A 72,089-nucleotide genomic window follows, 5' to 3' on the forward strand; every position below is an offset into this window, starting at 1 on the left:
CCATTATCTTGTTTCTTTTGCTTCCGCATATGGATCGGGTCAATCTTTGGTTCATTACAGGACACTAGGTTGAAAAATCCAGGGTCACGACAGTGACAGCCTTCTCTTTCCTCTAACAGCTGTTGAAAAGATTACTGAACTCCTGTCTTTATTCACAGCAAGCCCAGAGATAACATGAAACCTTTTCAACACCTCATCAATGTGCTTTGCAGTGAAAATATCAGCCTTCATAATAATAAATAAGTTATCAGCATAGAAAGCATGAGAGACCAACATATCAGTTTTCTGAACCACATTACATAACTTAATCTGGCCTCCCAAAATTTTTCCATGCATAAGAGTGGAAAAGTGATCAGTGATTAGAGTAAACAGAAGAGGAGAAAGCGGGCAGCCTTGTTAAATCCCTCTCCCAGCTGTGAAATAACCAGTGGGAACACCATTACAAAGGACAAAAAACTTAGAAGAAATAACACACTTCATAATCCATTGAATCCATTTTGCATTAAAACCATATAACTGAAGAATTTTATGAATGAAATCCCAACTAACAGAATCATACGCTTTCCTGAGATCAACCTTTAAAGATATTATCATGGATTCTCCTTCCCTTGATAAAGGCAGATTACTCCAGCCCAATAATATTACGAAGGACAGCACTTAATCTATTTTCCAAAATTTTGGAAATAATTTTGTAATTGAGATTGCATAATGCAATAGGTCTGTAATTCTTTAATTTATCACCATGATTTAGCTTTGGAATCAAGGCAAGAAAGGTAGAGTTAATCCCCCTAAGCATTACCACAACATTGAAATAGAATATAATAGCATTGATCACATCTGTACCTACAATATACCAATATTTTTTAAAGAACCTGGCTGGGAACCCATCCGGACCAGGGGCTTTGTCAGGACTAAAAGCCATTACAACCCCTTTAATTTCCTCAGCTGTAACCTCCTTATCAAGCTCCTGACACTTTTCAATCTATAAAATTTTCCTAGAAGGCATAACCTCTGACACAACAGAAGCTGTAGCAGTATATAAATCTTCATAATAATGAACTAAACAATCTTTAATAACTTCAGGATCAGAAGAAATTGTCCCATCAGGATGCTTCAAACGAGTAATGGAGTTATAACATTTTCGCTATTTGACCATGTTATGAAAATAAGTATAGCACTTGTCCCCTTCTTTAAGATATTTTACCCTTGATTTCTGGCACCACAAATTTTTTTCTAAATCCAAAGTAGATTGTAACTTCATACTTGCATCCCTTTCCTTAGAAATCAAAAGATGATTCAATGGATCATTAAGCAAATCCATTTAAACCTTATGCAACTCCTTAGTCACAATTTGAACCTATTTTGATACCTTACCCTTCTTCTTATTCCATTAATCAACAGCAAGTTTGACAGCTCTAAGCTTCTTCTGCAACTTGTGTAAAGGATTTCCCCCAATTGATTCATTCCACACTTGAACCACCAATTCCTCGACCTCTTGTTGGAAGCACCAAATTTTTAAAAACTTGAAAGGTTTAGGCCCGACAGCACAATTTAAATGCCAATTGATTGCTAGCCCATAATGATTTGACAACGAAGCAGCTGTCAAATGAACTTTAGTGTCAGTAAACTTATAAAGCCAAGCTTCATTAACAAGAGCTCTATCCAACTTGACATTGATTCTTCTACGATTCTCTTGTTTATTATTCCAAGACCATCCCCCATTGTTAATAGGCAGCTCCTTCATTTGAATATCATGAATCACTTGATTAAATTCATCAAGGAGATGTTGAGGCACTCTCAAACCCCCAATTTTTTCACTACAAAATCGAGAAATGTTCCAGTCCCCTAAAGCAATTCAAGGGTTATCCACCACAGCAGCTTGATCTTTAAGGTGCAACCATAATTTTCTTTGTTCCTGCACAGTATTTGCAGCATAAATAATAGACAATAACACATTCACACCAGTACCAATATGTTGAACATTTAAAAACATCACTTGAGTGTCCTTCTTCTTGAGTTGAACATAAAAATCCATAGGGTCCCAAGCAAACCAGAACTTCCCAAAAAATTAGAACCATAATTATCCATCCAATCCCATCTAGAGTTTATTCTTCTCTGGATTTTCCAAGCTTTGCCTTGTCTAACCCTTGTCTCCACCAGAGCCACCAAGGAAAATTAATTCTCCCCCATCCAGGCCTTTACAACAGCCTGCATATTAGGTCTGTTGAGACCTCTAACATTCCAAACTCCAAACATTAAATAACAGCTTTAGTTGGTAAAGAACCACCAACTTGTTTACCTCTAGTAACCCTATCAGAGGGTGGAGCTTGATACCTTTTGTACTTCTGTTTGCTCTTGTACAAGATCATCAATATCTATAACAGAGGGTGGAGCTTGATACCTTCTGTGCTTCTGTTTGCTCTTGTATGGGATCATCAATATCTGTACCAGAGGCTGAAAGACCCCCTTGTCACTGCCCTCATTGTCTCATTTACCCCCATTTGGGCTTAAACTTTGACATATAGATATAACCTTACCCTCTACTATAGTTTTAGGATCAAAAGTAACTCCTACCACTTTAGTCTTTTCTAAGTCCCTGCTACCTCAAATAACATCAGAGTCTCTAATAACAGCATTAGATCCCTCATTACCAACCTTGATGCTAGCAGAATCAGGAGAAACCCCATTGCTAGGAGCATCTAAATCCTTGACTAAATCCACAGTTGTGGTAGGAGTAACAACCTCCAAAAGGTTTGATATAGTCACCTTGTTATGAACCATATCTCTTACCTGTGTCTGTGCATTATGCTCAGTCTCGTTATGAACCATATCACCTTGTTATGTTTGTAGAACTTCTTCCTTAACCTCTTATTGAGTCTCTATAATCTGTAATACTTGGAAAACATTCGAAGTTGTGAGAGTTTCAGCAGGCACATGCCCAATCTTCGAAGTTGTAGGAGTTTCAGCATTCACATTCCCAATCTTCAATTGAGAACATTCTTCAAACACCTTATCTTCATCATAAGACACCAGTTTTCCCTTATGTTTCACCATCTATTTTTCAACTGTCTTTTTGGGCTTGGCTTGTAAAATGTTTTGAGGGCATCTGTCTTTAATATGATCAACTCTTTGACAAATGGAACATAGCTGAGGCTTCCAATCATATTCCAACATGAGCTCACAATCCACACCATGTATATCCACCACCGTTGTATTAGGAAACTCTTCCTTAACATCCACCTCCACCATCACTCTCAAATATGTGCCTTTATCTATCTTATCTTTTGAATCATCCATATATATTGGCTTGGGAAAGGAAGAACAAATCATAGACACCACATGTGCCTTTCTACAATGGACAGAAGATCGTAAATTCTCATCCATAACGGGACTGATTCCAAGACCTCCTTAACCAAGTTGACATTTTTACTCCAACGCTTTAAGATAATAGGTCTACCTTCAAAAGTATGAATACGGGACATCACTTTCATCACATCTGTATCATCATGAAAATGAACTAAAAAGAAACCATCCTTCAACTACATTAGTGTAAAATTTTTGGACCAATACTTCTCCACATATGATTTAAAATAATGGTACTAAGGTTTCTTTCCCATCACATAACCTACTACAGAAAATGACCAAAGCTTAATTTCATCTGCAACATCATTCTCTGTAATCTAAATCTTCTTTCCATGTACATGACTATGAAATTTGAGATTTTGAAACTCAGATGTTGTTTCCTTAAAGAAACAACTCCAAGAAGTGGAGGGAGAAGAAATCCGGCTTGCAGACCCCACCGGCGGGTGAGGGGAAGAGGGGTTACCCTCCTCCATCACTATGGTCTCCGTCCCAGCCACCGAAAAAGCATGCAAAAAACCCTAACCCTAAAATCGCCTGCTATTTATTTGAATGAATTAATTGTTTAATTATTTAATTGATTTAATTGCATAAGTGTTTATTTGAATGAATTAATTGTTTAATTGTTTAAGTGTTTATTTCAAATGAATTGTTTAATTAATTTTTGTGTATTAAATGATGTGTGTTTATTGTTTGAATGTTAGGTGTTTAATTGAAATTATTTGTTTGATTTAATTATTTTATTTTATTTTTATTTTAATAATAGATTTGAATAGTAGTAATGGACTAACTAATGGGTTGCATAGACTACTTAATTAGGAGGATTAATGGGTATGGATAATTACCCATGGATATATATATATATATATATATATATATATATATATATATATAGTTATAACGTCAATAATTATATATGTATATGCAGAACCACGTTAGTATTAGCAAACTTATATATTTGTATAATTATATTTTTCCTTTTTCTTTCTTAACCATAAAGGTAATTATAATTGGGAGAGGGTTAGGAGTATAGTATATATATAAGTATAGGTTTGCTAGGGTTTGAGATTTCACGTTATATTATATAGAGGCAGAGAGGGAAATAAATGCTTGAGAGTTTTGAGAGAGAACGTGAAAGAGAGGATGGAGGTTTTGGCCAAGGGTTCAAGGCCCAACCAAGGAGAGGAAGAAGGAGTGTTGTTCGTGGGTTGAACTAGGATCAGCATAGGAGTTTGGAGTTAACCCAAAGGTCGCCAAAATTAAGGAAGAAGAAGTTAAGATTTCAATCCGAAATCTTGAGGCAAGTTTTAATTCTATCTCATTCCCTTTGGTTTGTGTTTTATACATGCCTAGGACAATTCCAGGAATTTTAAATCATTAAAACCAACCATGTATGCATACTAAAAGATGAATTACAATGTTTTATTTGTGTATGTATTTGTTTGATTAATTTAGAATTATATTGCATGAATTCTTGATTTTAACTTGTTTAAATTATGCATAAAGGATGAAAATAATATTTAGGGTGATCGGGATTTAAAATAGTAGCCTTAGGACCCTTAACGGAGAAAGACGGAGTCGTTGGAGACAAAAAAGACGAAGGGCCGTAGGGTCACATCGATTGGTTTGGGAACCTGTCAACCGGCTTGCATGAACTGGTCGACGCCTAAGGAAACACGTCGATTGGATTGGGAGAACCAATCGATGCCTTGGTGATTTACGTCGACCGGCCGATCGATGCGTGGAGGAAACACATCGATCGGTTCCTGGAACTGTTGACTGTGTTGGTTTAGTGCATGGTATTGGCATGGGGGTTCATGACTAGGGTGGTTTGGGTCTGTATATTTAATTTTAAGGACTATTTTAGACCCAGCAATTAACTGGAATGCATAGACTCAATAATATGCTAGGTTGGATCATAATTAACTTAAAAGTTAAATTATGGGTAAATGTTTTAAACTGTTTTAAATTAATCAATTGAATTGAAATAGTTCAATTATGTTGTAGATGTTTAAACAGTCTATTTGAGATGCCTAATAATTTTTATAAAATAAATTATATGCATGCTACTTAGATTAATTATTGTTACTAAATTATGCAAGGATTGTATACATGTTTTATATCATGTTTATATGAGATCAATGGATGTTGTTATAATTATTTACATCATTGTATTTATTTAATGCACCAGTATGGGATAGTGGCATTCTAGGGACGAATTAACAAAAGAAGTTAAGTCCTACCTATTTATTGTTATAAGGGGATGGATTAACCATGGAGTTAAGTCCTACTTATTTATGTCAGGCCACTGCATCACATGGATGACATTTTATTTTATGCTTATACGGATTATATATATATTATTATATGCCATAATATGAGCTTGAGTCTCAGGATCTGTGGTTAGGGGGCGTATATTGCCAGGGATGTGTAGCTAGATATAGTGTAGTTGTGTGCCCTGGAAGGCCTAGGTACTCATGCCCACTATATGTGTGTTTTGCGTGTTGCCTTAAGGCAACCCTATAGTCTAGTGAGGTTCCTTTAGTGTGTATTTATATATATATATATATATATATATATATATATATATATATATATATACGGACTACTAGTTATTATTGAGTTGAGTAGGATGTATACGTGTATCGGATCTCTACTTGGATTGTAGTAGAGTAGAACTTGTTCGTGGGCCTAACCCACTATTATTTTCAGGTGTTCAATAGTTCCAGTCTTAGAGCTTGATCATGCCAAGTAAAGACAGTCATCATCACTCTACTGACTTGACGCAGGGTTCTATCTATGTTATCTTCTTTTCAATTTTATTTTAGTTTCTTTTATTTAGTGTCCACATGATGGATTCCCGAGTTGTAATGGTATCAGAGGATTGGATTTAGTATTGGAGTATTTTATGGAATTATTTTATTAATTTAAGGATTTATTATTTTAGTTTTCCTTCAGCTTTTATTCTTTTTTCTTAAATCATTTTGTATTCTATACTTGTTAAATACTTTAATTGTTTGATATTCCCTTGGGTCTGGGCTTGGGCTTGATCAACCCATGTCTCAGAGTCGAGGGGTATCATAGTTGGTATCAGAGCACTTCATGTTCAAGTGTCTCTAGGGTTCTTTCGTATAAGACTTCTGCGTAGTGTATTAGTTTTGTTTAGAGCCTAAGTTTATGATTCATTGTATTCCTTTACGGTCCATTTAAATCATACTGATATCTATCTTTCTATATTAACAGAATGGTTAACGCTAGAAGAAGACAGGACAATTAGAGAAACAAGCAGCGAAGGGGAGCGGTATGTAGGCAGCAGGATTTCCTACGGCGTCAGCAAATTGAGGAAAAACAACAACTGCCTAGGTTTCAGGAGGAGGAGTAAGAGGAAGATGGTCAGTTGCACTTCGAGTAGGAGGAAGTACAACAGACTCAAGGGTCTCAGGATCGGGGCTACAATCAGGGCAGGGATCTAGAGTATCTTCCTTAGATAAATGACCTCATTGCTTAGGCTATAGAAGCGGGTGTAGCTGCTGCACTTCGGAATCAGCCACAGGTTCAGCAGACACCTATGCTAGCACTAGTGGTTCAGACAGATCATTGGGAGAAGGCTAGGAGTTCTTTCACAAAGGGGAGCCCACCTGAGTTCTCAGACTCCACCGATGCGAAAGTAGCTCATCAGTGGAAGAAGGACATTAAGTGACATCTTCGCATGGTTCAGTGCACAGAGGTTCAGAAGTAGATACTTTCCACCCTCAAGCTTGTCAGAGATGCACTCCAGTGGTGGGAGTTAGTTACTTCTACAAAAGAGAGGGTTTCATTGACCTATGATCAGTTCAGTGCTCGTTTCATTGAAAAGTATTTTCCATATGCAATCAGGATAGTTATGAAGAGGGAGTTCCTTAACTTAGAGCTGGGGAACATGACAGTAGCAAAGCATGAGCAGCAGTTTACACGTTTATCTCTATTTGCTCCAGATGAGGTAGATACCGAGGAGAAGAAACGTACTAGTTTTGTTAATGGACTGATGTGGTATATTAAACGATCTATTACAGGTAATCCAGCCTACACTACTTATGCTCAGGTGGTAGATGCACCTTTGCAGCTTTATCAGCTGAATGTGGATTTCAGACAGACTAAGGGTGAGAAGCGGGGTAGCAGAGACTCTTCTAATTAGCCAGCTGAGAAAGGGAATAACAATAGGAACTGACAAAATGATAAGGCAAATTCTAGGGACAACAGACTTGGAAGAAGCACAAGGGTGGTTCAGATGCTCACAGGAATGGGGCACCTATTCAGAGGCAGCAAAATTAGAGACCACAGGCAGGACATGGTCAGCCACAGGCTAACCAACAGAGGAGACAGTTTGGCACCTTTAAAGGTAGTTGCTATACTTATGGAGAGTTTGGACATACTTCCAGGTAGTGTCCTAAAACTGGACAGGGACAACATATACAGTAGGGTTAGAGGGCACCATTACCTTTACCCGCTCCACAGATTCCGTGGATTTAGGGACAGAACTTCCCGGCTTTACCAGCACTGCCGCAACCGCTGGGATAAACACCACAGCAGTTGCATTATGGTAGGGTGTATAACCACTTGCCACAGGATGTTCAGGCGCCTCAAGCTGTTGAGGGTATATTTCCTATACATGGTAGATCTGGTCATGTTTTATATGATACGGCTGCTACACATTCATTCGTGTCCAATACTTTTGTTGCATTATCGGGGATAACGATACAGAAATATGATAGACCTCATGGTATTTCTACACCTTTGGGTGATACAGCTATTTTACATAAGAGTGATAGGCTTATGACACTAGATATTAATAGACTTAGATTTATAGCCAATCCATTTGTCTTGGACATACATTCTTATGATGTGATACTTAGGATGGATTGGTTATCTCACTACCATGCCCAAGTTAATTGTTATGATAGATTTGTTGTATTTACTATACTTGGTCAGGATATGTACGTTACGTTCTAACGGGGTTTCTAGCACTTATTTATTCTACATTGAGGAAGAGACCGAGGAGAAAGTTACTGTATCATTGGATAATATACCAATTGTATAGGAATTTCCAGATGTTTTTCAAGAGATTCCAAGGTTGCCACCTAGTCGAGAGATAGACTTTGTGATTGATTTAGCCCTTGGCACTACGCCTATTGCTAGGGCACCTTACATGGTGGCACCAGTGGAAATGCGCGAACTGAGGGATTAGATTCAGTAGTTACTCAGTTAGGGTTTTATTCATAGAAGTACTTCACCTTGGGGAGCACCAGTTTTATTTGTGAAAAGGAAGAATGGATCACTTCACCTGTGTATAGATTACAGGGAGTTGAACAAGGTTACTATTCGTAACAAGTATCCTTTGCCCAGAATTGATGATCTTTTTGATTAATTGAAGGGAGCTACTTATTTCTATAAGATTGATTTATGTTCTGGATATCATCAACTTCAGTTAGGGAGCAAGATGTTCCTAGGACAATGTTTCTCACTAGATATGATTCTTATGAGTTTCGAATCATGCCTTTTAGATTGACTAATGCATAAGCAGTCTTCATGGATTTAGTCTTTAGGGCTTAATTAGACCAGTTTGTCATTATCTTCATTAATGATATTTTAATCTATTCTAAGACAGAGGATGATCATGCTAGACATCTTTACAGAGTGTTGTAGATGCTTCGTGAACACCAGTTATATGCCAAGTTTGAGAAGTGTGCATTTTGGCAGCAGAAAGTGAAGTTTCTAGGTCACATGGTGTCAGAAAAGGGGATCACAGTGGATCCAGCCAAGGTCTCAGCGGTGGTAGAGTGGGGATAACCTACTTCACTTACAGAGATTCGGAGTTTCCTCGGATTGGCAGGACACTGTCATAGGTTCATTCAGGGGTTCTCAAAGATAGCAGGATCACTCACTCATTTGACTAAGAAGGGTGTACAGTTCATATGGAATAAACACTGTCAAAAAGCTTTTGATGAGCTAAAGAATAAGTTAACTTTTGCACCAGTTTTGTCTTCTCCACAGTGTAGGATAAAGTATCTTGTATACACAGATGCTTCTTTGTAAGGTCTTGGGTGTGTTTTGATGTAAGAGGAACGATCAATTTCGTATGGATCTCGTAAGCTTAAGCCTCATGAGCTTAATTATCTAACACACGATTTAAAGTTGGCAGCGGTAGTCTTTGCCTTACGCATTTGGAGACATTATCTGTTGGGAAAGTCCTTCAGATTATGTAGTGATCACAAGAGTCTACAGTATTTATTCACTCAGCGGGAGCTGAATATGAGATAACGTAGATGGTTAGAATTTGTCAAAGACTATCATTTCTCTATATAGTACCATATAGGGAAAGCGAATATGGTGGCAGATGCACTCAGTCCCCGACCCTATGCTAGTCTATCTACATTATTCGCCACTGAGTGGGATGCTTTGAATACAGTTGATGAGTTGTCTGATACTTTTATGGCTTACATGGTAGTTACACCTTCTATCATTTACAAGGTTCTGAAGGCACAACTCACGGATTAGCAGTGCATTGACAAAGTTACAGAGATAGCTTCTGGGGATGTTCCATTTTACTATATTGGGATTAATGGAGGCTTGAGGTACAAAGGACGTTTAGTAGTACCTTTTGCTAATGACTTCAGGAAGGATGCGATGAATCAGACGCACAGGTCTGCGTTTTCTATTTATTTAGGGGGAGATAAGATGTATCAGGATATAAAGCGGCAGTTTTGGTGGGCAGGTATGAAAAAGGACATTACTATATTTGTCTCTAAGTGTAATACTTACCAGATGGTCAAGATCGATCATCAGAGACTGCCTGGTTCTTTACAGCCACTCTCTATACCAGAGTGGAAATGGGAGAGTATTTCTATGGATTTTGTAGAGGGATTGCCTAATTCGTTTAAGGATCACAATTCTATTTGGGTTATCGTTGATTGGTTGACTAAATCAGCTCATTTCTTGCCTATTTGCACTAATTTCACTTCAGAATAGTTGGCAAGACTTTACATTACAGAGATTATGAAGTTACATGGCATACCGTTATCTATTATATCAGATAGGGATTAGAGCTTTGTGTCGGGATTTTGAAAGTATTTTCAGCAGGCTTTGGGTACAGAGTTGCATCTCAGTACTGCTTATCGTCCTCAAATTGATGGACAGACCGAGAGGGTTAATAAGATCATGGAGGATATGCTTTGCTTTTGTGTACTTGACTTTAAGGTTCATTAGGAGGATTATTTGCCATTTGTAGAATTTGCGTATAACAATAGTTTTCAGAAGACAATTGGTATGGCACCATTTGAGGCATTATATGGCCGACCATGTAGATCTCCTGTTTGTAGGATGGAGGTTGGAAATAGTAGATTTTTGAGTCTTGAATTAATTACCGATACCTTAGAAAAGATTGCTCTTATTAAGGGTTGCATGCGCATTGCCCAGAGTAGGCAAAAGAGTCATGTTTTTTGTCATATACGTACTTTGGAGTTTCAGGTTGGCGATTAGGTTTTACTCAATAATGCGCTTTGGGAAGAAAGAGAAGTTGTCACCGCAGTTCGTTGGTCCTTTTATGATTACGGATCAAGTTGGATTTGTAACTTATTAGTTAACACTTCCAGACAATTTACATTGTGTTCACAACGTGTTTTATGTTTTCATGTTGCAAAAATTTCTACTTAACGAAGATCGTTATCAGCATATCGACGTTGGTGAGATTGAGTTGCAGTTGGATGCAACATATGTAGAACCACCGTGTTGTATTGTAGACTGTAGGGACCACATTCTTCGCAACAAGGTCATACCGTTAGTGCGTGTCCAGTGGAGTCACCACAATGAGGCTGAGTCCACGTGGGAATGAGAGGATGTCATTTGCTCACAGTTTCCAGAAATAATAGAAGAAGATCAGGGCGAATTCCGAGGACGGAATTCCTTTTGTTAGGAGGGGAAGAATGTAATACTCCTAATTTTAAAATGATAGTCACGATATTTATTTAATTATTTTAATTACAATTTATTTAATTAATTATTTAATTATTTAATTTATTTAATTGCTTAAGTGTTTATTTGAATGAATTAATTGTTTAATTATTTAATTGATTTAACTGCTTAAGTGTTTATTTGAAATGAATTGTTTAATTAATTTTTGTGTGCTAAATGATGTGTGTTTATTGTTTAAATGTTAGGCGTTTAATTGAAATTATTTATTAGATTTAAATATTTTATATCACTTTTATTTTAATGATGGATTTGGATATTAGTAATGGACCAACTAATGGATCGCATGGACTACTTAATTAGGAAGAGTAATGGGTACGGATAATTACCTATGGATAGATATACATATATATATAGGTATGTATGTATATAAGGTTATTATAATTATTAATTGTTATTAGTAGTTATTATTAATATAACTATAGTAAGTTATATAATATATTATATATATATATAGTTATAACGTCAATAATTTTATATGTATATGCAGAACCACGTTAGTATTAGAAAACTTATATATATGTATAATTATATTTCCCCTTTTTCTTTCTTAACCATAAATGTAATTAAAATTGGGAGATGATTAGGAGTATAGTGTATATATAAGTATAGGTCTGCTAGGGTTTGAGATTTCATGTTATATTACACAGAGGTAGAGAGGGAAAGAAAGACTAGAGAGTTTTGAGAGAGAACGTGATAGAGAGGAAGGAGGTTTTGGCCTAACCAAGGAAAGGAAGAAGGAGTGTTGTTTGTCAGTTGAACCAAGATCGGCAGAGGAGTTCGGAGGCAACCCAAAGGTCGCCGAAATTAAGGAATAGGAGGTTAAGATTTCAGTTCGAAATCTTGAGGCAAGTTTTAATTCTATCTCTTTCCCTTTGGTCTGTGTTCTATACATGCCTAGGACAATTCCAGGAATTTTAAATCATTACAACCAACCATGTATGCATACTAAAAGATGAATTACAGTGTTTTATTTGTGTATATATTTGTTTGATTAATTTAGAATTATATTGCATGAATTTTTTATTATAACTTGTTTAAATCATGTATAAAGGATGAAAATAATGTTAAGGGTGATCGGGACTTAAAACAGTAGCCTCAGGACCCTTAACGGAGAAAGATGGAGTCACTGAAGCCAAAGAAGACGAAGGGTCGCAGGGTCACGTCGACCGGTTTGTGAACCCGTCGACTGGTTTACATGAACCGGTCGATGCCTAAGGAAACACGTTGACCAAATTAGGAGAACTGGTCGACGCCTTGGTGATTTACGTCGATCGGCCGGTCGATGCTTGGAGGAAACACGCCGACCGGTTCCTGGAACTATCGACTGTGTTGGTTCATTGCATGGTATTGGCATGGGGGTTCGTGACTAGGGTGGTTTGGGTCTGTATAAATAATTTTAAGGACTGTTTTGGACCCAGCAATTAACTGGAATGCATAGACTCAATAATATGCTAAGTTGGATCATAATTAACTTAAAAGTTATATTATGGGTAATTGTTTTAAACTGTTTAAAATCAATCAATTGAATTGAAATAGTTTAATCATGTTATGGATGTTTAAACAGTCTATTTGAGATGCCAGATAATTTTTATAAAATAAATTATATGCATGTTACTTAGATTTATTATTATTGCTTAATTATGCAAGGATTGTATACATGTTTTATATCATGTTTATATGAGATCAATGGATGTTGTTATAATTATTTGCATCATTGTATGGATTTAATGCACCAGTATGGGATGGTGGCATTCTAGGGACGAATTAACAAAAGAAGTTAAGTCCTACCTATTTATTGTTATAAGGGAATGGATTAACCATGGAGTTAAGTCCTACTTATTTATGTCAGGCCACTGCATCAGATGGATGACATTTTATTTTATGCTTATACGGATTTTATATATATTATTATATGCCATGATATGAGCTTGAGTCTCAGGATCTGTGGTTAGGGGGCGTATATTGCCAGGGATGTGTAGCTAGATATAGTGTAGTCGTGTGCCCTGCTAGGCTTAGGTACTCATGGCCACTATATGTGCGTTTTGCATGTTGCCTACTATTCAGGTTGAGGCAACCCTATAATCTAGTGAGGTTCATTTAGTCTGTATTTATATATATATACGGACTACTAGTTATTGTTGAGTTGACTAGGATGTATACATGTATCGGATCTTTGCTTGAATTGTAGTAGAATAGAACTTTTTCATGAGCCTGACCCACTATTATTTTTCAGGTGTTTGACAGTTCCAGTCTTAGAGCTTGACCGTGCCGAGCAGAGACAGTCATCATCACTCTACCGACTTGACGTAGGGTTCTATCTATGTTATCTTCTTTTCAGTTTTATTTTAGTTGGTTTTATTAGGGGACCACATAATTGATTCTCGAGTTGTAATGGTATTAGAGGATTGGATTTAGTATTGTAGGATTTTATGGAATTATTTTATGGAGGATTATTTTATTATTTTAAGGATTTATTATTTTAGTTTTCCTTCAGCTATTATTCATTATTTTTAAATCATTTTGTATTATATGCTTGTTAAATATTTTAATTGTTTGATATTCCCTCGGGTCTGGTCTTAGGCCTGATCAACCCATGTCTCAGAATCGAGAGTTATCATAATTGCCACAGATTTGCCCATCCGCAGGCTTGCAAAACTCTTAAGTGGAGAAATAAGACTCAAAACTAACAATGTCCTCGTCTGGACCAGAGCAAGCAGAAAGGGTAATAAACCCTATTCTCTTAAGAGACTGACGATCTAGATCTGGGCATACCTTACACCATATGATATACTACTCGTCAAACGTCTAACCGGGGGCATATACTTTCATGCAAGATGAAACTGAACACCTTACACACAAAGGGATGAACCACTCAACACAGCACATATGAAACTTCTGACCACAAGGGATCCGAGCTCACATCTATGCAACCTCGCCACCAATCAACCATTTCGCACCACCAATGCCTATCGAAAAACATATTGGAACCAAACACACAAACCTTGCATACCTAATGCTAAAATACCAATACAAAATGAAGAAACTAGTACACAACCCATGTACCCCAAGTGCTAGAATACAGTCCACAATAAGACTACCGTACAAGAGCATCAATGCTCGCAACACATTAACATTAAGAATAATCACTGCCTGCCGGACACCATGTCCCGATCTATCTAGAAACAGTCCTTTCCAAATGGTAACCTTTATACTGTAAAACGTCGCTTTGACATTCATTCCAAACACACCTCTAAGACCCTAAGATGACCTTCCATGAAGTCACGGAACTCAAAGGAAGTGAATGCAGAAGTGTAAACTAGGAATAAAAAGGTTAAATGGGACCCTATGGTACCAATGACAATTGAAGGAATATGATCTAGTCCAAACTAGATGACATACACCATTAAATGGCTTGAACAAGATTAATAAGGTCAAGTGGGAATGAATGAAACAAGGTTAACTTGTCTAAGCAACAAACCAAACAAGACCCACAAGGCAGCTCCATTTCAGTCGACGAAATAGAGCTTTGGTCGGCCGAAGTGAGCCAGGAAAAAAAAGGAGAATGGGCCTTTATTTCTGTTGACCAAAATGCTAAACTGGTCAAACCGGTTTGTGGCTCGAGATAAAGAAAAGCTACTGGAAATGACAAAAGACTGTTTAAACCAAATTAAACAAAGAACCGGTTGACCGAAACAAGCCACGGGTCGATCGAAACAGGTCAAAAAGGTGCAAATGCCTACTGGAAAGTATGTTTTCAATGTACAAATGAATTGAACCAAGAACAGGTCGACCGAAACAAGCCACCGGTCGACCCAAACAGGTCGAAAAACTAAAAATCAAGCCTGTTATGCACCAAATGATAAAAGTCTATTTGGAATCCCCCATAGCATGATCAATTCATATTATAAGCTATTGTGTGATGATATGTGGTCGTCGTCCTACCATAAGCTTAAGAGTGTGCATTAAGGCGAGGGCCAAGAGTTTTACATTTATAAAAGCCACTACTACCTTTCACTATAAATATAGCTAGGGCGAGTAGGCAACGTCCCAAGGGATTATGAGGATCGGACAAGGTCGTGGAATCGCTATTAGGGCTAGTAAGTCGAGTGATCAAACAATTAGTTGGTTGGTTGATTAGAGAGCAACTAAATTGAACTAAGTGATAACAAAAGAATGCAACTAAGAGTAAGTAAAAGAGAGAGAGATCTTGGGGATTTAGAGATCACCGCCAAGTAATGCATTTCTATACCATTGACAAGTGACTAATGAGGGCAAATGGTGTGTTGCAATATTGGTATGTGTGTGTGTTTGGTTGATTCAACAAGTAAGGATGACTAGTAAGCGTGTATTGTCTAAACATCATGTGAAAGACACAATATATCTAAGCAATGAAACATATATTGTCTAAACAACATGTGAAAGGCATAATAGATCAAAACAAGTCATTAATCCTTCCATTAAGCTCACAATCCAAATTCAACACAAGGTTAGAGACATATGCTACTTGCATTCAAAAGCTTGGATCATCAAACAACAAGCATGGATTGTCCTCTTATTTAACACTACACTATAACTACACTACATCTACACTACTAGCATGAAAGTAAACTAGGGGAGAGGCACAATCCATCAAGGAATAAGTATGAACCATCAAGAAAATCACAAGAGCATTCCATTAAGCACTATGTTTTGACAATCTCTAAATCTATAGCACCAATACACATAGACATGCATCAATATCACAAAATCTAGAGACAAGCATATAAACATCTATTCTAGCATACATAAACATATGGATAGAATGAAATGATCAATTGGAAGCATTAAACCACATAAATCATTGAATAAACAAGATCTATATATATATCAAAGTGTCAAAACATTAATTATAACACTAGTCCCTCAATAATACACAAGATTAAGATATAGAAAGCATGCTTGGGGCTAACTCTAGCCCCAAGAGGATGTCTAGCCACTCATGGTGATGTTGTTCCAACCCTCAAGGGCTAACTCCATGGAAGAAACCTGCTCCTTGTTGATAAAGAACTCCAATGGTGTCTCTAGCCTCCTCCTCCTCTAAGCTTGCTCTCTAAGAGAATAAAACCCTAGAATTGTCTATTGACTCCTTTTGTAAAAAGCAATCCTTATCCTTATATAGGTTGGTCAAATGACACCCAAAAATGAGCTGAGGTCGTGCACACAATATTCCCTAATGATTGGATAAAGAACAACTTTCAATGAGATGGAAATTTAACTTTTCCGCACTGGAGGAAGTTCGATCGATCGAACCTTGGACTTGGATCGATCGAACTGGCTGAGATCTATCAAACTTAGGCTGGATCGATCCAACTGGTTGAGCTTTTTGGGAAAAGACAAATCTGAGATATTTTGTGAGATATTTTTGGGAAAATGACAAAAGTGGTTAGTGGGTGGTACAGCTGTGGATAGGATTAATCATTTGAATAAGGAGAAAAGTGTTCGATCGATCGAAGGGTGGTGTTGGATTGATCGTACTTTGGACTTTTTGGTTTTGGGTCAAGGCTTGGATCTATCTTGAGGTGCTGAGATCGATCATTGTTCGATCGATTGAACCTTGATGTTGGATCGATCGAACTTTACTGCTTCCCACCTTTGGCTTCATTTGCTTCCTTCTTTCTACACTTTGCTCATTTCTTCATTTAATCCCAGAATTGCTTCAATTAAGCTCTTATTTGGCTGAGTTAGCTTATTTTCGGGATAAGTGTCTGAAAATGAAAATAATACGAAATCAATCTAAAAATGTAAAGTAAGATAGATAAAGGTACTAGAATGCCTAAGCTTAAGGGGTTTAAATACGCACTTTTCAGCGCTCATCAATGTGAACATACACGCAAGTGTAATATGACATTTTAAACATGTTACATTGGCCTACAACCTCATTAAATTCCATTTACAAAATTTTACATGCCAAACCTCTAAGGTAGATAAAAATACATTTCAAAACAAAATGTAGCACCAAATGAGTACAAGTACAAATATAATATGCTTGGCCCTTGGCCTCATGTCGTACATGTCAATTACATTGAAAAGAGTGTACTTATGTACACTTTACATATGCGGAATCAAAGAATATAAGTTTGATACATAAGGCTACGACAATGGCATCTCATGCTAACACTTGCATGAAATGGAAACTTTAAGAGCTATAAGCCATCCCAATGAACGACAAGCATCACGAACCAAGTCTTCATACCTGAACAAATCCCCCAGTAACTTCGGGGTGAGTAAACAAGTTTACTCGTAGAGAATGAGCATGCATCGACTCGATTTCTTTAGAGATTTTTACATTGACTTTAAACAATTCAAAAGGGATATGCCACCTAATGTCTATGTCAAAGGTTAGACTCAAGGAGCATCCTAAGCTACCATAGAGTATAATTGTCAAGAATCATGATATACATACATGTATGAAACAAATCAAGGATGGGATAATCCAAGGGACAAGACAAGTTTATAGATTAACATGAATCATAATATCAATGTAACTGAACAAGGTTTGTAGTAGTTCATACAACATGATAAGAGGAATACTATAATACAAGGATTTCATCATCAATACGATTAACATGATTGGGACATACCAATTAAGATGACATGAATTATACATGAAACCAAGAACAAGGCATAATATCTATGAAATTTAAAAATGATGAAACATCCTATGAAACACGAAAAGAGTTATACATGAAATTAAGAACAAGGCATAATATCTATGCAAGTAAACAAGATTCGAGCATTTCACATACATGACAAATTTAAATCTTCAAGGAATAACAACTTGAAATTTAAAGAGTGAAATCAACCAATGTGGAAACTCGGATATCACCCGGATTAAAACCGTACTCTTGAGATCACTTTAGGGCTACTAACCCATGGGTACTTTTCCCCTAATGCGCACTATAGTGTAGGAGGACATTCCCCCATACTAGAACCAAGTCCTAGCCATGCCAATTCTTGATTGATATCCCAAGTCCTAAAATCAACAAGTTGTGCAAGTTAAGATTGTATCAAAATACAAGAAATGCATTAACCATGTTTCATGCACAACCAAGATTTTGGAACACATAAGTCATGCCTTAAGTTCTCAACTATAATGGCATGTGAAATGTCAAGAAATCATAGTATGCACCTATATAGACTAGAACCAAGATATATAGCACAAGAAATCCATTGAAGTAAATATACCACAAGTATAAGATACATGATTCAATTACTTACAAAACAACACATGTGTAATCAAACCATTTGAAGACGAATGTGTATGTTCATTAAGTACATTAATGAAACCTAGGTATAAGGGGTCACAATGCTTGATAAAAGATAAAAGTCCATGAAATACAAGTTCGATTCATAAGTTGACAAGAGTTCAATATCAAAGCATTATTAACTCGATGGAAGCATAAAAGGGAATTTAATCTACTAAAGGGATTAAATAATCCATATTACAAGACAAGTCTAAATATTCCATGAACAAGGCATCACGTCAAAGACAAGTTTAATATCAAGTTACAAGTTCATTTCATATAAGACAAGACAACGTGAATTAAGCTCATAGAACTATTGAATGGATTTTAATTAATTCATTTAATTAAAATCTCTAGATTTTGAAATTCATCCAAATGGTCTCAATTTAATATATGTCATACAACATGCTAAGACTTAATTTACTAACATGATACAAGTGAATTCCATGCAAGACACGGCCATGAGTATTAAACTTTAATACAAGAAAAATAATAAATGAAAGATTTCAAAACCTAATCAAATATTCTAGATTTAATATATGTGAAAGTATATGACATGTACATCAAGAATATCAAGTCGAAAATCCAATGGAATGAATAGTACACATGGAATAAATTAATTAATTATTCTCTAGATTTTGAAACATCTCCGATTACTCTCAAATTCACCTATGTTGAAGAGCATGCTAAGGCCTAATATAATGTGCTAACACATATTAGTTTCAAGCTAGTTAAGGCCTCATGGATTAAACATTTGTTCAAGATAAATATTAAATAAAAACTTTAATACGTGTCTAAAAACTCTCAATTTAATATATGTCAATGAACATGTCATCGAGTAATTTAATATCATGCCACAAGTTTAAAACATGCTATGACCCACTAGGAAAATCAAATCTCATACTAGAAAATAATTAATTAAAAATTCTAGATTAGATTTGATATCCAAGTATGTAAATGAGTTGTATATGCGTCAATAACATGCAATATAACAAGAATATAAACTATAACACCCCTACCTCAATTTGAGATGAAAATCTCAAAAGCCCACAGAAAGAAAAGTGCTCCGAATCCGACGATACCGAGGGGTTTTGTCGGGGACAACACGGCGAACAAGAATCCGAAGGAATCCCCATGAAAATCACAACTTGACTTCAAACCCGAACTCAAGAAATGGTTAGAAATGGATTCTAATAAGGGGGAAAGGTAAAGCACGTCAAGGCGAACAATAAACGTTAAGGCCGAAGACTTTTTGCCAAGGAAAAGTGGATCAAAAGAGGAGAGAGAAGGTGGAAGCCATGGCTGCCATGGAATCCAGCCAAGAGAGGGGAGGAAGATGAAGAAATCTGACTTTTTGACTTAGGACCCCCCTATTTATAGAAAAACTTAAAAAGTGCCCCGCCGAGTCTGGAAAAGTGGAATTTGAGCAAATGTGCTTAAATGACAAAACTCTATGAACAAAAAAGATTCAAAATGAGAAAATATGAATAACGGAAGAAACAACGTTTAAAACTAAGTCCCGAGCAGAGAGATATGCCTTGAACAAGTTCAGCGGCAACCGGGGCTAAAAATCCTAAAACTGGAGAAAAACGACCAGAAGAAAATTCTAAGAGTACATGACTCGACAAAATGTGAAAATGAATCCCGTATGAGGATTCAGGCTCAAAACGATGTATTTTTACAATAACTTTTGTTAATTGCACAATGGCCCCTCCAAAAAGTGAAAACTGCACAACTGGTCCAGAATGAAAATATATTCCAAAAATATTTTCTTAAAAACCCCTGAAATAAAATATTTTCAAAAGATATTTACAAAAAATACCCCAAGAAAAGAAAAAGATTCTGAAGAACTGTGCATCTATGCCCCTATGGACACCGAGAGTAACCAGTATACTTTGTTGCAAAAGTAAAGATACGTATTTCGTGGAAACCACTTAGAATGAAGATACGTGAAGTCAAAAACTAACTCCGAGCATGAAAAGTGAGGTTATGCCAACAAAGTGACAAATGGGGAAAAGACAGAATAGAGAAAAAGACGAAATAGGGAAAAGGACAAAAGGTGAATAGTATCGAAAAATAAAAATGTGGAAATGGCTTAGTCCTTAAAGGAAGTCGTCAATCCCAATGAAAGAGTCTTGAAAACCATTTTCGAGCACTCAAGACGACACTATGGGATGAGAAACTTGGTGTAGCTCGGGTCGTCAACCCCGAACCCAACAATTTGTGATACCAAAAGATAATAGTGTAGAACTATGATGAATGTGGCCAAGTTTTACATTTAGAAATTGCCACTACTACCTTTCACTAAAAATATAGCTAGGGCAAGTAGGGATCATTCCAAGGGATTGCTGGGTCGTACTAAGTTGAGGAATCAAAATTAGGGTTAGTAAGTCGAGTAATTAAAAGATTGGTTGGTGATTGAATTACACTAAGATGCAATTTAAACTAAAGTAGGAAATTAAATGTAAATGAAAGAAAATAAGAGAGAGATCTTGGGGTTTAGAGATCACCACTAAGCATAGCTTTTCTACACTCTTAATAAATGATTAATGAGGGGAAAAACATGTATTGCAACAAAGTGTGTGTGTGTGGTTGTTTCAACAAGCATGGATGGCAAATTAAGCATACATTGTCTAAGCAACGTGGTGGATAACACAACATATCAAACTAAGCCATTAACCTTTCTTTAAGCTCATAATCCAAACATATCACAAGGTTAGAGATATATGTTACTTGCTTTTATAAGTATGGAACATCAAACAACAAGCATGAATTGTCCTCCCATTTAACATTTAAACTACAACCACACTACAATTAAGCTAATGACATGAAATTAAACTAATTAAACTAAGGAAGAGGTACAATCCATCAAGAAATGAGTATGAACCATCAAATAATCACAAAAACATTCCATTAAGCACTATGTCTTGACAATCTCTAGATCTATAGCATTAATACGCATAGACATGTATCAGTAACTCAAGAAATAGAGACAAACACATGAACATCTATTCTAGCATACATAGACATATGGATAGAATGAAATGATTAATTGGAAGCATTAAACCATATAAATCATTGAATCAACAAGATCAATATATATAAAAGTGTCAAAACATGTATCACAATACAAATCCCCTCAAAAATACATAAATCAAAATGTAGAAAGCATGCTTAGGGGTAACTCTAGCCCCAAGAGGATGTCTAGCCACTCATGGATGGTGTCCTCCAACCCTCAAGGGCTAACTCTAGCCCCAATAGGATATCCAGCCACTCATGGATGGTGTCCTCCAACCCTCAAGGGCTAACTCCATGGTAGAGATTGTTCCGCTTCTTGGTTAATGGAAGAACTCCAAGCTTGTGTCTCTAGCCTCCTCCTTTCTTTTCTTCTTCACTAAGAATATCAATATTGTGCCTCTCCAGTATATCGAAAGTCTCCAAGTATCTCCCTCAAAAAGTGGCTCATATTCCTTATATAGGTAGGTCAAATATCACCCCAAATGAGCTGTTCTCGTACACCAATATTCCTCCAATGATTGGATATGAGACAACTTTTAATGAGCTGGAATTTAGATTTTCTCGGGATTTGGGAATTTCGATCAATCGAATTTGTGCTGAGATTGATCGAATATGGCTGAGATCTATTGAATTGAAGCTGGATCGATCCTCTATGGCGGCACCCTTTTTGGATAAAAACAAATCTGAGATATTTGGAAGATATTTTTAGGAAAAGGACAAAAGCAGTTGGTAGGGTGGTACAGCTGGATAAGATCAATCATTTGGATAAGGACAAGATGGTTTGATCGATCAGAGAATGAAGTTGGATCGATCGAACTTTTGGGATCTCTGAAAATGACATCATGGCTTGGATCTATCTTTGAAGTGCTGAGATCGATCATATTGGATCGATCGAACTTTTATCTGAGATCGATCGAAGATGTTGAATTTCACCTTTTGCTTCCTTTTTGCTCTACTTTGCTCCACTTTGCTACTTTCTTTGATTCATCTCAGAATTGCTTCCTTTTTGCTCTTATTTGGTTGAGTTAGCTTATTTTGGGGATAAGTACCTGAAAATGGAAATAATACGAAATCAATCTAAAGCGGGAAAATAAGATAGATAAAGGTTCTAGAATACCTAAGCTTAAGGGGTTTAAATGCGCACTTTTCAGCGCTCATCACACCCCCAAACTTAAATATTGCCAGGCCCTAGCAATGAACTAGAAAGTAAAGGAATGAAATGAACAACTATACAACTACGAACTAGAAAATAATAAATTAATAACGCCACTTTCATTGGGAACACGATTACATTTGGCATATGCAATAAGCCTTTTAAACCCCTAGGTTACCTCTAGTGGAAGAGTGAAGTCTCGTGAGGGTTTCCAGAAATGATACCCACAAATATTAAGCTCATTCTTTCAAAAGCGGTACTAATATTGCAAACAAGCATTTGGAGAAAACTACTTCAAGTATGCAATTTTTCAAACATTTCCAAGCAATCTTCCAAAATTTCAACATCAAGCAAGCAAGTATGGTCCTCCACACATCAAGAAAATGATCATGAAAATCAAAACAGCTCTAGAATTCTTTTTGAGTGGATAGGCATCAAATATGTTGCTATCTTAGCCAACTAAAGAAATGATCACATCTTTACCCTCAAACTAGCACACAAATCTAGTACCGATCATCAAGATAAAAAGTGGACATTTTATTAAAGATTTATTGTTTTAGGCGCGCTTATTCTTTTCACTTGATTTTTTATTATTATTTTTTTATTTTATTTTAAAGGATCAAAGATGGAAGCATGGTGCAATATGTTGATCTATTAAGCTTTCTAGCGATTCATGAGATCGAGCGTTAGGTTAATGACTCCCAAACCAGACGGCTTTAGGGCACTAGGTGTTTAAACACCCCTAAAGACTTATAAGCTCAAATCAACTAGGCTACAAATCAAAACAACCTCCATCTAATCATTTTCCACTTCTCATCTTTTGGGAGAAGTCCTCACTTTTTATTGCTTTTTGCAACTTTTTTTTTTTTTTAATACATTTATTAGCCTAGAGTTTAGGCCCTCTACCTTTCGGCGTGAGAAGTTCAGTGCTTGATGAGGCTAGAATCTCGGCTACTTAGTCAAAAGTGGTTGTTATCCACCTTTATCAAGAATGAAAGCTTTTAATGCACTACTAGCCCAATTGGGATATAACCAATTCAATAATCAACAAAGCATGTACCCCACAAATGAATGCTAGTGTGCGCCTGTGCTAATGTAGAATACTAGAGTGAATCTCAAAACAATCACAAAATCAGGATGATGTGGACCACAAGTGCAAGCATGATATCAATCTTTCGAAAAATTTACCCCTAAATGGAATCCACAAGGCATACAAGGAGTATTGGACTCTCAAGTCAAGCAATTTTTAAATTTTAAGCAATATAGTCCCCAAAAGATCAAAATCATAGCTAGCATGGATCTCTGACCTTAATCATGTAATTAAAGCTCAACGTAAGTAGAATGCAACAAAGACACCTTACCCCCAAACTTAAACCGCACATTGTCCTCAATGTGCCATGAGAAGAACAAATTGATGGAAAGAGTATACCATGGTGGCAAAGACATAAAGTCCGGCAGTGACCTAATTCGAAAGACGTTTCCCCCAAACTTAGAATCAATAACCTACTTGAATAACCACACTAGCAAATTCACATTAAATCTCAAATGGGATTAGAATGATCAAATTATGCATTCTAAAGAAATACAACACAAGATGAAAAAGAGTTATGAGATCAAGCCTGATAAAAAAGTAGCATGACTACACATAATGGCATAAGAGCAATTTATTTATTTATTTATTTTTGAAAAAAAAATTATGAAATTTAAGAAAGTATGAACAAAGATTGTTAAGTTTAACATCTCTAGATAGACATAATGCTGCTTTGAATAAATAAACTTGAAATCTAAAAAGGAAAGAAAAAGGTCAAACCAAAGATGCTCAGATCGATCAAGTTCAGATTGATCTCAAAAAAATTTCGATCGATCGAACATGCATGAACCTGCAGATATGTTCGAACAATGGGACAAAGAGGTCTTTGGATGCAGGTGGATGCAGGTTCAAAATTTTTCTAAGTGTTGGAACTGCAGATCGATCCAAGATAAAGTTGGATCGATCGAAGAACTAAAGATCGATGTAGGAACAAGTTCGAACAATGGGACAGAGAGCTGAAATATGCAAGTTTTGTTCGAACGATTGGACAGAGAGGTGATTTGGATGCAGGCATGATGTTCGATCGATTGAATTTCCACTGAGATCGATCGGACATGCAAAAACTCTTCCATTTGCATTGCATCCCTAGATGTCTTCATACACAGGGTCTATTAGATGTGCAACTTCCAAATATCTTTGGAAGACCTGTCCCTCAATGTTGGGTTTTAATCTCTGTCCATTAACCTTGAAAATGTTCCCCTTTTTCAAATTTTGGATTTTAACCACCCATGCGGTGCAACAGAGATGACTCCATAAGGACCCTCCCATTTGGTTCTCAACTTCCCCGAAAAGAGTTTCAGTCTAGAGTTGAAGAGCCAAACTTTTTGACCGGGTTCGAAAGACTTCTTCACAATATGCTTATCATGAAAAGCTTTAGTTCTTTCTTTGTAAAGTTTGGCATTATCATAAGTATTATGTCTCAACTCTTCCAACTCACTCAATTGTAATAACCGGTTCTCTCCGGCTTTATCAAGGTCAAGATTGAGCTTTTTAACCGCCCACAAGGCTTTATGTTCCAACTCAACCGGAAGATGGCAAGGCTTTCCATATACAAGTCTATAGGGAGATATGCTAATGGGAGTCTTATATGCCATCCGGTAAGCCCATAAAGCATCATTTAACTTCCGTGACCAATCTTTCCGGGTGGTGTTAACCGTCTTCTCAAGAATATGCTTAATTTCCTGGTTAGACACTTCTACTTGGCCACTTGTTTGAGGATGGTAAGGAGTGGCCACTTTATGAGTAACGGAGTACTTAAGAAATAAATGCCTTAAGAATTGGTTACAAAAGTGCTTTCTTCTGTCACTTATCATAGCCCTAGGTATACCAAAACGAGCAAAGATATTGGATTTAATGAATTGAATAACCACAGAATGGTCATTTGTTTTGGTTGCACATGCTTCCACCCACTTGGAAACATAATCAACGGCAAGGAGAATATATTGAAAACCATAGGACATAGGACATGGACCCATAAAATTAATGCCCCATATGTCAGAGATTTCTATAACAAGGATATTGGTCAAGGGCATCATATCTCTCCTCGACATTGATCTCATCTTTTGACATCTCTTACACGACTTACAAAAGTTGTAAGCATCTCTATGGATAGTGGGCCAAAAAAGCCCATTTTGAAGAACCTTCAAGGCGGTCTTCTTTGCACTAAAATGCCCACCACATGCAAGTGTATGACAAAACACAAGAACAATTGGAATTTTGCTCTCCGAAATGCATCTCCTCATAATTTGATCCGGACAATAACGGTACAAGATAGGATCTTCCCAACAATAATTCAAGATGTTGGCAAAGAAACGATTCTTCTCGTTCTTTGACTAAGAAATTGGAAGCTTGCCAATTGCCAAATAATTCACAATGTTGGCAAACCAAGGCATTTGCCCATTGGAGATTTGAAAGAGCTGTTCATCCAGAAAAGAGTCACGAATAGGTGAGCTAGGGGAAGGTTCTATTAATAACCTTGAAAGATGATCGGCAACCACATTTTCGGTGCCTTTTTTGTCCTTGATTTCAAAATTGAATTCCTGAAGAAGCAAAATCCATCTAATCAATCTAGGTTTTGTTTTCATTTTTGTCAAAAGATGTCTCAAGGCAGCATGATCAGAGTAGACAATAAACTTAGACCCTAAGAGATAGGACCAAAATTTATCAAGGGCATATACTACGGCAAGTAACTCTTTCTCGGTAGTGGAGTAGTTTAATTGAGCTCCCCAAAAAGTTTTGCTCGCATAGTATATAGCACATGGAAGCTTTCCTACTCTTTGTCCCAAAACTGCTCCCATGGCATAATCTGAAGCATCACACATTATTTAAAACGGTAATAACCAATTGGGAGGCTGCATGATAGGAGCGGATGGTAACATGTCACGCAATTTAAGAAAAGCGTTAAAGCATGCTTGATCAAAGATAAAAGGAATTTCTTTGGCGAGAAGATTGCATAAGAGTCTAGCAATTTTGCTAAAATCTTTGATAAAACGGCGATAGAAGCCGGCATGACCTAGAAAGGAGTGAACTTCTCTCACCATAGAAGGTGGAGGTAATTCAAAAATGAGCTCAACTTTTGCTTTATCCACCTCAATTCCCCTTTTTGAGATGACGTGACCCAAAACAATACCTTCTTGAACCATGAAATGGCTCTTTTCCTAACTAAGAACAAGGTTTATTTCATGACATCTTTTAAGTACCAAGTTAAGATTCTTGAGGCATGCATCAAATGAAGACCCAAAGACAGAAAAATCGTCCATAAAGACCTCTAGATACTCTTCCACCATGTCCGAGAAAATTGACATCATACACCTCTGAAATGTGGCAGGGGCATTGCACAAACCAAATGGAATCCGTCTATAAGCAAATGTGCCAAAAGGATAAGTAAATGTGGTTTTCTCTTGGTCTAGGGGGTCAAGGGCTACTTGATTGTAACCCGAATAGCCATCAAGAAAGCAATAGAATTGTTGCCCGGCCAATCTCTCTAAGATTTGATCAATAAATGGCAAAAGGAAGTGATCTTTTCTAGTGGCGGCATTCAATTTTTGATAATCAATACATAGTCACCATGAATTGGCGATACGCTTAGAAATTGTTTCACCTTTTGCATTTTCAACCACCGTAATTCCCGATTTCTTGGGAATTACTTGAGTTGGACTCACCCATTTGCTATCAGAGATTGGATAAATAATACCGGCATCGAAAAGCTTAACTATCGCTTTCTTAACCACTTCTTTCATGTTTGCATTAAGTCTCTTTTGGGCATCTCTAAAGGTTTTTAAATTCTCTTCTATAAGTATACGATGCATGCAAATAGAAGGATCAATTCCCTTAAGATCCACCACACTCCATCCTACGGCTTCTTTGTTCTCTTTAAGCATATTTAAGAGCGCATCTTCTTGGTCCTTTTCAAGACTTGAAGAGATGATGTCCGGAAGAGTGTCTTTTGGGCCTAGGAATGCATACTTGAGAGTGAAAGGTAGAGTTTTAAGCTCAAGAATTGGTGGAGAGACTAGAGATGAAACTGGTGAAGTGCTAAAGAATGGAAGAAGAGGTTCTATTGGAGTTTTCCAAGGTGGAAAATCCAAGCTTACAACAGATTCCATGAGATTGCTTTCTTCATTCATCGATTTTTCATCATCAAACCCATAATTGCCAAACATTTCAAGAAGACAAGAAGCAAGAGGATCATCGGATAGGAGAGATGAAAAGTTATCCTCAATTAGTTGTTTCATAACCACGGTTGGAATTGATTCTTCAACAACTTTATCCAACACATCTATAAGGCAACACTCGTCTTCATCTATGGGATGTCGACTTGCGTTGAAAACATTAAGCTTGACCATCATATTACTAAAAGAAAGGTCCATAACCCCGGATCTACAATTGATGGTTGCATTTATGGTGGCAAGAAATGGCCTCCCCAAGATAATTGGGATGTGGTTGGTAGGATTGGCAACCGGTTCGGTATCAAGAACTACAAAATCAACCGGGAAGTAGAACTTATCAACTTTTATGAGAATATCCTCAACTATGCCCCTAGGTGTTTTGACGGGTCTATAGGCCAATTGAAACACCACCGAAGTTAGCTTCAACTCATTCAAACAAAGTTGGACATACACGGAGTAATGAATCAAATTAACACTCGCTCCTAAGTCAAGAAGAGCTCTACGAACTTCATGGTTTCCAATCACACAAGAAATGGTCAGAGCACCAGGATCTTTGAAATTAGGTGGAGTGTTATGTTGAATGATGGAGCTTACTTGCTCTGTGAGAAACACTTTTTTAGGGCTTTGTCTCTTACTCTTCTTCTTTTGTGTGCAAAGATCTTTCAAAAATTTTGCATAAGGTGGAATTTGCCTAATTGCATCCAAGAGAGGAAGATTTATGTTGACTTGCTTAAAAATTTCCATCATGTCATGAATTTTTCCTTCTTGCCTCCCAAAAGGCGAAGTCTCTTTTAAAGTATAAGGGAAGGGAGCTTTTGGCTCATAGGACCTTTCAACTAAAGGAATTGATGAAGAAGCTTGAGAATTCCAATTAGGGACATTTTCATTCAAGGAAGTAGGAGTAGGATTGGAAATGGGACGGGTGACAACTTTTGGTTACACCGGTTTACTATCTTCCTTTGGTTATTCAACCCTATTGTCAACTTGTCTACCACTTCTCAAAGTGGTAATGGCTTGCACTTGTGCCTGGGAAGAACACCCCGATGTGGAGTTTGCTTCCACAAAATGTTGAGCTTTCGGGTTGACTAGGTAGTCTACCCACTTCTCTTATATTCAATGCGTTAGCTATGGTCCCAATTTGGGATTCAAGCTTTGATATGGATTGAGAATGAGAATGCAACAAATTTGTGTTCATTTCTAAACTACCCAAAGCCACCAAAACTTTATCTTTGAATGTAGGATTACTAGAAGGTGTATGAGGATGATGAGAACAAACTTAAGAATCATACATTTGAGGATGTGAGAAGTGATTCATTCTTTGGTGATGAGAAGAAAAAATAAATCCTTAAGAACTTTCATTCCTTTTATGAGATGGAGTGTATTTGCTTTGAAAATTTTTAGCTTGATAAGGACTTGAGGTTTCATTCCATATTGAAATATATGCACTTGAATAAGGATGAGCAAATGTAGCGTTGACTTGTTCAAAATGTTCATTAAACACATGTCTATGGGGACAATTGGAAGTAGTATGTAGAACACTTGAGCATGTCATGCAAGGCTCACAAGGATGAGAAGCATGATGAAGAGAAGATGAGTTGATAGTCGGTCTTTGACTCAACAAAAATTGATCAAGTTTTTTAGAAAGAGTCTTAACTTCGGCTACAATTTCTTTTGATTCTTTAATTTGACACATTTTTACATTTTTCTCCTTTTTATTAGAATCATGATCAAACCGAGAAATATAATATTTGTGCAAAGAATTTTCACTCATTTTCTCAAAAAGGTGCCAAATATCATCTTCATGTTTTCCAAAATATGAGTCTCCACATGATGTATCAACTATGTCCTTATGCATGTCGGATAGACTTTCATAGAAATATTGGACGACTTGCCATTTTGGAATGCCATGCTATGGACATTTTCTTAGCAAGTCGTTCAATCTCTCCCAAGCCTCATGCAACAACTCCCATTCCCTTTAAGAAAATTCTCTAATCGAAGCTCGCATTACATTGGTCAAGCTTACGGAGTAAATTTTTTAAAAAAACTCATTTTGCATTTGCATCCAAGATGTTATTGAATTTGCCCCCAAAGTGTTGAACCAATGCTTTGCTTTGTTTTTGAGTGTGAAAGGGAAGAGAAGTATTCTAAGAACTTCTTCCGGGACATTCATGTACTTCACGGTGGAACATATTTCTAGAAATTCATTGAGATGTTTATACGGTTCCTCACCATCTAAGCCATAAAATAATGGACACATTTGGATGGTCTCGGGCTTAATTTCATATTGATTGGCCTCAAAATTAGGAAGCATGATGCAAGTTGGTGCATGGTATTTATGAAGATTATAATGATCACGAAGGATCATTGGAGGAATTGGAGCTTGAACTCCAGGAGGAAATTGATTGAAAGGAAGATGCTCCATGAAGTTTGGGTCTAAATAACCAAGATGACCCTCTAGATTTTCCATTGGTTGTGATAGGGTTAGTTAAGACCGCATAAAATTCAAGGAACAACAACTATGAAAACAACTAAGCAAGCACTTCGCCCCAACAATAAATCAATCAGCAAATCTCCACATACAATGATCCCATACTCCCATGCCATCAACAATATGCAAGGAAAAATAAATTGCCTCCACGTGGGCTCATGATTTATCTAAGAATTGAAATACAAGCCTCCATGCGGGCCGACGATTTAACTAGAGATTAAGTTGAGAAAAAGCTCACAAAGGGTCCTTTAGCACTTCAATTGGTTCTCAATTTTTAGCCTTGCAAATTTTTAGATTTTTAGCCTTTTTCTTCTGCTTTGCTTAGCTCCTTTGCTTGGATGCTCATTTACTCACCTTATAGCCCAATGCTCCTAGTCAAACAAGAACCAACACAATAAGTAGCCAAAATGAAAACAAAGTAAAGACACGATCAAAAGAGTACTAATTCCTAATTGATTCCACAAATACGACGTTGCCTTCAATCAATCCCCGGCAACAGTGCCAAAAACTTGGTGTAGCTCGGGTTGTCAACCCCGAACCCAACAGTTTGTGATACCAAAAGATAATGGTGTAGAACTATGATGAATGTGGCCAAGTTTTACATTTAGAAATTGCCACTACAACCTTTCACTAAAAATATAGGTAGGGCAAGTAGGGATCTTCCCAAGGGATTGGTGGGTCGTACTAGGTTGAGGAATTAAAATTAGGGTTAGTAGGTCGAGTGATCAAAAGATTGGTTGGTGATTGAATTACACTAAGATGCAATTTAAACTAAAGTAGGCAATTAAATGTAAATGAGAGAAAATAAGAGAGAGATCTTGGAGTTTAGAGATCACCACTAAGCATAGCTTTTTTACACCCTTAATAAATGATTAATGAGGGAAAAAAACATGTATTGCAACAAAGTGTGTGTGTGTGGTTGTTTCAACAAGCATGGATGGTAAATTAAGCAACATATCAAACTAAGCCATTAATCCTTTCTTTAAGCTCACAATCCAAACACATCACAAGGTTAGAAATATATGTTACTTGCGAAAGTATAGAACATCAAACAACAAACATGGATTGTCCTCCCATTTAACATCTAAACTACAACTACACTATAATTAAGCTAATGACATGAAATTAAACTAATTAAACTAAGGGAGAGGTACAATCCATCAAGAAATGAGTATGAACCATCACATAAACCACAAGAACATTCTATTAAGCATTATGTCTTGACAATCTCTAGATCTATAGCATTAATACACATAGACAAGTATCAATAACTCAAGAAATAGAGACAAACACATGAACATCTATTCTAGTATACATAGACATATGGATAGAATGAAATGATCAATTGGAAGCATTAAACCATATAAATCATTGAATAAACAATATCTATATATATAAAAGTGTCAACACATGTATCACAATACAAATCCCCTCAAAAATACATAAATCAAGATGTAGAAAACATACTTAGGGCTAACTCTAGCCCCAAGAGGATGTCTAGCCACTCATGGATGGTGTCTTCTAACCCTCAAGGGCTAACTCCATGGTAGAGATTGCTCCTCTTCTTGGTTGATGGAAGAACTCCAAGCTTGTGTCTCTAGCCTCCTCCTTTCTTTTCTTCTTCACTAAGAATATCAATATTGTGCCTCTCCAGTATATCAAAAGTCTCCAAGTATCTCCCTTAAAAAGTGGCTCATATTTCTTACATATGTAGGTCATATATCACCCCAAATGAGCTGGGCTCGTACACCAATATTCCTCTAATGATTGGATATGAGACAACTTTTAATGAGCAAGAATTTGGATTTTCTCTGGATTTGGGAAGTTCGATCGGTCAAACTTGTGGTGAGATCGATCGAACATGGCTAAGCTCTATCGAATTGAAGCTGGATCGATCCTCTATGGCGGCACCCTTTTTGGATAAAAGCAAATCTGAGATATTTGGAAGATATTTTTGGGAAAAGGATAAAAGTGGTTGGTAGGGTGGTACAGCTGGATAAGATCAATCATTTGGATAAAGATAAGATGGTTTGATCGATCAGAGAATGAAGTTGGATTGATCGAACTTTTGGGATCTCTAAAAATGACATCATGGCTTGGATCTATCTTTGAAGTGCTGAGATCGATCATATTGGATCGATTGAACTTTTATCTGAGATCAATCGAAGATGTTGAATTTCACCTTTTGCTTCCTTTTTGCTCTACTTTGTTCCACTTTGCTCCTTTCTTTGATTCATCTCAGAATTGCTTTCTTTTTGCTCTTATTTGGCTGAGTTAGCTTATTTTGGGGATAAATACCTAAAAATTGAAATAATACAAAATCAATCTAAAGCGGGAAAATAAGATAGATAAAGGTTCTAGAATACCTAAGCTTAAGGGTTTAAATGCGCACTTTTCAGCGCTCATCAAAACTGAACTCAGAAAAGTAAATTAAACAGAAAAAATTTGTCCGTAAAATTTCAGAAAAAGGAAAAAAAGGAAAATGATCGGGTCATTACACATACGACACAACCTCGAACACCATGCATATAAAACTTATGACATCAATCATCGTAACCCATTGACTTATCAGAAAAGTGACATGCCTATATGGCAACACCGCCCTTACGGACCCCAAGAGATAAAATAGTCTACATTCGCCTTGACAACTGCAGAACTCTACTATACGCTCAACTGTAGGCAATAAGTAACCCATGTTCTTTAATCTTACTCGAACCATACCTTAAACCATCTTACTTATCAGTACTAGAATATCACATCTTAACACCTATAATACCATTCTCCGCGAATGACAGCTTGAACCTCTCATTCCATCGAAACAACAAGCCTCTACCAATCAATATCCCCTTTAGTAATTCAAGGATGACACCTATACAGGATAAGAGTATACATTACCGTCGATACTCCCCACAATAATCACCAATCTATGACAAGGATATGAGTCCCTGCGTAGCAATGCTATATTAACAAATCCTAAGAGGAAAATGAGCATCGCAGTCATAATGCTCAACACCCAACTGTCTCCAAAAGTTAGTTACAACAATAATCATTCATTGGTGTCTATCCGGATCATGTTTTTCAAGGTAACCTATATACCCCAATCAAAAGATCCCACGTTCTAGCATCAACGTCGTTACCTTTTTTGTCACCAATCCCTAGAACACTCTTGGCCCCAAACAAAAGAGTCAAATGGGGCAATCAGTTAAGCCTAGGAGATCATCGATCCTTATCCTGAATCATTTCAGTTAATAATTTACCATCCTGGATCTTCAAACAAGGAGCGCCACCCCCTGATACCCCAAGCACAACTGAGATATAACCCTAGTTCGTAGCTCTATGATTCTAATAACCATAGTTGGCATACCTCATCATACCATGCTAAGGTACACAAAACATACACCCATAATCCCTAGACCACACTCGTGACTCCACCAATCTCCATCACACCTACCACAAACCAGTTCAAATCACACTAAGTCATGACCTAAAGTATAGGCACTGACTCCTTCAAAACATAAGTCCCTTACGAATATCTCACATTATAATCCTGGCCTCCATGGTCACAAAACCCATACAACAACGCACGACACATACATATAATCTAGGACCCCATATTATGTAGCATGCACGCACACGTAAAACATGAACACCGTGCCGTTCAACACTCATTCTAAGCCTGTGCCCCAAGAACCATACTATAGAAACAACATGAGAATCTAAATGACGACACATCAAATAGCTTAATCTATGAGCTAGGTACCCACACCATCTGTTCGATAAGAACTGGAACACATACTAACTTAAGAACGACCAAACTCCCCACTTATTGAGGTCATAACTCACACAATAAACAACATCGTAACAAAATGCTTAACCATAACATCAACTACCACATGCTTGCCCATATATATATATATATATATATATATATATATATATATAAACATCACGCTCATCTTTATCATATTTCCATGCATAACAAGCTTACATAATCATACTCAATCATTTGCTATGTCATATATACAACATACTTTCGTCATCAATAGCCAATTGAACAATTAAGCATGTAGCACATTACACATGTTTTTATTAATAATAAACAACTCAACAAATAGACACGCAGTCCATTAATCATGCTTCGAAAGACTAATTACTTTTATTTATCACGTAAACCATTTACACGCAAGTATATAGCAATTAGGCATGCCTTTAAACTCAAGAACCAATAAACACATAAGGATGCAATGCAGTCAACCCAAACTCTAATCCTATCTAGGTCACCTACCTTTCGTCCTTAGGTTTTCAAACCTAAAACTCTGATACCAAATATTTAACAACCCAAACTCATGGATCTAAAACACTAACTGGGTCTCTAAACAAACCCATGAACACTAAGGGTAAAATAGTCATTATGCACCTTACTTTATGATAAGAGTTATAATGAAGTCAAACTGGTCGTTTCTAACCACATTAGATCATGAAAAAGTGGTAGCCTCGACTTCGGGTTCATTCCGAGACCTTAGGGTTGATAAGGATAAAACTGTTATTTTAAGTCATAAATATGAAATATGACTGATACTAATAGAAAGAGGACTCGAAATCATACAATTTGGGCTCAAGAATGACCCTATTCGGATTAGAAATGAAAAAGTTACGACCGCTTCAATTTTGGGTGAACAAGCATTTTTTTAATTTTTTTTCAAAAATCTTTAAGTGTGGGAAATCCGATCAATAGAATTGAAATCCGATTGATCTGACCGAGTGGTGAATATTGGGCTGCTGGAAATTTTTTTTAAGTATGAGAAATTCGATCGATCGGATTGAAATCCGATTAATCGGACTGAGAAATGACATGGGAGGTAATTTCAATGCTATAAACATTCCCGAACCCCCTTGGTCCCCCCAGTTGGTCATAAACTGATAAGATTATAAAAAAATGACATATAAACATACCCATGAATGAAATGACATAAATGCGCCTTAAATTGATGTGTCGTCTCCAAAATACATCACATTCATCTTTGAGCTTTCATAAACATTTGTTTACGAGGCATCAACGAGTTCAATCCTTACATACCCGAATTGTACAAAAGTAGTCCAAAAGAATATAGTTACAAGTTTGAGACCCTTAAGGTTATAAGTACGATGAATTTACAAAAATATATGAATTATTGTCACTTTACAAAATGATCATGAAGCATTGATTACAAAAATATCAAAAGATACTTCCATCGACCTTAACTACACTTGTGGAGGTACGTCATCAACCACGTCTTTGTCATAACCTGAAAAATGTTAAAGGAAGGGGGGTGAGCGTGGAGGCTCAGTAAAAGATGCCTACGGCACTAACTTTGGACTCCCTTGAGCCACACATCACACATTGGGGATAAAAAAGAAACCGAGATCATACTTAGGGAAAATTTATAGCATTCAAATCACATATCAATCCAATCAATGACATTAATAAAATTTCTCATACTTAGAATGAAAATGTAATGCAATACTATACAATGTAATGCAATACAATGCAATGCAAATGGCCGCCCCAAAAACACTTACATCATCAACACAAGTCACACACACTGAAATCGTTAATCTAACTCGATACGAAGGGACTCCTCACTACCTCGAGAGAAGGATTGGCTGTCTATCCCTAACATAGGGCAACTCCCTATCATCATTTGGGGCTTTGGCGACTTAACTACGCATGGAGTATTTGCTCCATGTTCCCTCTAGATTCCATTAACCCCACGAATACAAAGCGACTCCTTGTCATCCGGTTTTCGTAAACCTTCTTTTAAAAACCTTTGGAAATCAAGTTTCAAATTTTCATCCCAACCCATGCTCTCTCTTAATGTCATAATGTGTATGTTATATACCAATGCCTCATTCAACTTTCCCACCATGCCATGTATGCTATTCAATTTCATCAATTTTATTTCAATCTCTTTCACATGCAACAATGGCATAAACATAGCATTTTCTAGAAGAAAAGTACAAACACGACATTTTATTGAAAACAACCACAAGCATGCTCATAATAGAATTTTACATCATCTCAAATCATGCTAGAATTTACAATTCATGTAATTCTACTATAAAGTTATGACGTTTCACAATTTTTCATTTTTCCGGGCATTTTTTTATTTTTCTAAATTTGTTTATTATCGTCTCGTTTTACATGCCGTACACCGTGGGGTGTGCCGTGTGAGATCCAAGAGTTGTTTAGGGTAATCATATGAGTTCAAGATTCTTAGAAATATATTGTCGGCCATTTCGGCATTTTTTAGATTTTCAGGCCGGGAGGTCTCAGGTGGGACCCGCACCGGGATTTTTTGTGCACAAGATTATTTTCGGTGTCATTACACCTCATATACTATTAATTGGTGTATGTTTGTGGAGCTATGTGCATAGATGTGTGGTTGTAGCATGTATATATAGATATATATATATATATATATATATATATATATATATATATGGAAAAGGGGACAAGGAAGATATTTTTAAAAATATGTGGGACCCATTATTATGATTAAGCCATATTTCTTAAGGCACAAAATCATTATTCTTTTGCATCTTTTCTTCTCTTTCTGCCGAGAGTTTTTTCTCTTTCTAAAATCACTTTCTCTGTCTAGGAATCTAAACTTCAAGCCAATATTTCATTTATTTATTGTGGGATTTGAGCTTTGCCATTGAAAGCAAAGTTATAGAGCTCGATGAGAGTTACAAAGTGATCGGAGTAGATTTTGAATTGGGTGATTTTGGTGTATTTCAAAATTTGGGAGTTTTCACTTAAAAGGAGTAGAGTTTGTCTAATTGTCAAATTCCTTAGTTGTGGTAGTTAATTGGATGTTTTCCCCCCTTTTTAGCATGTCAATATGAAGCTAAAATGCATGGTTTGTACTTGAGTTTGTTGAATTGAGGTGGTTTAAGTGAGTAGATGTTTATCTTGTGTATAAATTGCAAATGGTATGTTATTGAGTTGTTATATGATGGTTTATTCATTTTCCCCCACATAGTTATTGTGATACACCTGGATTTCCGGATGTGGGTTGGCCATGCCTCTGCCCGAATACCCGAGGATATAAAAAACAAATGGCAATAATTGAATCGAACACAGAATACAAATATGATAAATAGGAATAATTAAAATGGCTGAAAGAAACACTAAAACGATAATCCAATAATGAAAACCTCATAATAAATTTTATAAATAAGAAAATATTCTAGAACATCCAAACCTCCACTACAAATACAACTCAGGAATCCATACTATGTGGACCCCTTTTAAAAACCCAACAGAAGATAAACTAAACTAAAAAGAAAAAATCCAAAACTAAATAAATAGCAGTCCTACATAGTTGGAAGAATGAGTGACTGTCTCTGCTCAGCATGAACAAGCTCTAATACTGGAATCGTCCACTACCTGAAAAATAATAGTGGGCATATAGGTATAAATACACACTATAAGACACTCACTAGCCCACAGGTCTGTCTTAGCCTGAGTAGAAGATAACATGCAAATCGTACATAACGTGGGCATGTATACCTATACCTACTAGGGGATCAGGTGTCCATGTCCAGTTATCCATCTTAGGCGATATACGCACCCTAACCATGATCCTGAGACTCAAGCTCATATCACGATACCATAAGTATATATATAAATAATTCACCCAAAACAAGGTATGTCATTCAACTGTATATTGACCTGACATATATATAAGTAGGACTTAACTTTTATAGTTAATCCAACTTATTTCAGAAAAGGTAGGACTTAGTGTTTTGAACTAATCCATCCCCAATATGCCACCGTCCCATACCGGTGCATATACATGTATACAAGTAGGAATTAACTTTTATAGTTAATCCAACTTATTTCAGAATATGTAGGACTTAGTATTTTAAACTAATCCGTCCCTAGCATGCCACCGTTCCATACCGGTGCATACAATCCACAAAATTCATTCATTAATAAACAGATATAAATATTTCATCAATTAAAATCCAAAGCTTATGCATAATAAAAATCTGATATATATATATGGTCATATTATGCATCCAGTATAAGATTTAGAAATCATGTCCCAGTTGTTCAAATCACTAAAATAATATTAAGCAATTTAATCCTCCATGTCCACTAACAGCATGCAAACTTATTAAACTTCCATATTGTTCAAATCAATAGCATATAGATAAAGATTATGCATCACGGGATCCTAATATGTCATGAAAATAATTTAGAATCCCATTTACCAACCCAAAACAGTCCTGAAATTCCAAAAATACCAAAACCGTGCTTAAAAATCAATTCTAGTAAGTATTTTGGCAAGGGAGCTTGCTTTCAAAAGTGGAGAGCAAGCTCCACATAAAAGGAGATGGCTCTGTGACTTAGGGAGCCGGCTCCCTTAATCCATGGAGCCTACTCTCTCTCTCATAGAGAGCCGTGACCAAAAATCTTAGGGAGCCGGCTCTGTCCTTGCTTCCTGTCATCGTCTTTGCCTCCGATGACGTTAAATAACCCTCTATAATGTTTTGTTTAAGTCCCTAGAGGTCCAACAATGTCCCGTATCATCCAGAAATAACACATAAACTCAGTATGCATCAATACAAGATGTAAAACAGAATATGAAACAATTTGATCAACAATTAAATTTTAATTAATCAACACATAGAATACAATATAAAACCTAAATTAACATACATCTTAATCATTATTAATATCCGTTTAGTTCCTGGAGACTACTTAGGCATGCACAGAACACATGTCAAAGGAAAAGAGCAAGAAATAGAACTTACCTCTAGGTTTCGAATTGAAACCTTTAACCGTCCTCTGTCTAGAATTTTCGGCGACCTCTGATTGTCGTCAACTCCTTTATTGCTCTAAGTTCAACCCATGAGCAAGCATCCAATACCCCTCCTCGGTTCAGCCCTTGTTCTTGGCCAAACCCTAACTCTCCCTCTGGCTGTTTTTTCTCAAACCTCACTGTTCGTGAATAGGGTTTGTGTTTTTAAAGCCTAAGCAGACATATTATGATATATATATAGGTAAAATAGTTTTAACCTAATTCTATTCATGTGAGGAGTTGGCAAAGAAAACACAGAAATAAAATATAAAATACATATATGTATATAAGTCGGCAATTTTAACGAATATACATAAATCCCTAAAACTTTATATTACATATATCAAATAATTAAAACCACTTTAATTGTTAACAATTACTAATAATTTAACAAACCCAAATATACATATATACCCAACTATACATGTATATCCATCCATGGGTAAAAATTATACCCATTTACATTATCCGAATTGTCCATTGATCCTATCTAAATCCAGCTCCGTTTAAAAAAACCAAATAATACATCTAATTTACACACAAGCTTATAATTCAATTTAAAATAAATAGATCCAGTTAAACAAATAAGTAAATTCCACATAATCAATTTAAACAATTATACAAATAAACAATTAAACACATAAATTAATTAAATAATTAAATAATTATTCAATTAAACATATACCGTGAAGCCACATAAACACATAGCCACATAAACATAAAAAATACAATAAAATAAAATCATTAAATTCCAATTATATCTTTTTTAAAAAAAAAAAATTAGGGGTATTACAGTTATTGTGATATTTTTTGTTATATACATACCAGATGTGATTATTTACGGTATGTGATTATTTACCTTGTTTGAGGAGATGCCACTTACACAATCTCTATTGAGCCATTGTGCTCACTCATCTACTCACCATTTTTCAGGAAACAAAAATGGAGAGACGAACGATTCACCACCCCACTTTGACGTATTGAGGACCTTTTTTGTCGATTAGCTGTTTAACTTATTTCGAAGCATGTAAAAATTTGATGTATATGGCAACATGTGTCTCAATGATGTATAATTTTGTTATGATTTGTAATTGATGACCAATTGTATGTATATTCAGTTCTAGAAGATTTCAAAGTCCATTTTTCATTTCCTATGATCTCATAGTGATCTTAAACTTACCTTAAAGCTTCCGAACCATTTAATGATGTAACTGGACTAAAATTGATGTGTCAATGATGCAATTTAATCCCACTATGATAAACAGATGTTATTTTATCAATGTATACATATTTATGGTTGTTTGGGACAGTGTTTGATCATAATAAAGGTTTCATTTGTTAACCATATGATATCAAGTTGTTTGGGCAATCACATAGTGAGAAAAGTTCACTTTTGGGACATTTTTGTCACTTCCAAGCCCTGTCGGCTGGCTGGCAAGGTCCATTAGCCAACTTATGGCCAAAACAGAGAGTTACCTTCGCTAAAACTTTGTTTCGGCTGGCTGACGCCTTCAATGCATCAGTATTTTTGACCCGATTTCAAACGATCATATCTCCCTCATTTTAACTCCAAATTGGATGAAATTTGAGTCCATTTTCAAGTTTTTTAAGTCAGCTTTCCAATAGAACAAACATAACTCAAAAATTCCAATCTTTGAGAGAGTTATGGCCATTTGAGTGTGGACTGCTGTGGAAATCTTTCAAACATAAGGCGGCAAATGTGTGAAAATCTTCTTCTTATGTCTAGAACCTTGTGACCTAGGTTCAAATGACCATTATGACTTACTTTGACCAATTATGATTTGTTTAGAGTCATATCATTCATTCCCATACTTTAGTTGACTGTTTTACCCTTGGGTAATCTCGGGTTCGGGTAAGGACCCACTTAGCCATTCAAACCCCGGGTTAGGGTTGTTACAAAAGCTACATTATACACTTAATTAGCATGAAAAGAACACACATTTGTCCACATAATAGCATTCTTTCACCACATTAACATATCATTGTCATTTTAATCCACAATTTAACATCCAATAATGAATTTAAGAGAAATCAATAAGGATATTCAATGAAAGGCAAAGTTTTAAGCATTAGGAATCCCTACCTCAAATATACAAGCCAAACAAGCCCCTAGCTAGTACCTAATTTTGAAATTCTCCAAACTCTAGCAATGGTGGTCTCAATTTGAAACCCTTTGTAAGTAGAACAAAACTCATTTCTGGCCATTAGCAAATTCTCACTCAAAACCCTTTAACTCCCATCTTTAAACAAAGTGGACATGTGTATGTGTATATATATAGAGAAAGAAGAAGAAGAGTTTAGAGAAAGAGAGACAGAATGCTGAAAATAAGGAGGAAGAAAGAGGTTTATGTTGCCTAAGTAATGACTCTAGAGGGGGGTGAATAGAGTTTATGGCAAAAAATGGCCAATTTTCGGTTTTAATTGTTTTGAAAATTCTAATAAACACCTTATAACAATTATGTAATAATCAGGATATAAACTCAAGCAATTAATAACACAATTGTAAAAAAGAAAAGGGAAAAGAAATGAAAACACTTGACACAACGATTTAGTGAGGTTCGGTAACTCCTACTCCTCGGCTAAAGATCCCTCTTGAGACTTTCCCAATCCCACTATGGCACTTCCTTACGGGTGGAAAGCAAACCGGTACAAGAAGCACACTGCTTCTAATTCTTCTTGCAAATAGAATAATCCTCTTTTAGACTTCTGCTGGATCACATCAATCCTTTTAATTGATTGTAGATAGAAATTTGTTACACAAGAATACATCTCTCAAAGATTGATATGCAAATCAAAGCCACAACTAGAGTATAAATGAATACAAATGAAACTTAATACTCTATGAATGTTATGTATGAGAGAATGAAGAAGATGAAGAACAAAAGCTCTTTAATACTCAAAAAGGTTTCTCTATTTCTCTCTAATGCATACTTACAATGTCCAAACATTGTATATTTATACCCCTTTGAATAATATAGCCGATAGGGGTGAAATTTGTTTCCAGATCTGAAATTTTAGTCCATCTAATCGGTCACATGAGTTATTTGTGTGATCACTTGGTCTGAAATGATCGGATACATGTTATATCTGTTCGGACAATTGGAGCATATGATCGGTAGGATCAGATCCTGTTTCATCGCGCTTTCTAAAATTTGATCAATCTGATCGGTTATATAAAACATCTGATCGGTCTCTTGGACTCACCTAATCGGTTACATTGGTGAACTGATCGGTCAATTGATAAACCATAAAAGATACAAGTTCACTAGTTTTGGCAAGTAAATGTCTTTACTATTTTTATATGTCAATTTACTTTAAGTTTACAATGTAAATAAGGATGTACCCTCTATTTGAATTCAAAAAAAAATACAAAAAAATTAAAATCCAACTAAATCAATATGTAAAAATTCAGTTTTAGTACAAATTGGGGTTCTTGACAGTTTTGGTAAAACTTGATCCTCCATGTAAGCTTATGTAAAATTGATGAAAAAATCCCATAAAATCAGTTTAGGCTATTTGAAGTGTAAGGAGTTGAGTAATTACCTGGAAAAATTATTTTGAAAATATCGTTACTTCAAAAAATCATATTTTCCATACTTAGCCAAAAAAACTAAGGAACAATTTTTTCATGAGAAATGCCCGGATCATAGTCATTTACCAAGTCATGGTAACAAAGGCTTTGTGGATGAAAAAGTAAGTTCAATGCCTTAGACTCTACTTCCTAGAGACCAAAATAAACATATGATTGATGTGCATGGTCTTAGCATTTCTAGCTCAAGTATTGAGTTCTTTTAAAGCTTATGCAAGCTTAAACTAACTCATTCTTTTTGCAATGACTTCATGTGTCAAATATATATGTAATGAAGTGCATAGTTTATTGCTAGTGGATATAGAAACATGTGAATGATGATATGATATGCATGGTCCTATAGAGATGAGCTTCAAATGGATCCATAAATACTTTAATATTGAATCATAAACACTCACCATACTATCTACCTCTTTTTTCAAGCTTTTTCCATGATCGTTTAGGCTTTAAGGTATACTTACTTTCATCATTTTTTTGAGTTGCTTTCTTACTTGTTGTAGTCCAAGCTATCTTTGGATGGACTTGCATTTGGTTCATTGCAACTTCATGTCTCTTTACATCAATTCCATTCCATTGATGTGATCTATATTACTTCATTGAGGTTATTCTTGGAATATGAATCATTTATAACACTCAATGTAAACATTAGTCCATAAACACCATTAATGGTTTGTAATCATCAAAATCACTAGATTGTCCTTGGCTAAAGGCTTTGTGCCAACAATCTCCCCTTTTTTTATGATGACAAAACAATGATGTGTTCATAAGCAAGTGGAGTAGCATTTGAAAAATGTTCTTCCTATTAAAGTGCATATAATGAACATCATATCATAAAATAACATGCTTGATATTTCTTAAATCATTTTAGATATTAACATGCATTTAAGATTATTTAAAGCTTTAAGAGATTTCTACAAATCTCTCCATATTAACATGCTTTCATCAAAAGATATCAATAGATATACGACATCAAGCATTTGATATTTAATCACATCACACACATTTCTCCCTTTTGTCATCTCAAAAAGGTGGAAGGCTTAGACAACGTCAATTAACATAGTGAATTACCATAGTTAAGCAATGATTATCAAGAAATGGCAATATAGTGATAATAACTATAATATGCTTAAGAATGTAACATACAAGCAATTATATCATAAGATACCAATTTCATTGACACCATGAATTCAATACATCATTGATGAGCGCTGAAAAGTGCGCATTTAAACCCCTTAAGCTTGAGTATTCTAGGACCTTTTTCTATTTTAATTTCCCGTTTTAGATTAATTTCATGTTATTGCCCTTTTCAGGTGCTTATCCCCTAAATAAGTCAATTTAGCCAAATTAGAGTATAAAAGAAGCAATCTAAAGCTAGATAAAAGAAAGGAGCAAAGTGGTGGAAAATAGCAAGCTTCGATCGATCTCACCTATCTTCGATCGATCTCACAATGATCAATCTCACCTCATCAAGATGGATCAAACCCCTTGTCCTTATCCTCAAGAATTTCCATCTTCGATCGATCCAATTGTTCGTCAGATCAATCGAACTTCTTTGATCTTATCCCCACCTACCACTTTTGTATTTTTCCCAAAATATCCCAAAAATATCTCAGATTTGTCTCTTTCCAAAAAGGCACTACCAAGGATTGATCGATCTGGCCTTACTTCGATTGATCTGGCCATAGTTCGATCGATCTCATCTGAATTTGATCGATCAAACTTCCTCAAGTCTGAAATAAAACAGAGTCCAGCTCATTAAAAGATGGCTCGTGGTGAAATCATTGAGAGGGCCCTAGTGCACGAGACCTAACCATTGGGAGTGACACTTGAGCTACCTATATAAGGAATTTGAGCCATTTTTACATCATACATCAATAGAGATCAAGGTAGATATCATATACAATCTTGGAAAGGAGGCTAGAGATTAGAGAGACATACACAATTTGGGAGTCCTTCCATTCATCTAGGGTTTCCATCAAGGAGAAGATACTTCCTACCATGGAGATGGCCCTTGAGGGTTGGATGACTACATCAATGAATGGCTAAACATCTTCTTGGGGCTAGAGTTAGCCCTAAGCATGCCTTCTAGACCTTGGTGTTTTGTATTTTGAGGGGATTTATGTTGTAATCTTGTCTTGACATTTGATTTATATATGAATCTTATTTCTACAATGATTTAGGTTTTTAATACTTCCAATTGATCATTTCATTTTATTCATATATCTATGTATGCTAGAATAGATATTCATGTGTTTATCTCTTGGTTTTTGTGATATTGAGGCATGTCTATGTATATTGATGCTATGAATCTAGAGATTGTCAAGGCTTAATGCTTAAACAGAATACTCATGTGGTTTATTTGATGATTCATACTCATTTCTTGATGGATTGTGCCTCTACCTTTGTTTAATTAGTTTAATTTTCATACCCCTAGCTTAGTTGTAGTGTAGTTACCTTATTTTCCTAGATAGGAGGACAATCTATGCTTGTTATTTGATGTTCCATACTTATAAATGCAAGTAGTATAATTCTCTAGCTTGTTAATGTGTTTGATTCTGAGCTTAAAGGAGGGAATAATGGCTTAGTTTGATATATTGTGCTATTCATTAGGTTGTCTAAACAATGTATACTTAATTAGTCATCCATGCTTGTTGATTCAATCACTCACACCTATTAGTATTGCAACACATGCTTCCCCTCATTCATTACGAATTGAGTGTCTAGAAAGGTGATGTTTAGTGGTGACCTGTAAATCCCAAGACCTCTCACTCTTGTTCTCTACCCTTTATTTATTTTAATTTCTTTGTATTGAATTTATTTATATTTTAGTCTAATTAACCAAAAAAACAATCTTTTGATCACTAAACCTACTAATCTAACCTTGTTTCCATTTCAAACACGCACCTGATCCCTTGGGACGATCCCTACTCACCCTAGCTATATTACTAGTTAGAGGTAGTAATGGCACTTTCTAAATTTAAACTTGGCCACACTTTTTAGTGCAATTTGGGTGCATCACGGCAAGCACACAGTAAGTTTTGGCGCCGTTGCCTGGGATTGATTTGGCAACGCCGTGTTTTGGAAACAATTAGGAATTAGTAATCTTTTGATTGTCTTTTTACTTTATTTTATTTTAGTTACTTATTGTTTTTGTTCTTGATTGGCTAGGGGAATTGAGCAAGGAATTGAAGCAAAGGAGAATTAAAAAGCAAGGAGCTAAGCTAAGTATAAAAAGGGCTAAAATTCTAAAAAATTACAAGGCATAGCAAAACTTGAAAACTAAATTGAAGTTACTTAAGGACCCTTTGTGAGCATTTTATTAACTCAATCTCTAGTTAAATCATCGGCCCGCGTGGTGGCAAGTTCTTAAATTGTTAGATAAATCGTGAGCCCACGTGGAGGCAAATTTTATTTTTCTTTGCATCTTGTTGAATGCATGGGAATATGGGATCATCGTATGTGGAGGATGTTTGAGTATTGATTTGTTGCGGAGGCGAAGTGATTGTTACTTGCTTGTTTCTTGTTTTTCTTTTGTTTGTGCATGCATGGTCGTAGGTCATTAAATCCTACTCTTGTCCCTCCTAATTTGAATCTTGAATCTATTGTTTCTTAATCCTAGGGGAAGGGGTAGCTCCCATCACTCCATTTTACCAATGGAGGAGCAACATGACGACCATGTGGAGGACCTTGGTCACATAGACCAACAAGGCATCCTCCACCCTAATGTGCATCATGACAACATCTAAGTCCCTATTAGGCATGCCAAGACCATACATTCCACTACAACAACAAGGCCAAGTTCCGTTTGGAATGCCTCGGCCAATTTTTATTCCACAACCCCCATTATGCAAGGTCATCAAGGTGTTCGTGTAGCACCACCGGTTATGAATCCTTCCACTGCTTTGCGTGATCATTATGTGCCGAATGAATACAATGCAATGATATGCATTCAACTACCCCCATTAAGAGCACATCACTATGAAATCAAACCTTAAACCATTCAAATGCTTCCTAACTATCATGGACTTCCAAGTGAAGAACCTTACAAGCATTTGGATGAATTTCTTAAAGTGTTTCCACCGTGAAATACACGGACATGTCAGAAGAAGTGTTAAGACTCAAACTTTTTCCTTTTACACTTAAGGACAAAGCAAAATATTGGTTTAACAATCTTAGGCCTTTTTCGATAACTTTTTGGGCAACAATGTAACAAGAGTTCTTGAAGAAGTACTAACTGGTATCAAAGACCAATGCTATGAGAACTTCCATTCGTGAATTTTCTCAAGGGGATGGGGAATTGTTTTATGAGGCATGTGAAAAATTTAATGATTTGCTTAGAAAGTGTCCACATCATGACATTCCTAAGTCGCAATTAATCCAATACTACTTTGAAAGTTTGCCGGACAATAAAAAACGAATGGTAGACGCATTTATCGGTGGTTCTTATCTTGATAAACAAGAAAATGATGTTTGACAATTGTATGAAAGTATGAATGAAAATTCCATGCATGGATCCTTGTCTTCCAAAAATGGTATAATCCTAGGTGGAAGGAAGAATGTCAGCTTGTATCAAGTTGACAATTCCAATGACATAGCCGCCGAGGTGAAATCTTTATATCAAAGGTTTAATCAATTTTTGATCAACCAAAATTTTGCAAATCAAATGTCTTCCTCCCCTAATCATATTCATCATTCATATAATGAATCTTGTATGACTTGTTCTAGTGTCTTACATTTTACTTCCAATTGTCCCCTTGGACATTTACAAAGTGAGCATCATAAACAAGTTAATGTTGCATTTGTCAACCAAGGGAATAATCGATATGACACACACTACAATGCCAGGTAGAGGAACCATTCAAACTTCTCTTGGAAAAGCCAAGGGAAAGGCTCAAACCCTTCCCAAGGTGGTTTTCAAGGCAAGTATGTTCCACCTCCAATGCAAAGCCAAGGTTCCTAAGGTTATAGATCTTCTTCTTTTCAATCATCACATGGAAACCAATTTTCTAACTCTCATTTTCCTAATCAATCATCTTATTCTCAAGGAAATTCTAGGAGTCCCGCTTTTGAAGAAAAAATGTTGACCGCTTTGGGTACTCTTGAGGCAAACACTCAATTACTTCATTCCCATTCCCAATCCATTGCTAAGCTAGAAACCCAAGTCAGGCAAATAGCTATTATTTTGAACGCTAGAGAGAAAGGGAATATGCCTCTAAATGCCCCACCAAAGCAACAATTTGTTGTGGAAACCAATGAAAGTCACCCAATTGAACATGTCAATGCGATGACAACCTTGAGAAGTGGAAAAATTGTTGACAATCAAGTTAGAGTTTCCAATGAAGAGAGTGAACCGATGCAACCAAAAGTTGGCACCCGTCCCGTTTCACATTTTATTCCTCCTTCATTACATGTGCATGATCATCTTGTTGAGAAAGTGGTGAAAAATGATTTGAAAAATAATTTGAACTATAATTTAAAAACTTCTTGTGTTGAAAGTGATTCAAAGAAAGATTTTGAAAAAGCTTTTGAGCCTAAGGCTCCATTTCCGGATGCCTTGAAAGGATCCATTGCTATTAAAAAACAAAAGACCAAAGTGAATGAAATAATTGAAGTGTTTATGCAAGTGAAGATTAATCTTCCACTTTTGGATGCAATCAAACAAATTCTGGCTTATGCCAAATTCTTGAAAGATCTTTGCACCCAAAAGAGGAAGAACAAAAGCCAAGCACCAAAGAAAGTGGTCTTAACCAAGCAAGTAAGCTACATTTTGCAACACAACACTCTCCCAAAGTTTAAGGACCCCGGTTCGCCTACTACTTCTTGCATCATTGGTGACCATGTCATTAATCGGGCTCTTTTAGATTTAGGAGTAAGTGTTAACCTTCTTCTATACTCGGTATATGATAAATTGGGCTTAGGAGACTTGAAACCAACGTGGTAGTTTTACAACTTGCCGACCGATCCATCAAAAAGCCCCGGGGTATTATTGAGGATGTATTAATCAAGATTGATAAGTTCTTCTTTCCGGTTGATTTCGTTGTCATCGACACGGAACCGGTACCAAATCCCAAGAGCCAAATTCCCGTTATCCTTGGCCATCCCTTCTTGGTAACTGCAAATGCCAACATAAATTATAGGACGGGGATAATGAAAATCTTATTTGGCCACATGAAAGTGAAGTTGAATATTTTTAATCTAACCCCGAATTCAATGGACAAGCATGAAAAGGCATGTGATGTGGAAAAGTGTCTTAACAAAGAAATTGAAGAATTTGAGTCTTTGCATGGAAGTAAAATTTCAAATAGTTTACCTTTAAAAGGGATTTCTAAAAATGTTGCTTTGAAAGCTAATGTTGAAAGGGCATGGAAGCCCAAAAATTGCATTGACAAAGGACCGTCAATCTTCTTTGAGTCAAATCCAACAAGTTCTCTAAGGAACAATTTGTTTGGTGGGATTCAAAGTGCCTTTCACCTCGTCAAGAAGGGGATACACAACAAGATTTTTGATCCAGGCTAAAAGAGTCCAACGTCTTGCTAGAGACGTTAAACACTAGTGCTTCATAGGGTTTACAACCCTATTCCTCCCTCATTTCTATTTTACCCTCCATTTCTTGCGTTGTTTAGATATGTTCTGGGTTCATACACATTGTTAGGGACTTTGATTAAGAATGTATGCACTTTTATTTTGAAATTCGGCATTTATTGCCTTTTCGATTGATCTCAAAATAGGTTCAATCAATCGAACTGCCATTCCTACATCCAATTATCTCTCTGTCCCATCGTGCGTAAATTTCCTGCATATTTTAGCTCTCTGTGTATAATGCGAACTTTATTTTCGATCGATCTGAGAGTTCTAAGATTGATCGAGATCTTCCTTAGATCGATCTTCATTCCATACTTAGAAAATTTTTGAACCTATCAAAAATCACCTCTCTGTGTATCGATCGAACATGTCTGCAGGTTTTCACCTGTTGGATCGATCGAGCTTTGATCGATCTAAATGCTTCCTGATTGACTTTAACTTTTTTTAAAAATTCAAAAATATTTTATTTTATTTTTATTTTTGTTTTTACCTTTTTCTTTTATTTAAAAAAAAAAAACACCAAAAATCCAAAAACATTTCGTTTTAATTTCCAAAAACTCCAAAAGTATTTTTAATTTTGAAATTTATTTTATTTTCAAAAATTCAAAAATTTTCAAAAATACTGTGTCGTTTTGTGGATTCGATCGATCTGAGTTCCTTCATGATCGATCTGTGTTCGATCGATTTGATTTCCAAGTGATCGATCGAACTTGTTAGAAATTGTTTTTAAAAATATGACCTAATGGTCATTTGGATCGATTTCACTATCGATCTCAGACCCTACCTCCCTCCCACCACTATTCATCATCTCTCCTATCTCCGGCGAACCTCCGGCGACAGCTTCCAAGCTTCCAAATTTTTTCTCGTCCTCAATCCCGATCTTATTGTCTCAATTTCCACTCCTCTTATTCGTTCTTGGTAAGTTTTGAATTCTATTTTTAATTTTGTGCTTTAATCTTGAGTTTCCATGATTTCCATGTTTAGATCTAAGCCTTCAATGTTCCATTGACGCCATTTTCGACTTTTCAAGCATGTGTATATATATGTATATATTTTTGTTCCGATTTTGATTTAGGGGGTCACGTGCCTAGTTAAGTGACCAATATTAACTTGTTGAGGTGTAAAGGGACCCACAAGCTTGCTCGCTTGCTCGGGTGCTCCCTATGTTGTCCACGTCACAGATATGTGACTTTTCGTATTTTTGCAGAGTTCGATCGATCACATTTTTCTCTGATCGATCAGAGAAAGATCGATCTCACCATATCCAGATCGATCTAACCTGGATCGATCTCATCTTTTTCCTGATCGATCAAATTTCATTGCATATTCATATCTCTGCACCCTCTATAGTGTTCATGCTAGTTTATTTTTGCCCAATGCCTGTATTTTCCACATTAGATGCATTTCATACTTATATTGTTTAGCATGCTCCACTTATCTAAACATTCAATGTCTATACCTGGCTGCATTATCACTTGCATAGATTCATATGATTCATTCTGAGTTGTTTATCCTAACCTGACAAACATGTTTCTATTTATGTGCTTTCAATTCTATATCTCCTATACCTGCTACTGACTCCACTTGTAAGTGTTTCTTTCTTTTGCAGCCCCTGGCTCGAGTCAAGACTGTTGCCCGCAAGTAGTATGAGCGCCAAGTGCGACAGAGAGTGGAAGAGCCTGAGGAGCATGAGGAGCCAGCTCCAGCTCAGTCTGAGCGCTCTCCTTCTTCTGCTTCTGCATCTTCATCTTCTTCAACGGCCGATGAGGCTGAGCATGTACCACCTCCTTCACCACCACCACCACTGCTCGGCCAGGTCCAAGATAGACCTCTTAGGAGATATTTACGCCTTACAATGGCGCATGAGTCTGTCTTTGACATAGCTTTCTTCTCCCGGACGATTCTGACCAGGGCAGCTTTTGATGATATTGACCGCCATGGCATTTTAGCTATGCTGGCCCTGATGACCTACCCGGTTTACCCGCGGCTCATCCGGTTATTCTACTAGAACCTCCGGCCGGCCCAGAGTAATCTATCAGAGTTGCGGACTACTATTGATGGCTATCTCATCCGCATTACTATTGAGACATTGGACACAGCTTCTCGATGCCCACACGTCTGCCCTTCTGGCCTTCATTATCCTATTCTCTGGAGGCCAGACATGGCCATTACTCTAACTGGCCATTACAGTGATGGCCAGACATTCGCCACCCAAACTTATTTGCCTGATGATTTATGGTTCTTCGACTCGGTGTTGGACTGAAATGTATTTATGGCGAGCCATAATATTCAAAAGCGTTCAGATTTTCTTACAGCTCACTATGCCTTCTATACAGACCATTAGTTTTCTGTTCCTGCACTCTACTGGAGTGTTATGATGAGATTGTATGTGAGCTACATCAGCAAGGCCAAGCCCAGGTGAGCCACCTTCCTTCCCTTCAGACATTTGATTACCCAGATTCTCCAGGACCAGCATTATCCCTTTCACTCGAACGAGCATCTTGAGTCAAGGGCTTGCCACTATGGCAAGAAGGATTGGAACAAGAACTACAATGCTCTTATAAAGAGTTTGGAGCAGGAGGCCATCTTAGTAGCTGAGGAGGCTATAGAAGCAGAGTTAGTAGGATAGAGGAGTAGGCAGCAGCAACAGCAGTAGTAGCGGCAGATGATCTAGCAGACCTACCGGTGGCTGCGGATGCATATATGGATATAGATCTAGAGCGAGAGCCTCCTGCAGAGACACCACATCACTCTCCGACAAGGTCGCCATTACATTCTCAGGAACAGAGTCAGGATGTACCTCAGTTTCATGATCCAGTCATCCCTGAAGCTCCAGCTCAGACACCTAGCCTAGAAGAGTGTATCCAGACTTTGGAGGATGTGGGTGCCTCTCTCTAAGCAAACGTGACTATTCTCCGCTCAGATATATTGACTGCGCTGCAGGGTATTTCTAGAGATATCCGAGGATCACACCTCACCAGACTGACTTCATTTGCTTGATCTCCATATCTCTCTCTTTTATCATTTTATATATCAGTGATACTTGCCTGATCTTTTATCATTATTATTCTCTTTGTTATCTAATCAGCTTTTATCCCAGTGCCATCTTTTCAGGACTACAGTCAATCCCAAGTTTGGGGGTTGTACCACCCACTTCGGATACTTGTGTCCCAGCCATTCTTTGCCTTAGCTGCACTGGTATACTCTTTCATTTGTTCTCTTTACACATTGAGGACACCGTGCCGTTTAAGTTTGGGGGTAATGGGTGTTATTTGCAGCATTTGTTTTCAATTCAAAATTTTGAGTATGACTTGTGTATTTGAAGGATTTTCTATGATTGGTCCATGACTAGCTATTTTTTTTATTTTTGAGGACTATATTGCTTAAAATTTAAAAATTGCTTGACTTGAGAGTCCAATACTCCTTGTATGCTTTGTGGATGCCATTTAGGAGTATATTTTTCGAAAGATTGATATCATGCTTGCACTTGTGGTCCACATCATCCTGATTTTGTGATTGGTTTGTGATTCACTTTAGGATTCTACACTAGCACAGGCGCATACTAGTATTCATTTGTGGGGTACATGCTTTGTTGATTATGGAATTGGTTATATCCCAATTAGGCTAGTAGTGTATTAAAAGCTTTCATTCTTGATAAAGGTGGATAACAAACCCTTTTCAATGAGTAACCGGGATTCTAACCTCATCAAGCACTGAATTTCTCGCGTCGAAAGGTGGAGGGCCCAAACTCTAGGTTAATAATTAAAAAAAAAAAATTGTTGCAAAAGTAAATAAAAAAGTGAAGACTTCTTCCAAAAGGTGAGAAGTGGGAAATGATTAGCTGGAGGTTGTTTTGATTTGTAACCTAGTTGATTTGAGCTTGTAAGTCCTTAGGGGTGTTTGAATACCTAGTGCCCTAAAGCCGTCCGGTTTGGGAGTTATTGACCTAACGCTCGATCACATGGATCGCTAGAAAGCTTAATAGAGACATTGCACTATGCTTCCATCTTTGATCCTTAGGGTAGTACAAAAAAATAATAATAATAATAATAATTATTATTATAATCGAGTGAAAAGAATAAGTGCACCTAGATCAATAAATCTATAATAAAAGGTTCACTCTTTGTTTTGATGATCGGTACTAGATTTGTGTGCTAGTTTGAGGATACGGATGTGATCATATCTTTAGTTGGCTTAGATAGCAACATGTTTGATACCGGTCCACTCAAAAAGGATTCTAGAGTTGTTTTGATTTGCATGATCATTTTCTTGATGTGTGGAGGACTATACTTGCTTGCTTGATGTTGAAATTTTGGGAGATTGCTTGGAAATGGTTGAAAAATTGCATACTTGAGGTAGTTTTCTCCCAATACTTGTTTGCAATATTGGTACCTCTTTTGTGAGAATGAGCTTAATGTTTGTGGGTATCATTTATGGAAACCCTCACGAGACTTCACTCGTCCACTGGGGGTAATCTAGGGGTTTAAAAGGCTTGTTGCATAGGCTAAATGCAATCGTGTTCCCTACAAAAGTGGCATTATCCATTTATTGCTTTCTAGTTCACAGTTGTATAATTGTTCATTTCATTCCTTTACTTCGTAGTTCATTGTTAGGGACTAGCAATATTTAAGTTTGGGGTGTAATGAGCGCTGAAAAGTGCACATTTAAACCCCTTAAGCTTGAATATTCTATGACCTTTATCTATCTTAAATTCCCGTTTTAGATCAATTTCATGTTATTGCCCTTTTCAGGTACTTATCCCCAAAATAAGTCAATTCAGCCAAATTAGAACATAAAAGAAGCAATCTCAAGCTGGATGGAAGAAAGGAGCAAAGTAGAAATAAAGTGGTGGAAAACAACAAGCTTCGATCTATCTCACCTATCTTCGATCGATCTCACAATGATCGATCTCACCTCATCAAGATGGACCAAACCCCATGTCCTTATCCTCAAGAATTTCCATCTTCGATCAATTCAACTTTTCTTCAGATCGATCGAACTTCTTTGATCTTATCTCCACCTACCACTTTTGTCATTTTCCCAAAATATCCCAAATATATCTCAGATTTATCTCTTTCCAAAAAGGCACTGCCAAGGATTGATCGATCTGGCCTTACTTAAATTGATCTGGCCATAGTTCGATCGATCTCATCTGAATTCGATCGATCGAACCTCCTCAAGTTCAAAATAAAATAGAGTCTAGCTCATTAAAAAATGGCTCGTGGTGCAATCATTGAGAGGGCCCTAGTGCACGAGACCTAACCATTGGGTGTGACACTTGAGCTACCTATATAAGGAATTTGAGCCATTTTTACATCATACATCAATAGAGATCAAGGGAGATATCATATACAATCTTGGAGAGGAGGTTAGAGATTAGAGAGACATACACCATTTGGGAGTCTTTCCATTCATCTAGGGTTTCTATCAAGGAGAAGATACTTCTTACCATGGAGATGGCCTTGAGGGTTGGATGACTACATCAATAAGTGGCTAAACATCTTCTTAAGGCTAGAGTTAGCCCTAAGGATGCCTTCTAGACCTTGATATTTTGTATTTTGAAGAGATTTGTGTTGTAAATTATGTCTTGACTTTTGATTTATATATGAATATTCTTGTTTCTACAATGATTTGTGTTGTTTAATACTTCCAATTGATCATTTCATTCTATTCATATGTCTATGTAAGCTAGAATAGATGTTCATGTGTTTATCTCTTGGTTTTTGTGATATTGATGCATGTCTATGTGTGTTGATGCTATGAATCTAGAGATTGTCAAGGCATAGTGCTTAAATATAATACTCTTGTGATTTGTTTGATGGTTCATTCTCATTTCTTGATGGATTGTGCCTCTACTTCAGTTTAATTAGTTTAATTTTCATGCCCCTAACTTAGTTGTAATGTAGTTGCCTTATTTTCCTAGATAGGAGGACAATCCATGCTTGTTGTTTAATATTTCATACTTATGAATGCAAGTAGTATAATTCTCTAGCTTGTTAATGTGTTTGATTGTGAGCTTAAAGGAAGGAATTATGGCTTAGTTTGATATATTGTGCTATTCATTAGGTTTTCTAGACAATGTATACTTAATTAGTCATCCATGCTTGTTGATTCAATCACTCACACCTATTAGTATTGCAACATATGGTTCCCCTCATTCATTACGCACAGAATGTCTAGAAAGGTGATGTTTAGTGGTGATCTCTAAATCCCAAGACCTCTCACTCTTGTTCTCTACCCTTTATTTATTTTAATTGCTTTGTATTGAATTTATTTACATTATAGCTTAATTAACCAAACAAACAATCTTTTAATTACTCGACCTACTAATCCAACCTTGTTTCCATTTCAAACACGCACCCGATCCCTTGGGACGATCCCTACTCACCCTAGCTATATTAGTAGTTAGAGGTAGTAGTGGCACTTTATAATTCTAAACTTGGCCACACTTTTTATTGCAATTTGGGTGCACCGCGGCAAGTACGCACCAATCATTAAGGTTCATGACATATACAAAAGTATACATAGTCAAACATAAAACAAAAATGAAGCATAGATTAGAATAAGTCAAAAAAGGCACGCAATCTTCTAAAGACAAATCTTGAAAACTCAAGACTACTTCAATCACAATATATTTTTCCTATTTGATATCTTCAAGGAGGGAAAAATCATCAAATTAATGAAAGCTCGTAAGAAATGAATATAATGACCAAAAAGTCATTTTAAAGCATGTTTGACAATATACAAGATAAGTTAATTAGGCTTGGCATAACATGCAATAATCATTCATAAGAAATTACTAACAATCTCCCCCTATGAACATGCTTCCATTTCCATCATAATCATTTATTGGATACACATAAACACAATGATATATAGAATGAGACAATGATACCAAAAGATATTCTTCCATTTAAGAATATAACTTGTTGTATGATTTTAATGTCCAAAACAATTATAAAATCATATATGGTATGAAAGACATAAAGCATATGCAACTAGTGTCACTACACCTAATTATATGCAATGAAGGCCAAATAATGCAAAAGCATATTTTCTTGGACATATGTAATTAGAGAGAATTGGCTACATGATTTTCCATTTGGATGAACTCAATATTTCTCTTATACACATTCTTTAAGAAGTAATATATAAATATCACATGAAATTCTAAAATGCTAAAAATGGATGCATCAAATAATATCACACTTATGATATCACATTAGTCATCTTAGAGAGAACAAAGTGTTCTTTGAATAACTTATTCCCAGGACTAAGTATATAGCAAATATGAAATTTATTTTTCATGATACTTAAGGAGTTTTGATACTTAGAAGAAATCAAATTTACTCATCATGCTAATTTTAATTCATTTTGCATGCTAGTGGTAAACTTCTTTGTACAAAGCAAGAATGTTGATTTAAAGATAATATAGAAGTGAAATCAACATAATGTCATCAGTAGTTTTGAAATGAAATTTATATCAATTTTGTCAAAAACCATTATTCTTGAAAAAATCACTAACCCTTTCAAAAAGAACTCTAGGAGTTTGTTTTTAATCATGTAAGACTATAAAAAAAAATTTTAACATATAATTCAAAATTTAAGCATTTCAAATATGGGTGGTTTATTATTAGAGACCTTTGAAAAAAAATAAAAATGCATTTGATAAAATCATTTCTTGCAAAAATATATAACATTTTTGTTGTTTCAATTCAAAGTCACATATGCATAAAGAGTCATCCATTCAATTCCTTTTTCTTGGATGAACCCTTGGGAATAATCTAGCTTATTTGCCAATAATAACACATAATGCCTATTAGGATGTGAAAAAAATGGTCAAGGAACTTCAACACTTATGAAGGCATTAAAAATTCTCATTCTTATTTTCATGAGATGGTTCTTCGTGAAGTTTTCTTCCCTTTCAAAATGAACTTTATTTAAACCAATTTTTTTTTTCTTTAAGTTCAAATAATCTCAATTTATGTGTAAGAAGTAATGCCAAAAGAATGTAAATAAAACATTTAAAAACACTAAGGCACATAAATGGCATTCTAGACATAGCTACTTGAAGTAAATTTAAATATAGTAGCTTTTGAGATCTTTGTAAGATTATCCTTGATAACATGCAATTTTAGAAATATCTTTTATAATTTTAGTCATAGGTAGTTCCTTAACTAAATTATATGAAGAGATTGAAAATTATTTCATTCTAGCATAATCAAGTCACATTTATGCTAATCAACTAAAAGCACTTTAGTGATGAAGAAGAGGGTTATTTACCGAAGCAACTAATTCTATTAGCTTTGGCACGGTTACTCAATGTAGTGCATCCTTCATCTTTTTATTGGTGAGAGGAAATTACGACTTGATTTCTCTTCATATGCTTTAGCCATCCATAATTGTGTATCCACTTTTTCTTGAGTGAAATGGATTTTGATCCTACAAAACATACTCAAGTGGCAATCTTTGGTACCATTCTTTTAGGGTCCTTGTGAGTTACTTTAATCAACATGCTTCAAACTAAATTGTCAATTTAAATGTTTCCATCATGCTAGTGCAATTGTCAATTCAATAATTATATATGCTTACGGTTACATAGTACTCAATGAACCAATATGAAATGAGTAATAATTGAGTGCCATATCATACTTTCATATATGAATCACAATATAATTTCATATGCATTATCCATAATGAATTTTAAGAATTGACAAAAGGAATAAGATGCTTTCTAAGTAGGCAAAAATGAATAAAATGCCCTTCTCCGAAATCATTAAGGATTCAACAATTAGAAGGAAGATACATTTCTTTCCATAAATAAAAATCCACTTTCAAGTAATGATAGCACATTGGCAAGTAAAGTTCATTTTCAAAACATACACCTTTTAGAGCAATTTTCTCAAATGAAAAGAGTAATTCTTTAAATGCAATTTTAAGTATTTCATAACAATGTAATGCACATAAAAAATTATTAGTATTTTTTTCAATCAATTGAAAACATGTATTAAAAACAGTTTGCATAATTGAAGAATGCTTTAACTAACATACTACAAAAATTTCACAATATATAGTATAGAAAAATTGTATGAATTGTTTACTAATTACCTTGCCCTTGGGTTATTCCCAAGTGTGATTCTTCCTTCATAATCCTTGATTTAAGATGATGACATCAAGTTACCCTACAAGCATATTCTCTTTTTAGTACCTAAATTTTCTTGGGTCCATATGAGTTAGGTAATGGAACATAAGTTCCTTTTGGAACCCAAATCTTCTTTGTCCTTATTTTCTTTCTAAATGGACAACTATAAACTTTATATACTTATCTCTTACAATAATTGCATTTGGAATTTTGAAAATCTTTTTTAACAAAATGTTATTGCAATGACTTTCTTTTTTTCAATAAACATGCATTTTTATTATAAGGATCATATCCTGCCCCATTTTTTAAAAAGACACTTCTTTGATTACCAAGTATAGTATTCAAGTCTCTTTTCCTTTGGTAAACTTTACTAAAATATCATTTTGATCATCAATGATTTCCTTTTAAAGATTTATTTTTAGAAACAAGATCAATTGATGGTGACTCTTTAGAAAATACAAATTTCATTTCCTTCTTCAAAGACTCATTTTCAATTTGAATCTTTTCAACCGTTTGCAAGAGATTATGATTTTCCTTTTTGAAAGACTCATTTTCATTTTTGACTCTTGAGAGCTAAATTGAGAGAGAAATGTTTTCTTTCTTAAGAATGCCATTTTAGAAATTTCTTTCTCTAACACCTTATATAGATATTTAAAAGTATCATGTAATTCATTATGTGCATCAACTAATTCATTATAGGAAATATTTAAATCAAACGAATCATGGTAAGAGTTAACCTCATCTTTGTCGGTCATGAGACAAGTCAATTGCCTCTTTGAAATCAAGGATTTCTTTGTCTGAAGCTTGGAGAGCCATACTCTTCTTTTGGATTGCTTCCTTTTCTTTACTATAGGAGAATGAGTAAGTTCTATCATGAGCATTCAAATGATTAGTAATTGATGAGCACCGAAAAGTGCGCATTTAAACCCGTTAAGCTTAAGCATTCTAGTACCTTTATCTATCTTACTTTGCCGTTTTAGACTTATTACGTGTTATTTATATTTTCAGGCACTAATCCCAAAATTGAGCTAACTCAGGTAATCCTGAGATAAACCAAAGGAGGGAGCAAAGTGGAGAAAGAAAGGAGCAAAAAGGAATTAAGTTGTGCAGCTGAAAAGTTCGATCGATCCAACTTAGAGTTCGATCGATCGAACATCTATGATCGATCACAGTACTTCTCGATAGATCCAACCTTAGCCTTTGCTGAAATTCCAAGTTCGATCGATCGAACATCACCTTCGATCGATCGAACCCTATTTTGTCCTATTCAAATGATTGATCTTATCCACAGCTATACGCCTACCAACCACTTTTGTCCTTTTCCCCATAAATATCTTCGAAATATCTCAGCCTTGTCCTTATCCGTAGGAGTCAGACCACTTCGATCAATCCAAGATGCAGTTCGATCGATCGAACCCATCTTCAATCGATCCAAGTTAAGGTTCGATCGATCGAACTTCCTCCAGCGAGAAAAAGTTAAAGTCCAGCTCATTTATTCTGTCCTTCATCCAATCATTGGAGAATATGCCTTGCACGACCACAGCTCATCATAGGGTGTATTTGACCTACCTATATAAGGAATATGGTACACTTTTTGGAGGGGGCTCTAGAGTCTCTTGTCACACATTGAAAATCATCTTGGAGGCTATTCTTGGAGAGGAAGAAGGGAGGAAGCTAGAGCAACCATTGGAGGAGATCTTCACCAACAAGGAGCAGCCATGGAGTTAGCCCTTGAGGGTTGGATCATCACTACCATGAGTGGCTAGACATCTTCTTGGGGCTAGAGTTAGCCCCAAGCATGCTTTCTATACTCTAATCTTGTGTATTATTGAGGGATTAGTGTTGTATGATACATCTTGATATTCATGTATATATAAATCTTGATTATTTCATGGTTTGTATGGTTTAATGCTTCCAATTGACTATTCTATTCTATCCATATGTCTATGTATGCTAAAGTAGGATATTCATGTGCTTATCTCTAGATTTAGTGTTTTTGATGCATGTCTATGTGTATTGATGCTATAGATCTAGAGATTATCAAGATGATATGCTTAATGAATGCTATTTTGGTTCATTTGATGGTTTATGCCTATTCTTGATGGTTTGTGCCTCTCCCCTAGTCTAGATAGCTTTATTTTCATGCTAGTAGTGTAGATTTAGTGTAGTGGTAGTGTAATGTTAGATGGGAGGACAATCTACTCTTGATGTTTGATGTTCCATGCTTGTGAGTCCAAATGGCATATTCCTCTAACATTGTGTTGCATGTGGATTGTGAGCTTAATGAAGGATTAATGACTTGTTTTGATCTATTGTGCTATCCCCATGTTGTCTAGACAATATATGCTCTATTGTTTAGATATATTGTGCTCTTCACATGATGTTTAGACAATACTTGCTTGATTTGTCATCCTTGCCAATTGAATCAACCTAATGCACACACACCATTATCATATTGCAACACATCCATTACCCTCAATTGATCACTTGTTAGTAGTATAGAAAAGTATTGCTTGGTGGTGATCTCTACACCCCAAGACCTCTCTCTCTCTTGTTTACCTCATATTATTTTATTTAGTTGAATTCAATTTAGCTTAATCAACCAACCAACCAATTATGTGATCACTCGACCTACTAACCCTAATTACCATAGTTTCACAATTCGATACACCATCAAATCCCTTGGGACGATCCCTACTCGCCCTATCTATATTTTATATAGAGAAAGGTAGTAGTGGCTTTCTATAAATGTAAAACTTGGCCACCTCCTAAATTCACACACAACTTTCAAGCTTTGTTGGTTGTGGCGACTCCATCAAGGAAACCAACAACAGTAATGTTAGTAGAACAAGAATGTATTTCACTATTTGAATGATTGTTATTCATGCTATAAGATTCATATTCATTGATAAGCATGCATAAATTTGATCCCTCAACATTACAAATACTAACATGGAATATCTCAAATAAGTCCCAAATTTCTTTCACCGTTTTACAATTAGCAATTCTATTGAACTCATTTTTGCTCAATGCACAATAAAGATTACTTATGGCTTTAGCGTTACATTAAATTAATATATGGTCATTTGCATCCCATTTTTTCTCTTCTTCAGGAACCATTGTCTTTTCAACTTCTTTCATGGGAATGAATGGTCCATTAACTATGACAAGCGAAATTTGATAGTCTATGGATTGGATAAAATCTATCATCATATTTTTCCAATAGCTATAGTTATTTCCATCAAACAATGGGTCTATCGATACATTGTTCTTCTAAATGTGTGAATATGCCATTTTTGGCTATGATCGTACTCTAAGACGGTTAAGTTCTTTAAATAGAGTTTAGGTTCTGATACCAATTGTTGCCCAACTATTGACTCTAGAGGGGGGTAAATAGAGTTTATTGCAAACAATGGCCAATTTTTTGTTTTAATTATTTTGCAAATTCTAATAAACACCTTATAACAATTATGCAATAGTTATGATATAACCTCAAGCAATTAATGACATAATTGTAAAAGAGAAAAAGGAAGAGAAATGCAAACACTTGACACAATGATTTAGTGAGGTTCGGTAACTCCTACTCCTCGGCTCAAGATCCCTCTTGAGACTTTTCTAATCCCACTATAGCACCTCCTACGTGGAGAGCAAACCGGTACAAGAAGCACTTCGCTTCTAATTTTTCATGCTAAGAGAACAATCATCTCTTAGACTTCGGCCGGATCACACCAATCCTTACAATTGATTATAAATAGAAATTTGTTGTACAAGAATATATCTTTCAAAGATTGATATGCAAATCAAAGCTCACAACTAGAGTATAAATGAAGCTTAATACTTTATGAATGATATGTGTGAGACGATGAAGAATATGAAGAACAAAAACTCTTTGATACTCAAGAAGGTTTCTCTATTTTTCTCCAATACATACCCACAATGTCCAAAACATTGTATATTTATACCCATTTGAAGAATATAGCCGTTAGGGGTGAAATCAGTTTCTAGATTTGAAATTTTAGTCCATCTGATCGGTCACATGAGTTATCTGTGCGATCACTTAGTCTAAAGCGATCAAATACATGCTATATCCCCTCAGACAGTTGGAGCATCTGACTGGTTCGATCATGGAAGTGATCGGTAGGATTAGATCCTATTTCATCGAGCTTTCTAAAATTTGATCCATCTGATCAATTACATAAAGCATCTGATCGGTCACTTGGACTTATCTGATTGGTTACATTGGTGAACTAATCGGTCAGTTGATAAACCAAAAAAGATGCAAGTTCACTGCTTTTGGCAAGTAAATGTCTTTATTATTTTTATGTGTCCATTTACTTGAAGTTTATAATGTAAATAAGGAAGTACCCCCTATTTGGATTTAATAAAAAAATACAAGAAAATTAAAATCCAATTAAATCAAAATATAAAAATTCAGTTTTAGTAGAAATTGGGGTTCCCGACAGTTTAGTTAAAACTTGATCCTCCGTGTAGGCCTATGCAGATTTGATGAAAAAATCCCATAAAATTAGTTTAGGCTATTTGAAGTGTAAAGTGTAATTATCGGGAAATTTGTTTTTGAAAATATCTTTATTTCAAAAAAATCATATTTTTCATACTTAGCCAAAAAACCAAGAAACAATTTTTTCATGAGAAATGCCCGGATCTTAAAGTCATTTACCAAGTCATGCTAACAAAGGTTTGTGGATGAAAAAGTAAGTTCAATGTCTTAGAATCTACTTTCTAAAGACCAAAGTAAAACATATGATTGATGTGCATGGTCTTAGCATTTCTAGCTCAAATATTGAGTTCTTTCAAAGCTTATGCAAGCTTGAACTAACTCATTCTTTTAGTAATAACTTGATGTGTCAAATATATATGTAATGAAGTACATAGTTTATTGCTAGTGGATATAGGAACATGTGAATGATGATATGATATGCATGGTCCTATAGAGATGATCTTCAAATGGATTCATAAATACTTTGACATTGAATCTTAAACACACCAACGGGCCAATGGACTAACAGTAACAACCTCTTACTTTCCAAAGGGAGGTCAAGGGTTCAAGTCTCAAAAGAGACAAGTGTATGTGAGTACTAACTAGGAAAAAAAAATCCTAAACACTCACCATACTATCTACTCCTTTCTTCAAGCTTTGTCATGATCGTTTAGGCTTTGAGGTATATTTGCTTTCATCATTTCTTTGAGTTGCTTTCTTACTCGTTGTAGTCCAAGCTATCTTTGGATGGACTTGCATTTGGTTCATTGCAACTTCATGTCTCTTTGCTTTAATTCCTTTCCATTGATGTGATCTTTATTGCTTCATTGAGGTCATTCTTGAAATATGAATCATCTATAACACTTAATGTAAACATTAGTCCATAAACACCATTAATGGTTTGAAATCATCAAAATCACTAGATTGTCCTTGGCTAAAGGCTTTGTGCTAACAGTTTATCAAGTCTTCCGAACCCAAGTGTGGTCCTCCTTATGCCACTTGTCAACCAATAGTTAATTCCCATTATGCCCTTACTTAACATTCCATACTCTATTCATGTCCCCAAAATATCTTACTCAATGCATATATATACATGTATGTATATGTGTGTGAAATGCCAACAATATCCCTCAACTAGAATGAGAAAAATCGGGAGAAGTTCCCGAGTCCAAAAGTCGTCCCGACTTCAAAAAATTCTAAAAATGATCTCGTTAATTCTTACTGGATTAAAATAATTAAAAATAAATTCTAAAAGTCTTGCGCTAAGAAAATAACTTAAACAACCCTCGAGGCCCGCGTGACAGGCATAACGAGGCACGAAAAATAAATAATAGAAAATTTCAAAAAAAATTCGAAAAATCTGGGACATTAAAAAGCTTGACTTCAACCTCCATTGATTTCTATGGTTAGGGTATGGAGTTTAAGCTATGAGAAACTGAAGGAGAGTAAGAGGAGAGGTCAATGCATTGAGATTTGAAGGAAGGGTATTTGGCAGTACGGTTGAAGTGGTGGAGGAGAGAGGTACGCCGTTAGTGGTGTCAGGGTTTGGGGTTTACAATATACAAAGACATATATACAGAAGTTAGAGAGAGTGGTCAGGTGTAATAAGTGTATGTATACTAAGGGTAAAAGCGTCATTTAAGAGTTTTGATATTTTATAATTTAAATTAATAAAATATTAAAGGGTAATATTGACTTTTTACATTTTAATGGGTACTTTGGATTCAATTTTTGACAATGGCATGTCATTGTCCAAAAAAGGCTTAACTTGTATATGGATGTCTTTAAGGCAAACTTCAGGGTATTATTATAGTTTACCCTATATATAAACACGCAACAACTATTACTCGAGGCCAAAAAGTCATAAAAGATTAAATGTGTAAGTATATTTTTTCTTTCTTTTATCTGTTGTATAGTTCATGAAATTGTTAATACTGTTTTTAAAGATTATAGAACAAAACTATGAAGTATTGATTACTTTGAAAACATTGGAGTACTTATGGGTAGTTTATTAATATGATAAGAAGAAATTAACAATATGTCAATATTATCCTTTTTACCCTTTTTGCTAATTTCTTCATGTGTGTGTATATACCATACACACACATATCTATATCTATACTATTATTAAAAGTAAAAAGGGTTTGGAGTATTTTAAATTATTGGTTTATAATTAATTTAATAAAATCCAAAAAATTTTATTAATTAATATAAAAAAGAGTTTTTTAAATAACTTTTATAAAATTCTAACACAAATTACCTATTAATATAAAAAAAGTTTTTAAAAGAGTTTCTATAAAACTCTAACACAAATTACTTAATTATTATGAGTTTTTTATTTTCTTAATTAATATTATTTATATATAATAAACAATAATGCAAAAATTTTCTTCTATATGTATAACTTTTTTTTTTTACTTTACTTATACACATACTTTCACTCACGTGCATTACACGTATGTTTTACTAGTATATATATATACACCTAGTGAGAGAAGAAGAAGAAGAGAGAGTGGGGATCAATTTTTGGGCATTTTGGTGTCCTATGGGGGTAATTAAATAATTTTATGTGTGAAGCAATCTTTTGCAAGTCAACACAAAGTCAAAAAGGTAATAATGTCATTTTACATGCAAAAAGTGATTTGACACCACTGAATAGTAACGTTTGGGGTATGAGTAAAAAACAGAACAAATGTTTATAGTGTGAGTGATAGTTATCTTCAAAAGATGTTTCAATGTGATATTTGGCCAAATTTGAGGGGGTGTTAGTGAAACTAACCCAAAATAAAAAGAACGATTTGGTATTCCACTCTTTGTCTAAGTGGAAGACTTAGGCCTTTCATTTTTCCTTTGCACTTTAAAGTTTACAATTGATTAGAGTTTACCATTGACTTGACAATTAGAAAGTAGTAGAAGAAGTATCATAATTGGTCAATAATATATTTTGTGAAATTTATTAAATATCTAAAAAATAAAAAACCAATCTTTTTATGATTTATAATTATTATTTTCATAAAACAAATATTTTTATTACTAAATACTATTTGATATAGATGAATTTGTTTTTCTTAGTTGGATACTCACATACGCATCCTCCACTAAAGCTCAAATCCCTGATCTCCTTTCGGGAAGTAGTGGCCTAGTAGTGCTAGGCCATTGACCTGTTGGTATATAGATAAAGTTTATGACAATATTTAGGCAGGGCCTATTTGACACGTATTTTATTTTTATGCTACAATATTTAGTTAGGGCCAATAAACAAACACGATTGAACAAGGGAGTTGATATTAACGCTAATGTATACTCAGGCGCTCCATCCTCTTTTTTCTTTAAAACAAATTTACAAAAGAGTCCTTGTACTATAGAGTACTTGATTATTATATTTGGGTAAAGTACAATAACACCCCCTAAGGTTTGGGATAAGGACATGCAGGTACAAGTTGGCTTATTTTTGGACAATAACACTTCCTGATGAGATTTGCAATCCAAATAAAACATAAAAATATGTGAAAAGTCTACTTTACCCTTCATTATTTGATTAATTTTAATGGTAAGATATCAAAGTAATTATAGAACCGAATTACCCTTTTCCTTTCTCTCTTTCTCTCTCTATATATATATATATATATATATATATATATATATATATATTATACCCATATTTGTTTGGACAAAAATAACCACACTAAACCATGCCACATCATAAAACATATGGGCACAAATGTAATCTTAGAGCACTTCCATCTAAACTCCAAAAACCCGATTGCCACTCTCTCTCAACATTTTCTCTGGGTTTGAGGGAGAGGTAATGGAGGCTTTGTTTGGGTTAAGGTTAGGGTTAGGGTTTGAGAAGGGAAAGAGAAGAAGTGTAATACCCTTACTTTTTAAATGATTTAATTGGAATTTATTTATTTATTTTATTGTATTTTACTTGATTACGTGGATATGTGATTATGTGTTTATTTCATTTAATTGTTTATATGAATTATGTGATTTAATTGTATGTATTTACTTGTTTAATTGTGCATAATTATTTGTAATTATTTGCTAAGAACTACATGTTTATTTTTATTTAATTTAATTTAAAGGAGATGGATTTGGATTGTAGTACTGAACCTACCAAAAGTATTAGTTATATTTATATATATGTATTGATGTGTGTGTATATATATATGTATAGATATTATTATTATTATTATAAACGTACGTTTATGGGTAGTGTTATTATTATTATATCTATTTATTTTATTTTTCCTTTTCCTTTCCTCTAAGTTACGTAGTATAGGAGGAGTGGGATTGGGTTATTTAGGTAGCTTATATATATATTCGGTTTAGTATCAAGGTGATTCTCTTATATATATAGAAACTCAGAATACGTAGACAGAGAAGGAGAGGAAGAAAAAGAAAGGCCGAGAGTTTTAGAGAGAGAAAGAAGAGCCGCACAAATAATGGTGAAGGCCGAAACCAAAGAGGAAGGAAAAAGGGTTGTTCGTAGGCTAGGATTCGAGTAGTAGAGGTCTCAACAACAACCCGAAGGTCGCTAGAAACCAAAGAGTAGATCAGAGAGAATGAGATTAGGTTATCGATCCAAAACTCGCAAAGGTAAGTTCTTGTTCTACTCTTCTCCTTTGACTTCGTGTTCAGTACATACCTAGGTCAATTCTAGGATAATTATATAGTAAAAACGATCATGTTTGCATGCTTGATTGGATTTAAAAATAGTATGTATGTTTATGTATATATGTTTACTTGATCTTAAAGCATGAAAACTTGTTTAAAATCGTTCTAATGATGCATAATGACTTTAAATAATTAATTGGAATTGTTTGGGACTTAGTACGAACGTTTACGACCCTTAATGGAGGAGATCGGAGCAATTTAAAATGGCCAGAGTTGGAGAAGATGAAGAGCAGCAGGTTGAGGAAAAGAAGCCAGCTCCCTTTGATTTTTACCAGTTCTCAAGAGAGAGCAAGCTCGTTTTCAAGGGAGCCGGCTCCCTTATGAAAGAAAGCCGACTCCCTTGAAAACGAGCTGGCTCCATTGGTAGGAAAAATGGCAGGACGGGGTTTTGTGTTTAAATTTTATTTTCGGGTGGTTCCAAAGCTACTTAGCTCATATTGGATGATTTAATGACTTTTATGTGCATGATAAATTCCCATAATGCATAATATATAATAACATGCAACAATATAGGGATTTATGGAATTTAATTGAGATGTAAGTTAATTACTTGTATTGTAAGTTAATTACATGCTACTTAGAATTGTTGTATATTGTTTAATTAAGTGCAATGGATATTTATATGATTATTATCATGCTTATTTTTAGATTATTTGATGTAAATATATGTTTGCATTATTTATTGGATTAGGAACCATTGTCAGGATATGGTTTTGGATTTATGCACCATTGTTAGGATATGGGGGCATACTATGAATGAATTAGTTAATAAGTTTAATCACATACTTCGTGTCAGGTGACAGATTCATATGTGGATGACATGCCATTGAAAGACTATAGTGGATAGTTTATTTTATATTTTGGATAGGATATAAATTTATATATATGGATATGTGCCACGATATGAGCTTGAGACCTCAAGATCAGTGGTTAGGGAGCGTATACTGCCTTGAGGATGCATAGCTGGATATAGTGGATTGTTTTGTGCCCTGGTAGATAATGATACTTATGCCCACATTATGTGCATTTTGCTTGTTACATACTATCCGATTGAGTCTGCCCTATAGTCCAATGAGAGTCCTTTAGTGTGTATCTATATGTATATACGGACTACATAACTATTGTATGGGTTGATTAGGATGTATTTGTATATCGAGTCTCTGTTTGGGATGTAGTATAAAAGACTTGTTCGTGGGCTTGACCATTATTATTTTTCAGGTGTTCATTAATATCAGGTGTAAAGATTGTTCGTGTAGAGCGGAGACCAATCTTCATCACTCTTCCTATTATCTACGTAGGATTCTACTATATGTTTTCAGTCTTTAGTTTTAGACATTTATTTCAGTTATTATTCTTAGTTGGGATTTATTTAAGAGTCCACATTATTGATTCCCGAGTTGTATTGGAATCAGAGGAGTTGGATATTTTATATTGAGGAGACTATTATTTATTGAATTTTATTCTTGGAAGATTTAATTAATTTATTATTATTTTAGTTTTCCTTTCAAATTTATTTATTTATTCTTTATTATCTTTTTGTATTCTGTGTTCGTTTATTACCTAATTGTTTTGATATCTCCTAGTTTTAGACATGGATTGGATCAACCTATGGCTCTAAAATTAGGGGGTATCACAAGAAGAAGGTGAGGAGAGAGAAAATTTGAGTTTTTCAGATGGGTTATACCTAGTAACCCATTTACACCTATTTGATCCAAGGGTTTTTTTGTCAATCGAAAATGGTTGTATTGTTTAAATTGATAATTTAATGTGTTAAAGGGTAGTAACATCAATTCACTATTGTTAAGGTGTCTTTGTTAACTTTATCTAATCTGAGAGAGTGTCATTGTTCAAAAATAGACTAACTTGTATATGTCTATCCTTATCCCAAACCTCAAGGGGTGTCACCATACTTTACCCATTATATTTTTAATGTCACAATTGTTATTCTCTTAAAAATTTACCATATAAGTAGTTAAATAATATAGGTGTTTTTTTTATAAAAAAAAAAAAAAAAAAAAGAGGCAAAATAAAATATAGATACTTGCCTTTAAGTTTTTCTAACTTTCACACACACACACTCTCTCTCTCTCTATATATATATATTCGAACTTTTAGAGCATCTCAATGGACTCTCCGAATTTAGGCTCTCCGAATTTGCCACATCTGTATTTTTTAATAGTCACGTCAGCATTTCCTATAACCACGTCAGTAGAGTCTTCAAATTTTAGCTGTCTGATGTACTCTAATGGTGCATTTTTGCTCTCCAAAAATATTAATATTTTAATATTTTTTAAATTTTTAATGAATTTTATTTTTTAACTTTTTCCTAACGGCTATATTTTTAAAATGGCTATATTATACAAAAAAAAATTAAGTAATACAATATTTATTATTAAGAACAATACGATACGACATAAATTTAAACAATACAATAAAAAAAAAAATAATACAATACAATATAAATTAAAAACACAACAATTAGGAAAAACAGAACAATCATGTGGAATGCTTGAGATAATCCTATGGAAAGCTTGAGTTTCCACGTGCGCGTATAGATGCTAATATTTCATTTTGGCGTTCAATTAGCTATGCTTTCCTGGCTTGGCATTGATTCCGAATCTTTTTGCATGATTAACATATCTGCAGCACTTTGTTTGTTTTCAATCTCTCTTAATTTGCTTTGAAACTCGAGTTGTTTGGTTTTTTCTTTATCTGCTTTGCGTGCCTCTCGTGCTATTTGAGCGGCATCAAGAGTGTCAAATTGTCTTTGACAAAGGGTTGTTGCATGATCGAACTTGCTAATGAAATCATTCTGATTTTCAGATTGTCTTTTATCCTTATTTCGCCTCTGCTTCACTGTTTTTCGTCCTTCTGGTCGCTAACATTCTTTAACATTTGTCGGATCATTTACGTTTATATGCGCCGATCCTTCCGCCGAACTTGGTGTCGTTGCTGCATTACTTGATGGAGTAGATAGGTTTGAGTAACCAATAGACTCACTATCATCAATGTGGATTCCACTCCTCTTCTTCTGTAGTTTTTTTTTTTTTTTTGGATGTCAATTCTTTTTGACAATGTAAATGCCACTTATTGTTACTCTGCAAAATGTTCCAACAACTGTCAAACTTAAAATTGGTGTTATTTTGACGAGCAAACAACTCTTTCGCTTCTATCATCTAAAAAAATAAAAATCAATAATTATTAGAAGACAAATCTTTAAAATATCTACCAATTAAATTTAATATAATAAATAACTTACCTTGTACTCATTGTCTTGCCCACAGGGGTAATTCCTTTCGATCTGGGCCATGCATCTAGAAAATTTGGTAATTATTTGTTGTATGATGGACCAACAATTCAAGTAGGCGATATAATTTCTATTTGGTGTACCAGCACCACTAACATGTTGCTTAAAACTTTCTTGAATTGGGATCCATAACGTTATCTTTTGTTGGTCTGAACCGATGACCGCATTAGTGCTAATGGCCATCCTTGCATAACATAATGCCTCATCTTCAACCGTGGACCAATTAGGAGGCCGAATAGCCATTCGCTTTCTGAGAGGTTGGGAGTTACTGGATTGTGGCACTTCAATAGGAATGTTGGAAACTTGAGAAGGTTGATAAGACGGAAATTGAGATTCTTCTCTAATAAATTGAATTTTTTTCTCTAACAAATAAGAAGGGATTAAAATTATCATTTGATTGGTTGAATTGGGAGTTGTAGTTGTAATATGGTGGTGAAGGATCCATGGAATTGAATTTGAGTAAAAAATATAACTAAAAGATTTAGAAAATGACTTAATGGATGTAGTTGTAGGTTGAAGATAGAGAAGATGGATTGGATATGAGGTGCATAATAATAGGGGTTGATGTATTTATAGAGGAAAAATGAAAGGTTTTTTTTTAAAAAAAATTTAATAAATATATCTATATATAAATATATATATATATATAAATAAATAAATATATATATATATATATATATTTTAAAAAAATAAATTCAAAAAAAATAAATTCAAAAAATTAGTTTTTATGCCAATATAGCCGTTAAGGCACTATTTGGGTCAGCCAAACAGTGCCTAAAACGGCTATATGTCAGAAGGAATATTTTTAAAAAGTAAATTTTTCAAAAAAAAAGTACTTTTCTCTATTTTTTTA

Source organism: Cornus florida, unplaced genomic scaffold, assembly GCF_030987335.1.
Source record: "Cornus florida cultivar Cherokee Brave unplaced genomic scaffold, ASM3098733v1 CherokeeBrave_3.0.0_Hap2_Chr01, whole genome shotgun sequence".
Lineage (NCBI taxonomy): Eukaryota > Viridiplantae > Streptophyta > Magnoliopsida > Cornales > Cornaceae > Cornus > Cornus florida.